Below are 72,089 nucleotides of genomic sequence, written 5' to 3'. Positions count from 1 at the left end.
TTTCTCCCGCCCAGGATCGAAGGTGAGGCAATGGCTTAGTGGTATTATCGCTGGACTACTAATCCAGAAACTCAGCTGATGTTCTAGGGACCAGGGTTCAATAAAAAATAATCAAGAATCTACTGATGGTCACGAAACCATTGTCGATTGTCGGTAAAATCCATCGGGTTCACTAATGTTCATTAGGGAAGGAAATCTGCCGTCCTTACCTGGTCTGGCCTACATGTGACTCCAGAGCCACAGCAATGTGGTAGACTCGCAACTGCCCTTGGGCAACTAGGGATGGGCAATAAATGCCGCCCAGCCAGCGACACTCCATGTCCCATGAATGAAACAAAAAAGAAACTAAGACGTCAAAGCCGCCTGGCCAATCAGTTTGCCCGCCAACCATAAAAGTAGATGGGTCACGTAAAATTGTGTTCAATTGGCCGCTCAATGGGTTAAATTCCAGTTTGATTGTTGGTGACACATTTCCAACTTTCACGTGCGCCTGCTGACTGAAATATTGCACGATGACATTGAGGCGGGTACCGGCGTCTTCTCACGCAATTTCACACTCTTCTAGGTCTGGCGCACACACCCTCCTGAGCAATGTAAAATTATGGCCCATATTATAGTTCCCCACTCTACCCTGAAGTGTAATGAAGCATACAGGCTGGAATTCTCTGGCCAGCGGGATTCTCTGTTCCTGCCAGCGGCGTACCCCGCACACCGCCCCCCCCCCCCCCCCCCGCCCCCCGCCCCCCGCCCGTGGGTTTCTCGGTGGGATGGGGCGACATCAATGGGAATTCCCATTGACAGCGACAGGACCAGAGAATCCCACCATCAGCGAACTGCATGCCGCATTCCACTGCCGGGAAACATGCGGCTGGGAGGCCCAGGAATCTCACCCATGATCTTTAATATAATGCCTCCGGTTTCTTCCTCACTCCCATTCCACCGATGTGTCACAAGTACACAAGAACGCAAGAAATAGCAGCAGGAGTGGCCACCAGGCCCTTCAAGCCTGCCCCGCCATTCAATACAATACAGGCTGATCTATGCCAACCTCAACTCCTTATCTGTGCCATTTCCCCAAAGCCCTCTAATCCTCAATCTATCAAATATTTATCCACCTCCACTTTAAATCCTTCTAATGATCCAGCCTCCGCTACCCTTTGGGGCAGAGAATTCCAGAGATTCATCACCCTCTGTGAGAAGAAATTTCTACGCCCCTCAGTTTTAAATGACCTGCCCTTTATCCTGTAGCTCTGTCCCCTTGTTCGAGACTCTCCCACCAGTGACAACATCTCACCATCTACCCTGTCAAGCCCCCTCGGGATCTTACATGTTTGATTAAGGTCACCCCTCAGCGTTTCTCTTGTAGCACAATGGGAGGGTTGAGTCACGTTAGGACTTGCACACTTTAAACTGTCTGGGGAAAAAATCATTCGAGTTGAGGCTACATGAACAGCCTTCATTTTAACGTAATGAGGATTTAGAGAGAATGACAAATTTATAGGATGACATATTTGTGGCACAGTGGTTAGCACTGCCACCTCACAGTGCCAGGGACCCGGGTTCAATTCCAACCTTGGGTGACTGTACGGAGTCTGCACATTCTCCCCGTGTCTGCATGGGTTTCCTCCCAGTGCTCCGGTTTCCTCCCACAGTCCAAAGATGTGCAAGTTAGGTGGATTGGCCATGGTAAATTGCCCCTTAGTGGCCCAAGATGTGCAGGTCGGGTGGATTGGCCATAGTAACATGCCCCTTAGTGTCTAAACATGTGTAGGTTAGGTGGATTAGCCATGGTAAGTTGCCCCTTAGTATCCCAAAATGTGTAGATTAGGGGGATTAGCCATGGTACATGTGTGGAGTTCCAGGGATAGGGCAGGGGAAAGGGCCTGGGTAAGATACCCTGTCACAGAGAGTCGGTGAAGACTCGATGGGCTGAATGGCCTCTTCTGCACTGTAGGGATTCTATGAGGATGTGGGATTTGGGAAGAATACAGAAATAGAAAGAGGAGCAAGTGGGACTTGAACCAAAAACAGGATGGAGACTAGAGGTGAGAAACAGATTTATATTCAACATCAAATTTCTTTGACAACATATCTTCCAGGTTTGCCAACAGGAACTGTTACTTTCAAGTAATAAAAAGTTGAAGGAGACAAACCTTTGAAATGATGCTTCTATTTCTATGTGGAAAGTGATTGAATTTGATTGCTTTTGCTCAGGGACAGACTGGTGAAAAGGCCGAGACACAATAATGCCTCACACAAAACCCAAGCCACTGACGTGATCAAGTTACCTTTTAAACAACAGAAAACACAGGGTAGGGTGATAGTCACTAAAGATAACAAAGAGTTGCAACAGAAACCCAACAGAAAACTGTGTAAGAAATAAACAGATAAGGGTTATGGTGCTGTTGATGGCAAGTTGGGAAAAATAAGAAAATTAAGGCCTTGCAAATCCAATGGGTTTTCAAATGGCCAGCACCAAATGAGAAGAAAAAGGATATTTTAAAGAGCTTATGAGATCCTATGTCACTCTCTGAGGGAGAGCAATGTGAGAACCCGGACCTTAACATCTCATTGCAGGACAGAATTTCACAAACATCCTGGAAATTCACAACTGGTCAGTCAGTATCTACAAAAGAAAACAACTATCGTTAAAAGGTTCCACCTGAAATGTTAATTCATCAACCAAGATAAAGCGGCACAGTGGTTAGCACTGCTGCCTCACAGCACCAGGGACCAGGGTTCAATTCTGGCCTCGGGTGACTGTCTGTGGGGAGTTTGCACATTCTCTCTGTGTGCTGGTTAGGTGGATTGGCCATGCTAAATTGCCCCTGAGTGTCAGGGGGATTAGCAGGGTGAATACGAAGGGCCTGGGTGGGATTGTTGTCGGTGCAGGCTCGATGGGCCAAATGGCCTCCTTCTGCACTATAGGTATTCTATGATTCTATGAATGCACCTGATGGCACCTTGGATACATTGTGCTATATTAAACATGTTAAATACCATAGAAATTTATGACACAGAAAGACCCTTCAGCCCATCATGTCTGCACCGGCCCTCACGTATCTATCTAGTCTAATCTTTCCTAATGCTATTTTCCAGCTCTTGGTCCATAGCTTTGTATGTAGTTGTGTTTCATCTAAATGCTCCTTAAATGTTGTGAGGGTTCCTCCCTCTACCACCCTTTCAGGCAGTGAGTTCCATGTTCTTACCACCCTCTGGGTGAAGTGGTTTTTCCTCAAATCCCCTCTAAATCTCCTGCCCCTTACCTTAAGTCTGTACCCCCTGGTTATTGACCCTTCTGTGGGGGGGGGACAAGTTCCTTCCTATCTACGCTATGTCCCTCATAACTTTGTAGACCTCAATCAGGTCCCCCCTCAGATGCTCACTGCTTCTGCTCAGCAGAGAAGAGAAAGCCGAAAGGTTAGTTTCCCTTGAAGTTCTTGGTTGCCTCTTAATTACAATCGATCGAACAAAATTAGCAGTGCCTGATGGGTAGGCCTCCGGTTCTACTTTTACGAGACCATGGCTAGATTTTGCGGTAGACACTGTAGACCCCGATGCTGAGTCTAAATGGGGCCCTGAGGCCAGCGCAGGAACACATGGGGAGCCATCACAACACAACTCAAGGCGGCGCGGTGGCAGAGTGGTTAGCACTGCTGCCTCACGGTGCCAGGGGCCTGGCTGCGTTCAATTCCAACCTTGGGTGACTGTCTGTGTGGAGTTTGCACATTCTCGTCTGCGTGGGTTTCCTCCGGGTGCTCTGGTTTCCTCCAAAGATGTGTGGATTAGGAGTATTGGTCATGCTGAATTGCCCCTCAGTGTCCAAAGATGTACAGGTTAGGTTGATTGGCCATGCTAAATTGCCCCTGAGTGCCAAGGGGATTAGCAGGGTAAATACGTGGGGTTACAAGGATAGGGCCTGGGTGGGATTGTTGTCGGTGCAGGCTCGATGAGCCGAATGGCCCTATCTCCGATGGGATTCGATGACTTCCCCTGCACCACCTCTCCCCATCTCCGAGTCTGCCACTAAAGGACAGGGAAGATTGAGCTTCACGTCTTCAATTATTCAAGTCCAAATGTTGAAAGAAGAAAAACAAAAAGCAAATTTTTAAAAAAGTTAAGTTCATTGCATGAGTTGATAATTTGTCAAATTGTATGCTGCTAAATGGAAGGTATCTATCTTTGGTTAGTTAATAGCTAAGTATTGAGCTTCTTTGATGACTCATTAGGTAAAAGTAGATAAACGTGTTACAGACCAGGAAATATCCAAATTGGATCTGTCACCTGTCTATTTCTGCACAACTCCACTTAGCCGCCGTACTCACCGAGCTCAATATCCTAGGAATTCAGGATTCATCTCCAGAACACTGCAATGGGCAAAGATGTGCGGGTTAGGTTGATTGGCCAGGTTAAAAATTGCCCCTTAGAGTCCTGGGATGTGTAGGTTAGAGGGATTAGCGGGTAAATATGTGGGGGTAGGGCCTGGGTGGGATTGTGGTCGGTGCAGACTCGATGGGCCGAATGGCCTCCTTCTGCACTGTAGGGTTTCTATGATTCTATGAACTTCAGAGAAAAATCAGAGGGGCGCTAAAACAAAATGCTGTGCTGTTTTAATTTCCTTTCAGTAATTTCATTTATTAGTTGTAAGAATATTGAAGATGAGAAAGGTGGCTGCTCAAGTGCCACTCGAGAATCACCCAGTTGGGCAACAGAGGGTTCAATTTGAGGTTCCCAATACGCGGGGATGTGGGGTAGAATCATAGAATCCATACAGTGCAGAAAAAAGCCATTCGGCCCATCAAGTCCACACCAACAACAATCCCCCCCAGGCCCTATTCCCATAACCCCACGGATTTACCCTCCTGACACTAGGGGCAATCTCAGCATGGCCAATCAATCTCACCCACACATCTCTGGACTGTGGGAGAAAACTGGAGCACCCGGAGGAAACCCACGCAGACACAGGGAGAAAGTGCAAACTCCACACAGACAGTCACCCAAGCCGGGAATCGAACCCAGATCCTTGGCGCTGTGAGGCAGCAATGCTAACCACTGCGCCACCTTTGCCACAGGTGATCCGTTAGCATGTAGGAAACTTAGAAGGAAGTGCAACATGTCCGTCAAAGACTTGTTGACTCAACTGCTGCATCAGTTCAAGATTTCATGGCCAATGAATGTCAGCGAGAGTGGTGGTGAGATTTTCAACTCCAACCTCCAACCAACAGAGGAGAATTCTGGGAGAAGTCACCGTGACTGAACAGTGATTTGCCTGGGAAGGCATGTGGCTGTCGCGTGCAGGAAAGGACTAAGGTGGTCCACAGACTTCCAGGCCCCTTGTCATTCTGTCATCTTGAGGTGTCCATGTTTACATAGGTTTTCCTATGGAGGAGCTCCTTGTTAGTCTGCTCCTTAACCAGGCCAAGATGGCCTTTACTAGTTCCCAGCAGCCTGCGGTTGAGAGCATTGTTCAGCTTAATTGCCTGTCTCTCTTCTGCGGCTATATTCGTGCCCAGCTGTCCCTGGCGTGGGAGCATGAGGTTTCCACTGCTCTTCCATGACTGATGAGCATTGGTGGGACTGGAGGGCATAATCAGCCCCAGAAATTACATTGTAATTTAATTTAAGTTTCCGTTGAAGTTTGTCTTTTTCTCTTAGTCCCCAATGAGGGTAAAGGGGAGGACTCTGGGTAGGGAAAGTCCTCCACTGGGGACCCCACACCATCACTGGACAAAATGCTCCAGTTGAGAACCCGCTGCCTGGACCTGTTAATGGCCACCTTTGCCAGGCTTGAAGCAGGCTTATGGCAGAGATCCTCCTCGCTCCTCACCACCTTCTCCCCAATCCTCATCCCCACCAGGTGACCAAAGATTCGGGGCTAAAGTGCAACCATAGGTGGCACGGTGGCGCAGTGGTTAACACTGCTGCCCCAAGCGCCAGAGAGTCGTGTTCAATTCCAGCCTCGGGTCACTGGCTGTGTGGAGTTTGCATAACCTCCCCGTGTCTGTGTGGGTTTCCTCCAGGTGCCCCCGTTTTCTCCCACACTCCAAAGATGTGCTGGTTAGGTTGATTGACCATGATAAATTGCCCCTTAGTGTCAGGGGTCTAGGAGGGGTTACGGGGATAGGGCCAGGGTGGGATTGTTGTCGGTGAAGACTTGATGGGCCGAATGGCCTCCTTCAGTACTGTAGGATTCAAAATTTGAGGAGCAGCCTCCTCGAATAGACAAATTCTATTCCAGTTTCCTCCAAAGATGTGCGGGTTAGGAGAATTGGTCATGCTGAATTGCCCCTTAGTGTCCAAAGATGTACAGATGATCTACACACATGTGGGACACAGAGTCCTCAAAGCTGCAGGAAACACAGGCGGCCTGGGGGTCCGTGACCCATCGAAATCTATGATTGCACGGGACTGCTGCACACAATACCCTTCCTGGGTCCCCAGTGGAAAATGAGGGGGTGTCCACACACATTACCCTCCACTGGGGAAGCCTACCATTACCAGACAGGACAGAGCACCACAGTGTGTCAGGACAGTTGATGAGGGAGAGGGAGTGAGGTTTGTGCAGCAGACTTTAGAACTGATAGGTTCTGATCAAATAAAATAACAAATTAATGGGGGTAACAGCCCGAGCTGGGGCACAGTAACAGAAATTGAAGTAAACCTATCTAATCAAAGCAAGGCATCATTCCCGGGACTGATTGTGGGACTCCATCCCCAGTGGTGTCCACTGGTCATGAAAGGCCTCAAAACTGTGGACACCCTGTGCTCCCTCCCAAGGGACACCCCGCAGCGAACTTAGCCATAGAAGAAGGGTGGACAGTGGGGTCAGATGACCCCCTTGACTGCCCACTGCCTGGATCTGTTAATGGACACCTTCATCAGATCCCAGAGCAGCACACAAGGAGGTCACCCTCCCACCCCACCCTGTCTCATCCCCTTCCCCGCCGTATCAGGTGGTGTCCAATTTATACGTGTTCAAAGACAGTCAAAACCTGCACATTTTTTTACTTAACCTGAGCATTATATTCAGCATAACATCAACAGATTCCCCTTTTTCCTTCACGACGCGCAAACAATCCTTCAAGTCGAATCGAAAGGGAATTTCAATCTGTGACCAGAAGGATGAGCACCTGTTGATGTAACTTTGAGATGATGGGCGGGATTTTCCAGCCATGCTCTCCCCAAGGCTGGAAAATCCCGCTCGAGGTCAATCCCGCCCCCTCCCCCCCCCACCCACTACTATTCCCATAGCGGGTGGAACGGGAAAATTCCACTCGACTTATCTCTCCTATTCTCTAATGCCATTAAAGCTTCCTGAACATTCTGATGAGAGGTGCTAGGTTTTCTTAAAGTGATGCTATAATGTCCTGATTGGAAAATCAGTAATTTGCAATTTACCCATCTCCAATCTGCCATTTCAAGCGTGTCTCCCAATATTACCAACCCCCTTACCCACCCCTCCACCCCCGGGACCCCCTTGCACCCCCTCTCCATCCCCAGGACCCACTTGCACATGGTCCCCTCATCCCTGCCCCCAATTGGTGAGTGACATGACCCTCTCTCTCCCCTGCTCCCGATCATCAGAGACCCATTTCCTGGGAGGTGGTGGTAGCATGTGTTACTGCCAGGCACAGGCCAGGAGAATCAAAAAGCAATGCCGCAAGAAACTGAATAACCTACTCTGGACAGCAAGGGTGAGTGTTTAAACTCATCTCGCATCTTTCCCCTGAATGACCCCCAGATCCCCCCACCCCCAACACCCAGCATGCTTTCAGCCCCTGACCCCCAAGTACTTCCCTCCTCCCACCAAGAGTATCACAGCACTTGCCCTCTGAGGCCACCCCTGATACTCTCCAGAACTTGTGCCATCGGATTTTACATGGCTCCTTCTGCCCCCACAGGAGAAGAATGCCCATAATCGTCGGGAGAGGGTGAAGACAGTGGGTGCCTGAGATCCGGGTCCTCACCTCTTTTGAGGACCGGGCACTGGGGTTTATGGGAAAGGAGGGGATGTGGACCGTTAGCGACGGTGTGGTTGGGCTGGAGCCTTAAAGTGAGCACCTGCCAATCTTACACTTGTTGGAGAAACCTCAAGTAAGTCGCATGCAGCCTAGATTCCTCTCCCTGCCTTGCCCTTAACCTTGTGTCCTGTGTTGTAGGAAGGGACCCCGACGCGCCTATTCTGATAAGGGAATGTCCGAGGCCTCTGACACACAGGCCTGCCGGAGGTGAGGACTCAGCTGTCCCCAGGCTACATGCTGGGGCTCTGAGATCACTTCCCCTTCAGCTGCTGGAGATACAGCAACAGAGGCAGGGAATGCAGGAGGGGTTGACAGCCACACTGGACCGACTGTGAGGCTGTTGGGAGGAGTCCCAAAGCTTTCAGGCGGACCTGTTATTGCCCGTCTTCCATGGTTCCCAGGCCAACACTTTAAGGTTGGCGTCCACGGTGGAAAGCCTGGGGTAGGGAATCCTCACCGTGAGTGGTAGGTTCTAAGCAATGGCCGAGTGACAGCCGGCACAACGGAATCCCAAAGGGCCGCGGCTGAGGCCCTCAACAGGCTTTTTGAGATACCACAGTCCATGGTATGAGGCTCGAGAGCTTAGAAGAGATCCAGCGCAGAGTGGGCTATAGCTGCAGCCTTTGAGAACGTGGCCCAGTCTCAGAGGGTCATGGCTGAGGGGCGGCAGAGCATGGCGCAGTCTCAGAGGTCACTTGCTGCTGCCATTGACAGGTGGCCCCAACTCAGTTGGCCATCGCAAAGGGCTCACCCACCATGGTAAGAATGCAGGTGGTCCTCCAGGACTGGCAGGCCCAGGTGATGCCGGAGCTTCTGGAGCTCACTGCAGAAGCACCGTCGTCCCATCGAGTGACCCAGGGGCCCACAGGAACCCCAAGGGATGGAAGGGCTCAAGCCCGTGCGGGGGCCTTCCACACAGGAGACTGCGGCTGTGGCTGCACCTACTGACTCCCCCTCTTCCTGACACCGGGGCATCTCAGGGGCAGCGGGATGAATGTCCATGACACCAGGACGCCGGCCAAGGCCCTCAAGGTCCAGGCCGTCCATAGGACAATCACCAAGGGCATCATAGACTCAACCATAAGGCAAAGGAGAATCCAAAGAGCTTCTACAAATACATAAAGGGCAAAAGAGTAACAAGGGAGAGAGTAGGGCCTCTTAAGGATCAACAAAGTAATCTATGTGCGGATCCACAAGAGATGGGTGAGATCCTAAATGAATATTTCTCATTTACTGTGGTTGGCCACGCAAAGTTAAGAAGTTGTAGAGGCATTAAGTTGTCATAGGTGAAGGAGAACACTAGTTAGAATATTTCAGCACTTTAAACTCTCACTTTCACATGTTATTACATTAGCACTTATTTTGAAGGCACTTTTGTTGGCACCAATAAATGTTATTTCACCCCACACCTGTATCTAATTTGTCTCTGATTAGCATCCAACAGGGGTGAACGTACCCCGCTGGAGAGGGGGGAAGCCTCAGCGTACTGCCATGGTGAAAAACAAGGTGGTCAAATCATTCACTGACGACAGCAGGTGGCATGCATTGGCAGCGATTTACAACACCTGCCATGACATCCCCAGAACCCAGGAGAGATTCCACCGTACCGTGCCCCCCCCCCCCCCCCCCCCCCCACCCACCCCGAGGCCCTGCATGAGTGTTTAGCTCTCCCCTTACCCACCACCCAGACGGGAGCCAGGTGCCAGCGTAATGGTCACACACCAACTGCACATTTATTGAATGGAAGACCTTTCTGTTCATGAAACTTCCAGGATTCTTCACCGGGGCCTTTAGGGTGACTTGGGTGCAGCCTATAGCTCCCTGCACATTTGGCATCCCTGCGATGGCTGCGAATCCCGCAGCCCGGGCTTCCTGCTGGGCCTGGTCCAGGGCAAATTTAATATATCTGCCAGCCTGGGCATACAGGGCAGCCGTGACCTCCTTCACACACTTGTGGATGGATGATTGTGAGATGCCACAATGCCCCGAGGCGCCAGATCCTGCAACAAGTGGCACAGGTGTCATACCGTATCCTTTCAGAGCCGGAGCCATCGGGGTGGCACGCAATGTCCGACAGTTGCTCAAAGGACACTCACATGCAGAACTGCCAGGGTCTCCACTCCCTCCTTCTCCTGCCCCTCAGGGCAAATGGTGGCCACATCCTGCCCCCGGCGGCCGCCTCCCTTCTCTCCTGCAAGTGGTGTGGCCTGGGCCTCCTGTGCCAGCAATTAATCCTCCAGCTCCTCCTCCTCAGCTCCAGCAGCAACCAAAAGAACAGCAAGATCAATGGGTTGCATCGCAAAAGCCAATTCGTCACTCTGGAGAGGAGGAGTGGGGTGGTAGTTGGGGAGGGGGAGACAGATGGAAATGTTCGAGAACTTTACTTGCCCCCAGACCAGCAACACACACTCCCCATATCTCCCCCAGCAACCCACTCCCAATTCCCCCACACAGCCGAGAATGGTAATACAACCTGCCCCAACACCCGTGTTCCCACACAAGTGCACACACACGCACGCACACACACACGCGCACACACACGCGCACAACGCAGTTGTGGCCCCAGACTGCACAGTTTGACAAGTCCTAAGGCTGCAGCACTGCCACTCCAGAGAGTTTCCAGCCCATCCCCTACCAGCAACATTGGGTCCTAGTGCTGGCAGCAGCAGCAAGCAGAGCCAGCGCCTAGACCCGAGGTCAGCGCTCAGACTCGGGCTCCTGCTGAGAGGCCAAAGTGAACAACAACAGCCCCCCCCACCCACCCCCCACAGACTTGGAGGGCCCCCAACCCAAAACGCAACATAGCCACCATGAAACAACCCCCTGAGCAGCACGGAGCAGTTTGAAAGCAGAGACTTACCTCCTGGCTCACCCTCACTGCTCCAGCGCCTGAAACCAGCTTTTATACATGAGGTGTTTTCCTCACCGGTTCCAGCTGCAGCGAATGAGGTGGTTAAGGCGGGTGAGCTGGGACAATTGGGAGTGAAGCTCACTAATTACGTTGTGATGAATGCAAAAAAAAATGCAAAGTGACATTTTGCCAGCTTTGGGCAGGGTTCTGATCGTGCCATTTTTGTGTGGTAGAATGGGCGTGAAAACGGGTGCCATTCCCGCTAGTCGCCTCACATCTTTTTTTTGCCACAAAATGGCCGCAATGAGGTTGTAAAATTCCGCCCCACATCAAAATGATCTGAATATGTTGATTGTTGAACACTCTTATCTTCTGTTATGAAGGGGAGGGTGATCTCCTCTCTGAGAACTAACACTCAACCACTCAAAGAGAAGTACCCCCCTTCATAACCTGTTCAAGTGAGTGCGAGAAGGGGGATTATCTGCACTTCAACAGCTTTTAGTGATCAAATGAAAATAACTACCACAGACTTTATCTGAAAAATCAACAACTAACATTTTATTTTACCTAACTAACAGTAAATAGGTTAACTAAACTATTAACAAACTGAATAAAATTCGATTCGAATGGAATGCTGTTTAGATAATTACAATTCCCACTTATGACTGGTGGCACAGTGGTTAGCACTGCTGCCTCACAGCTCCAGGGACCTGCGTTCAATTCCTGATTTGGGTCACTGTCTGTGTGGAGTTTGCACGTTCTCCCCATGTCTGCGTGGGTTTCCTCCGGGTGCTCTGGTTTCCTGCCACAGTCCAAAGATGTGCGGGTTAGGTTGACTGGCCATGCTAAATTGCCCTTAGTGTCCCAAGTGCGCAGGTTAGCTGGATTAGTGGGGTAAATATGTGGGGTTATGGAGATGGGGCCTGGGTGGGATTGTTGCCAGTGCAGACTCGATGGGCCAAATGGCCTCCTTCTGCACTGTAGGGATTCAATGATTTAGTAACAAAAAAAATAGAATTTTTAGTCACTCTCAAAATGCAATCAGGTTTGTCGTCTTCCGAAATCTTCTGCCTTCTTTGCCAACTTCTTCTGTGTTCTATTCTTCTGTCGGTACCTTTACGATTGAGATTAGGCTTTCTTTTAAGACATAATGTGGCTGTTACACTGGCAGACAGTTGCTGTCTGCGTCTCTCTCTCTCTTTGAGATCTGCAGCAGTTGCTGACCGGCAGTCTGCTGGCAGTTTGGAGTTGGGAGCTGTGGCCTTTATACCCTGATTACATACCAAAACCCCCACAATAGGATTGGTTTACCGGTTATCAAACCATCAAAATTCAAATCCAATAGGCTGCTGCTATTCAAATGTCTATTTTAAATTGATTGGTTAAACTTCAAAAACAACCTGTCGTCTTGGCGGCAATCACTGCCTAACCTCACGGTACAATGTTTCACTCTATGCTCTCTATGTATTGCGCACCTGCATCTCTTTTTTAAACTCTAAGTATGGCAAAAAAACTACATTTCTCCTAAATAGACAATGCAATGTTACAACTCGTAGCAATTTTACAATTTTTATAATATTCCAAATACTAACTTCACAACACTTCTTTGACATCAGTGAATCTGCCATGTGTGACATGGAGGTTGCGAGGAATGTCCGTTCCCAGGACTTTGTAAAGCATTATGCATACAATCCAAAACCTTTTTTGTCCCTGAGAATCTGAGTTAAGGCCAGCGTCTATCCATGTGTGACACTTCAGCACAAACAAACAATTTGAACACAGGCCCCGAACAAGGAATTTGCAAATAGAATTTCTGCAATCTTTTATACAGTCTGCTAAATTCCGTGCAGTACTCTATGGAATAACCTTCCAACTTTCAAAATTTATCAAAGTCTGACTACAACATGAAATAAATCCTCTCATAAATTTCATCCATAAAGCTTAACAAAATATCCAAACCTTCCCCAGTGTCCAACTGTGGGCCTCAGAGTTTTACACCTTATGTTGCTTTTGTTAGGGAATGACAGAGTCAAGGTCATCCTTTGCTTTATATCTCCAGTGAAAACAACACCAGTGTTTACCTCACTTTTCCGTTGCTCATAAACTTCCCACTCACTCAAAAGTAACTCACATTACAACTGTCCACCCGAAAAGAAAATCTTGGTTTCCAATCTTCACCTTTCGGCAACCATTCTTTGCGACTCCAGTGGATGCAGGCCAGATGGTGAAGTATGAAATCAAACACATATCCATTGAACCATAGAAGCCCTACAATGCAGGAGGAGGCCATTTGGTCCATCGGGTCTGCACTGACTCTCTGAAAGAGCATCTTACCCAGGTCCACCTACCGCCCTATACCCGTAAACCTACCCATTTACTATGGCTAATCCGCCTAACCTAAATCCAAAAGTTCCTGCCAACTCCTTCAAAAGCGTTCAACGCAGGACCCCGACTAACTCTGCAGAAGCCAAAGAAATTAAAAATACCTCATCTGAATCCATGTGGGTTTCCTCTGGCTGCTCCAGTTTCTTCGTACACTCTAAAGATGTGTGAGTTAGGTGGATTGGCCATGATAAATTGCCCCTTACTGACAGGGGGGGTTAGCAGGGTAAATACGTGGAATTACGGGGATAGGGTCTGGGTGGAATTGTTGTCGGTGTAGGCTCGATGGGCCAAATGGACTCCTTCTGTGCTGTTATGATTCTAAAGCTGATCTCTTCAAATAAAATGAAGGGAATTCTTGTTCAGCTGGGAGTGTTTACAAGAAGGTGATGTCAGGATTGGTGAGGTCCAGGTTGGTAGATCAGACACTTAATTAGTGCTAGTTTGCCAACACAGTTTTCACACTCTACATGCCTCCGGCATAATCTCAGCCATGCCCACATGAGCAGTGGCATCCATACAATCAGGGAGGTGTTCTGACTGACTCCTTCTGAGTTTCAGGTTTCTATCGTGTTAACAACACAACAGAATTTCACTAACTGAGTTTAATCACTTTAAACCTTTGGATACATTTAAACATTCAGGTACCAACCCGGCCAATTACTGCCCCATCAAAATATTCCCAATCGTCTGCAATATGACAAAAGATGTTGGTAACACTTCTCTCAAGTGGCACTTACCCATCGATGCTCAGTTTGGGTTCCGCCAGGGTCACCCAGCTCCTGCCCTCATTATAGCCTCGGTCCAAACATGGACAAAAGAGCTTAACTCAAAAGGTGAGATGAGGGTGACTGCCCTTGACCTCAAGGCCACTAAGTGAGGCATCAAGGAGTTCTACCAAAACTGGGGTCAATGGGAATTAGAGGGAAAGCTCTCCACTGGTAGGAGTCATACCTGGCACAAAGAAATAGGTTGCAGTTGTTGAAGATCTATTAACTCTTTCCAAGACATTGTTTGCAGGAGTTCCTCAGGGTAGTGTCCTCGGCCTATCCATCATCAGCTCTTTCAACAATGACCTTTCCTGTATGGTAGGGTCAGAAATGGGGATGTTCGCTGATGATTGCATAATGTTCAACACCACTCATGACTGTTTAGATACTGAAGCAGCCCATGTCCATATGCAGCAAGATCTGGACAACATTCAGGCTTGGGCTGATAAGTGGCAAGTAACGTTTGTGCTGTACTCAATGAGAGAGAATCTAACCATCTCCCATTGACACTCAATTACATTAACAACGTTCAATCCCCCCACTATCAACAGCCTGGGGGATTACCACTAAAATTATAAACTTTTAAAAAGCACAATTCCCTTGTTTCCCAGATCGAAAGACTGTGCAATGTCTCAGGCTGCCTTTTATCTTGTGGCTGTACAGCGTTGTCAAGAGATTTCAGACTTTATTAAAAACAAAAGGTATTTATTGATAAAAAGAAACTTGATACAAGGAGGGTTGCAACTCCAGGCTGACCTGAAGCAGAGCTCCAGCCCTTACACACTGACAACATGGCTTCTAGATGATTCTGCCTGAAACAGGACTCCACCCTATGGTGTGATCACTCAAGATACAAAAGTCTAAGATCACGTCCCAACCGACTCAAGGACAGCTTCTTCCCTGCTGCCATCATTCTTTTGGATGGACCTAACTTATATTGAGCTGATCTACACCTAAGCTATGATTGTAACACCATATTTTGCACCTTGTCCTTTCCTTCTCCCCTATGTACTCTATGAAGGGTATGTTTTGTCTGTATAGCGCACAAGAGACAATACCGTATCCCAAAACATGTGATAATAATAAATCAAATCACTCAATTTCCATTGGACCCTCAAGTTACAGAATCATAGAATCCCTACAGTGCAGAAGTAGGCCACTCAGCCCATCAAGCCTGTACTGACAACAATCCCACCCAGACCCTATCCCTATAACCCCACTTATTTATCTTGCTCATCACCCTGACACTAAGGGGTAATTAGCATGTCAAATCAGCCTAACCCGCACATCTTTGGACTGTGGGAGGAAACCAGAGCACCTGGAGGAAACCCACCTAGACATGAGAAGAACATGCAAACTCCACACAGACAGTGGCCCAAGGTGGGAATTGAACTCGGGTCCCTTTTTTCTTATTCATTTGTGGAACATGAGTGTCGCTGGCTGGGCCAGCATTTATTGCCCATCCCTAGTTGCTCCTGTTCAGAGGGCAGTTTAGGGTCAACCACATTGCTGTGGTTTTGGAGTCACATGTAGGCCAGACCAGGTAAGGACAGTAGATTTCCTTCCTTAAAGGACATTAGTGAACCCTGGCTTGTGAGGCAGCAATGCTAACCACTGAGCCACCCAAGTCACTCACTTCTTTACTGCCTTAAGGAGACTGACACCATGTACACAACACTGCCCTGTTACAAACTACAATATAAAACTCAAACCAACTGCAGCATAGTTCAATTCTACTGTTTCCCCATAACATTCAACAGGGACAAGTCAGAGATACATAGCCACAGCAAATCAGTGTTGTCTGATGGGATGATTGGGTTAGAGGGGGTAACTTTATTGTAACCTTTTTTCCTTTACACAGAGTGAAGAAGGGAACATGAACTAAAGTTTAATGACAGAAAAAATTAGGATCTAATGGGATTGCAAAACCTGCATAAAGAAAATGATCATTTATTTTTGCAATTTTAACATGAATTAGTTTAAATCTAAATTAAAAACTAAAATGATATAGCTTAGGTCACAATGTCATTTATCATCTTTCTCATGTCTTATAAGTCGAAGTTTGAGGAATGATAATAACAGTGAGGTAACTCTCATTATCATGCTGCATCTATTATTCATACACAGCTGTACAAGATTTTATTCCATGTCCAGCGATCCAACCTCACTTAATTTTAATTAAATCTAAGTTTCAAAAAAACTTTCAGTTGAACCAAATTCTTTGGGGCATTTCAATCCATCATCCGTTAGCATCCAGGAATTTCTTTCACGGACAAGGAGATCCAATCTTTTGTGCTTTTAGATTGCCACTTTTGAACCTTAATGGATTACAAAAGAGCAAATGATGAAAGGCAATCATAGATATGAATTCAATAAGCCTTTTGCCAGAATAAATGTGGCCCTTGTTTTGTCTGGTGGGAAGAGGACAGTACATTGTTCTTGTTAATTTAGAGTAACACTGTTGACATAGAAATGCTCTTTGACTCTTGTTCTGTTCATTTCCGTGATAAATTCAGTTTTGCTGCTTTTTTAATGATGAAATACACTAAATTTGGAAACCTATTGGAGGAGCATCATGCTCTTTGGGAGTAGATACATCAATAATTGCTGTTGAAGTCCGCCTGCAATTATCTCAGTCCGGCCCACAAGAGTCTCATTCGAGTGCTCGTATAATATGTTACCTTGCTGTGTTTGAAGGTTACTTCATGACTCATGTGCGAAAGGTGTTATAATCTCACAGCATGTGATTGATTTAAAAGAGAAACAGAGGCCAACAGTCTATGGACCCGCTCCATCAACAATAATCTCTCCCTCAATATCAGCAAAATGAAGGAGATAGTCATCGACTTCAGGAAGCAGAGTGGAGGACATGCCCCTGTCTACATCAAAGGAAATGGTCGAGAGCTTCAGGTTTTTAGGCGTCCAGTTCACCAATAACCTGTCCTGGTCCCTCCACACCGGTGCTGTAGTTAAGAAAGCCCACAAACGCCTCTACTTTCTCAGGAGGCTAATGAAATTTGGCATGTCCGTTGCGACTCTCATCAACGTTTATAGATGCATCATAGAAAGCATTCTTTCTGGTTGTACCACAGCTTGGTATGGCGCCTGCTCTGTCCAAGACTGCAAGGGGTCGTGAATGAAGTCCAATCCATCACACAAACCAATGTCCCATCCATTGACTCCGTCTATACTTCCCGTTGCCTCGGAAAAGCAGCCAGCATAATCAAGGAGCCCACGCACTGCGGACACACTCTCTTCCACCTTCTTCCATCAGGAAAAAGACACAAAAGTCTGAGGTCACGTACCAACCGACTCGAGAACAGCTTCTTCCCTGCTGCTGTCAGACTTTCGAATGGATCTACCTTGTATTAAGTTAATCTTTCTCTATACTGTAGCTATGAGTAACACTATATTCTGCACCCTCTCCTTTCCTTCTCTATGTACAGTATGCTTTGTCTGTATAACGTGCAAGAAACAATACATTTCACTATAATACACATGACAATAATAAATCAAATGCTAAATGGGTATTTGGAGCATGTTCCACATTCCCACCAGTGTTTCCCCCCTACTACCCCCCACATGCCACTCTCCTTCACTCGTTATTATGGTCTTATGGTTATTAAGGCTGCCACAGCCATGCTAATCAATCTGATTCATCCAGCCAGGCATAGGAAGTATTTCCAGAGTTGTCTGAGCCAGGATCCTGGCCTGGAGATCTCACTGGGCCCCAAGTAAGCCATTGAACCGACCTGTACAGCATCTCAGAGTGGGTTTGAGGGAACAACATTGCATGACTATGCTCTATCCTTGATCCCTGTCATTCTGTGTCAATACTTGGACCAGATGGAGGTACGGTTTACCCCAAGGGGTTACTGAGCAGACCCAGCATTTCCTGAATGTTTTCATTCTCAGATAATTTTAACGTGAGATCCTTCACCCGCAACTGCCATTGTCAGATCAACAAGAACAGATCAAAACAAAGAAGGCTGAAGCAAGTTCCATGGCAGAGGTCAAGATCCTTCTGTTATGTGGCAATAGTCAAGATCCTACAGAGACAGCTTAGAGAAGGCAAATCACCCTTTATAACTGGAATGCTGTGCCCAGCCCAGGTTTAGTATTGCTAAGGGAGTTAGCCAAGTCTGAGGAAGCATGGCTTAAATATTTTGGGGAGGCGATTTTACCAGAATTTTGCAAAGTGTCAGGATAGATTCATAGCGGCTTACAGCATGGAAACAGGCCCTTCGGCCCAACTTGTCCATGCTGCCCTTTTTTTAAACCACTAAGCTAGTCCCAATTGCCCGTGTTTGGCCCATATCCCTCTATACCCATCTTACCCATGTAACTGTCTAAAGGCTTTTTAAAAGACAAAATTACCTACTATTACCCCTACTATTATCTCTGGTAGCTTGTTCCAGACGCTCTTTTGATTTGATTTGATTTGATTTATTATTGTCACATGTATTAACATACAGTGAAAAGTATTGTTTCTTGCGCGCTATACAGACAAAACATACCTTTCATAGAGAAGGAAACGAGAGAGTGCAGAATGTAATGTTACAGTCATAGCTAGGGTGTAGAGAAAGATCAACTTAATGCAAGGTAAGTCCATTCAAAAGTCTGACAGCAGCAGGGAAGAAACAGTTCTTGAGTCGGTTGGTACGTGAACTCAAACTTTTGTATCTTTTTCCCACAGGAAAAAGGTGGAAGAGAGAATATCCAGGGAGAGTGGGGTCCTTAATTATGCTGGCTGCTTTGCCGAGGCAGCGGGAAATGTAGACAGAGTCAATGGATGGGAGGCTGGTTTGCGTGATGGATTGGGCTACATTCACGACCTTTTGCAGTTCCTTGCGGTCTTGGGCAGAGCAGGAGCCATACCAAGCTGTGATACAATCAGAAAGAATGCTTTCTATGGTGCATCTGTAAAAGTTGGTGAGAGTCGTAGCTGACATGCCAAATTAAATTGCCCCTCTGGACCCTTTTGTATCTCTCCCCTCTCACCTTAAAACTACGCTCTCTGGTTTTAGACTCTCCTACCTTTGGGAAAAGATGTTGACTATCTAGCTAATCTATGCCCCTCATTATTTTATAGACCTCTATAATATCACCCATCAGCCTTCTGTGCTCCAGAGAAAAAAGTCCCAGTCTATCCAGCCTCTCCTTACTCAAACCATCAAGTCACGGTAGCCTCCTAGTAAATCTTTTCCACACTCTTTCTAGTTTAATAAAATCCTTTCTATAATAGGGTGACCAGAACTGTACACAGTATTCCAAGTGTGGCCTTACCAATGTCTTATACAACTTCAACAAGACGTCCCAACTCCTGTATTCAATGTTCTGACCAATGAAACCAAGCATGCCAAATATCTTCTTCACCACTCTGTCCACCTATGACTCCACTTTCAAGGACCTATGGACCTGTACCCCTAGATCTCTTTGTTCTATAACTCTCCCCAATGCCCTACCATTAACTAAGTCCTGTCCTGGTTCGAGCGACCAAAATGCATGACCTCGCATTTATCAAAATTAAACTCCATCTGCCATTCGTCAGCCCACTGACCCAATTGATCAAGATCTCATTGCAATCCTAGATAACCTTCTTCACTGTCCACTATCAAGTCTTTTCAAGTTTCAAGTTTATTTATTAGTGTCACAAGTAGGCTTACATTAACATTGCAATGAAGTTACTGTGAAATTTCCCTAATTGCCATAATCCGGCGCCTGTTCAGGTACACTGAGGGAGAATTTAACATGGCCAATGCACCACTATGCCACCAATCTTGGTGTCATCTGCAAACTTACCAATCATGCCTTCTAAATTCTCATCCAAATCATTAATATAAATGACAAATAACAGTGGACCCAGCACTGATCCCTGAAGCACACTATTGGTCACAGGTCTCCAGTTTGAAAAACAACCCTCTACAACCACCCTCTGGCTTTTGTCATCAAGCCAATTTTGTACCCATTTGGTTACCTCACCCTGGATCCTGTGAGATTTAACTTTATGCAACAACCTACATGCGGTACCTTGTCAAAGGCCTTGCTAAAGTCCATGTAGACAACATCAACTGCACTGCCCTCATCTACCTTCTTGGTTACCCCTTCAAAAAACTCAATCAAATTTGTGAGACATGATTTTCCACTCCCAAAGCCATGCTGACTCTCCCTAATCAGTCCTTGTGTCTCTAAATGGCTGTAGATCCTGCCTCTCAAAATACCTTCCAACAACTTACCCACCGCAGATGTGAGACTCACCGGCCCGTAGTTCCCAGGCTTTTTCCTGCAGCTCTTTTTAAACAAAGACACATTTGCCATCCTCCAATCTTCAGGCACCTCACTTATGACTATCGATGATTCAAATATCTCTGCTAGGGGGCCCGCAATTTCCTCCCTAGCCTCCCATAATGTCCTGGGATACACTTCATCAGGTCCCGGGGATTTACCTATGCTTTAAGACTTCCAGCACCTCCTTCTCTGTTTTATGTATACTCCTCAAGACATCACTATTTATTTCCCCAAGTTCCCTAACATCCATGCTTTCCTCAACAGTGAGTACTGATGAGAAATATTCATTTAGGATCTCACCCATCTCTTGTGGATCCGCACATACGTGACCTTGTTGATCCTTAAGAGGCCCTACTCTCTCCCTAGTTGCTATTTTGCCCTTTATATATTTGTAGAAGCTCTTTGGACTCTCCTTTGCCTTATCTGCCAAAACAATATTTTTGCCCTCCTGACTTCTCTCTTAACTCTATCCTTCACCTACTCTATACTCTTCAAGGGATCCACTTGATCCCAGCTGCCTATGCATGTCATGTGCCTCCTTCTTCTTCTTGACCAGGGCCTCAATATCCTGAGTCATCCAGGGTTCCCTACTTCTACCAGCCTTGCCTTCACTCTAAGAGGAATGTGCTTACCCTGAACCCTGGTTAACACACTTTTGAAAGCCTCCCACTTACCTGACGTCCTTTTGCCTTCCCACAGACTCCCCCAATTAACTTTTGAAAGTTCCTGCCTGATACCATCAAAATTGGCCTTGCCCCAATTTAGAATTTTCACTTTTGGGCCAGACTTATCATTCTCCATAGCTATTGTAAAACTAATGGAATTATGTTCACTGGTCCCAAAGTGATCCCTCACTAACACTTCTGTCACCTGCCCTTCCTTATTTCCCAAGAGGAAGTCAGGTTTTGCCCCCTCTCTCGTCGGGCCATCCACATACTGAATGAAAAATTCCTCCTGAATGCACTCAACAAATTTCTCTCCGTCCAACCCTCTAATACTATGGCTGTCCCAGTCAATGTTGGGAAAGTTAAAATCTCCTACTATTACCACCTTATTTTTCTTGGAGCTATCTGTAATCTCCTTACATATTTACTCTTCAATTTCCCACTGACTATTTGGGGGCCTATCGTATCAAAGTGATTTCCCCCTTCATATTTCTCAGTTCTACCCATATAGACTCAGTGGTTGAACCCTTGGATATATCCCCTCTCAGTGCTGCCGTGATGTTTTCCCTAATCAAAAGTGCAACTCCCCCTCCTCTCTTACCTCCTGTTGCACCTTTCCTATAGCATCTGTACCCTGGAACATTGAGCTGCCAGTCCTGTCCTCCCTTGGCCATGTTTCAGTCATTGCTATAATATCCCAAAACTATGTACCCATCCATGCCCTGAGTTCACCTGCCTTGCCTGTCAGGCCTCTTCCATTGAAATGAATGCAGTTTAATCTGGACTTCCCTTGCTCTCTGTCTTGCCTTTGCCTGGTCTGTCTGGTACTAGGATTACTGGCACTGCCTTTACTACTTAATGTGCTCTCTTTAACTTCTGTGCTGTCCTCAAACTTCTCTTCTGTCTCCCTATTGCTTTGGGTCCCACCTTGCTGCCAAACGAGCTTAAACCCTCCGATTGGCTTTAGCAAATCTCCCTGGCAGTATGTTAGTCCCCCTCCAGTTCAGGTGTAACCCATCCCTCTTGAACAGGTCACCCCTTCCCCAGAAAAGATCCCAATGATCCAAAAATCTAAATCCCTGCCCCCTGCACCAGCTCTCAAGCCACGCATTCATCTGCCTAATCTTCCTATTCCTACTCCCACTGACAGGATCTGACTGAAATACAGTTTATTTCTCTCCAGATCTTATGACACTAATAAAAACAACAGGTGGGCGTGTCTCATGCCATCAAGTAGAGGGGCGGAGCCTAAACTCACCAAAGCCCGGCTGTGCTGAGATCGGGGAGCCATGTTTAAAGGATGCCTTGATCAGAGGAAAAGGTAGCCTCCCCTCCCACCGCAAAGGTCTCAGGGGTTTCCCTCTCCTGTGATCAGAGCCAGCATTCCCACCCCCCCACCCACCTCCCCTAATAGCAAAAATAAGAAGACTAAAGTAAAGTATTGCAGATTCTGGAAATCAAAAATAAGTCCAGGAAATACTGAAAAAAATTCAGCTTCTGTGGAGAGAGAAAAACCGTTAACCGCTCAGAGCACCCCCACCATGGGTTTCCCAGCAGCGAGGGGTGCGGTCATTAGGAAACCCCATTGACAATGGCGGGACGACAAGATCCCACTGCGAGTGGCGCACTGCCACGAATCACACTGAGGGGTAGGAAAATCCTACCCAACGTTTCTGATCCGACATGGCTCCTTTTCCAAAGAATGCCTATTGGAATTAAAACATTAGGCCATAAGACCGTAAGACATAGGAGCAGAATTAGGCCGCTCGGCCCATCGAGTCTGCTCCGCCATTCAATCATGGCTGATATTTTTCTCATCTCCATTCTCCTCCCTTTTCCCCATAAGCCCTGATCCCCTTGTTAATACAAGACTACAAGAGTTTCTGTTTGACCCTGGGTAAGTTTGTGTGTAAAGTTAAGCACTGGTTCAGAGGGAAGGAAGGGGAGTTCATGTGCAAGGGTGGTCTTTGAAGCAAAGAATGTGACATGCATCTTAATGTCTAAAAATATGATGCTGTTTTCCAAATGGAAATCAATCACTACATACACATGCTGGACCCATACTGAATTAACTCTGAATCTATACAACAAAGAAAATTGATTTCCCTAACAGTTAGAATCACATTGAGTCAAAGGGTATCTCTCTGATATTTTGATGGGTCTGTGATGCTCTGCCCTCAAACATTTTAAGCACGAACTGATCGCTGCAAATGTCAATGATAATTGTCAACAGGCTTTGGCGATGATGATTTTATCTTGAAAAGATGCGCAACAAATTGCATATTTTTAAAAATTTATTCATGGGACATAGTGTCTCTGGCTGGCCAGCATTTCTTGTCCATCCTTAGTTAGAAACATAGAAACTAGAAGCAGCAGTAGGCCATTCAGTCCTTTGAGCCTCCTCTGCCATTCATTTTGATCATCGAATACAGTATCCTGATCCCCCCTTCCCCCCATATCCCTTTAGCCCCTCGAGCTAAATATCTTGCCCTTGAAAAGGTGGTGGTGAGCTGCCTTCTTGAAATGTTACAATCCATGTGCTGAGGGTTGACCCACAATGCCATTAGGGAGGGAATTCATGGATTTTCCAGGATATATATCTTAATATGGCGTGTCACACTGGTTAGCATTGCTGCCTCACAGTGCCAGGGACCTGGGTTTAATTCTAGCCTTGGGCGATTCTCCCCCTGGGTTTCCTCCGGGTGCTCTAGTTTCCTCCCACAGTCCAAAGATGTGTGGGTGAGGTGGATTGGTCATGCTAAATTGCCCCTTATTGTTCAAAAGTTTGTGGGTTAGGTGGATTTACCATGGTAAATGTGTGGGCTTATGGGGAGGGTAAGATACTCTGTCAGAGTGGGGGTACAGGGTAGTTTTGGTGTGATGTGTGTTAAACTCGACGTGTATAGATTGGACCCAGTAGGATCAGATCTGAACTGTGTGGAATTATGAATCCGGTCCTCACTCTTTTCAAGTATTGTTAGAAATTTTTGACATTTATTTGCACAATATAATGTACTTCTGCATTTAAATGGAATATTGCTGTAATGATGCACTGTCAGAGACCTCATTAGAGAACAAAAAGGGATTTACTTCATGATCTTCAAGAGCAGCAGCACATTTGCAGCTCTCTCTAAAATATCTCTACCCCCAAAATATCTCTACTCCTCGCTCTGGAATGATCCCCCATTGAGTCCCGTTTGGTCACCCAGGCCAGGTGACCCTTAACGGGACAATCACCACAACTGGTTTGAGATACAAGAGGAAAACTAAAGCACACATTCCCTCAGCTCCACCAGTGGTGAGCACAGCTCCCTGATGTAATTACCCCATTGTGCTGGGAAAAGTAGCTAATTCATGAAAAGATCCTTTCGCTAAAATGCCAAAAATACCCAACAAACACAAAAAAAATCTGAAAGTGAATTCAGATCCATTTGTCAGAGACATTTTGACTGCAATCTCAATATCCAATTCTGTCCACAATGGACAAAGCTATTGATTTATAGAACCACCAGTCAACAAATCCTGAATTTAATGAATTAGGTAGGAAAGCTCTGTGCTCGACTGATGAACTGATGAGATTCCACCTACAAAATTTGGAAGGGATGCATGGAATCATTGCACAAATAATGCTATGTTGCTGTTTCATTCCACTCCCATCGTACATCAAATTTATAATGAAATGCTGAGGATGGCCAGAATTTTACCGTTCCGCCCACTACGGGAATTCGGAGCGGACGAGGGGAAGGTCCGTTGACTTTGGGCAGGATTTTACAGTTTTGGGATGAGCGAGGACTTAAAATCCCGCCCAATGCCATTCACATGAGTTTACTGTTTATTACATTTTTTGAACAATGAATTATTTTTGGAGTTTGTTGACTATTCTGTAAGCAAATGTTGTCGCATCAATCCATGACAACTTCTAAGACAAAGATAAGGAAGACTGATCGGCATCCCATCTCTTGGAAGTATCTCTAAGTACTTTCCATACAATATGCGATATATATTTGCTTGGTATTGATGTAATGGTTTCTTGTAAACATGGTAGCTATTTTATGCAGTAAGAGTTTTAACAACACCAGGTTAAAGTCCAACAGGTTTATTTGGTAGCAAATGCCATTAGCTTTCGGAGCGCTGCTCCTTCATCAGATGGAGTGGATATCTGCTCTCAAACAGGGCATGCAGAGACACAAAATCAAGTTACAGAATACTGATTAGAATGCGAATCTCTACAGCCAATCAGGTCTTAAAGATACAGACAATGTGAGTGGAGGGAGCATTAAGCACAGGTTAAAGAGATGTGTATTGTCTCCAGACAGGACAGCCAGTGAGATTCTGCAAGTCCAGGAGGCAAGCTGTGGGGGTTACTGATAGTGTGACATAAATCCAAGATCCCGGTTTAGGCCGTCCTCATGTGTGCGGAACTTGGCTATCAGTTTCTGCTCAGCGACTCTGCGCTGTCGTGTGTCATGAAGGCCGCCTTGGAGAACGCTTCCCCGAAGATCAGAGACTGAATGCCCATGACCGCTGAAGTGCTCCCCCACAGGAAGAGAACAGTCTTGCCTGGTGATTGTCGAGCGGTGTTCATTCATCCGTTGTCATAGCGTCTGTATGGTTTCCCCAATGTACCATGCCTCGGGACATCCTTTCCTGCAGCGTATCAGGTAGACAACGTTGGCCGAGTAGCAAGAATAGGTACCGTGTACCTGGTAGACGGTGTTCTCACGTGAGATGATGGCATCCATGTCGATGATCTGGCACGTCTTGCAGAGGCTGCTGTGGCAGGGTTGTGTGGTGTCGTGGTCACTGTTCTCCTGAAGGCTGGGTAGTTTGCTGCGGACAATGGTCTGTTTGAGGTTGTGCGATTGTTTGAAGGCAAGAAGTGGGGGTGTGGGGATGGCCTTGGCGAGATGTTCATCTATTTTATGTAGAACAAGATCTTGCTATACCACACCGAGACAATTTAATCAGATTTTTCTTTGGTGGTTTTTGAAGACAATTTGTTTAAATCTTATCAAGTGATCATTAACAACCACCCAAAATGGAGAGGCGATGGCCTATTATTGTTAGACTATTAATCCTAGACTATTAATCCAGAAACTCAGCTAATGTTCTGGGGTCTTGGGCTCGAATCCCACCATGGCAGATGGTAGAATTTAAATTCAATAAAAGAATATCTGGAATCAAGAATCTACTGATGACCATGAAGCCATTGTCGATTGTCGGAAAAACCCATCTGGTTCACTAGTGTCCTTTAGGGAGGGAAATCTGCCGTCCTTACTGCACGTGATTCCAGAGACACAGCAATGTGGTTGACTCTCAACTGCCCTCTGAACAAGGGCAACTAGGGATGGGCAATAAATGCGGGCCAGCCAGCAACAGCCATGTCCCACTAATGAATAAAAAAGTTAGAAGCATCTTTCACCATCAATGTTAATTTGAATTGTACAGATTTTTAAAAGTGTATCTTAAGGAATAGTAGGTACATTCTGGGGTGTGGACAGAAATCCATGAGTTACCTATTTGCCATTTTCCCCAATGTGCTCTCTATGACTTTAATTTTCTGCTGGAAATGCTAAATCAACCTTCTAATGGCTCATTTACAGCCTCTTTTAGAAACTGGATACTAATTTGTATGAAATCTAATTAAGAGGCAAGTATGTAAAATAAATGTACAGTTAGGGAATGGGTTTAGAGAAAACAGAGACAAACCACATCAGAATTCCATTCAATACATTAGAATTCATGGATTCAGTTGTGTATGACTTAAGTTTATTTATTAGTATCACAAGTAGGCTTGCATTAACACTGCAATGAAGTTACTGTGAAAATCCCCTGGTCGCCACACTCCAGCGCCTGCTCGGGTACAGCGAGGGAGAATTTAGCATGGCCAATGCACCTAACCAGCACTTCTTTCGGACTGTGGGAGGAAGCCGGAGCACCGGAGGAAGCCCACGCAGACACGGGGAGAACGTGCAGACTCCGCACAGTGACCCAAGTCGGGAATGGAACCCGGGTCCCTGGTGCTGTGAGACAGCAGTGCTAACCACTGTGCCACCGTGCTGACTTCATTGCCTACCCAAACAGATAGCATTATTTATTCATTTTAATTAATTTTAAAATATCATGAACGGCCCATACATCACGACTGAACTAAAATATATATAGTATTCAGCAAAATGAGGAAATTACTTTCACACGTAGCAAATGAGTTATGGCGGTGTCATTGGAATAATACTTCAGAATTGTAAATTAATTTTTAGAACTGTGCTTTAAAATGCCATAATAATTAAAAAGAAACTTGAAAGTGAGAAAAAAGGATTAAACATGTTTAAGCACCTGTCAACCTCCTGTTACGAAAGTATGCTTTTTTTGGAACTTAATGACAAAAGTTTCAGAATTATTCTCTGTTAATTAAAAAAAGCCAGTTCCTTTATTTTAATTTAGAATCCAGCAGTGGAAATGTACAAAAATACATTTATAAAATGTGCTTTATGTTACGTAATGCATATATTTCGACAACTGCAAAGGAAATTTCAGTATTGAAGGTGCATCTTACATACTCAACAGTGGTTTCACAGAAGACTCCTAAGTATCAACATTAGCTCTGGAAAAGCTGCTGAATGGATATAAAGGGCCCGATTTTACCAGCAAGTTGCAGCCGTTTTCAGGCGCGAAAACTTGGTAAAGTCGGGCAAGAGGTGAGTAGCGCGATCCACGCCGGTTCCCCCTTTATCAAGGCCCAAAAATGGCCGCGATCGGGACCGCCCCCGAAACGGGTGCAACGGCAATTTAAATGCATTTGAATTGAATTAATGGGCTGGACGCCCAACTCTACCAACATTTCGCCCTTTACCACCACGTTCGCCAATCGGGACTCGACGCGAAACAGACATGCTCAATAAAAGTCTGATTCGGGCACTCCATCATGAGGGTTTGTGAGGAGGTAAGTGCATGGCGTCCGACTCTCTGCTACTCACGAGCATCCTGTTGTTGCGGCCATTTTCTGTCTCGGGTCGGGCTCTGCGAGTGTAGGGGTCTGTTGCTCTGCAGCGTCTCCGATGTCTGACTTGCAGCACGGACCCGGGTCTCGGCACTGACCTCGGGTCTTGTGGTTCTGCTGGGTCCTCGTGCACTCAGTTCACTTCCAGCTGAAGGATGTGCACAAAGCCCTTGCAAGTAGCACTGCTGCAGCCCCTCAAGTTTGCAAAGAGCTGTGATTGTGGGCAGCATGTAGCTGGGGAATTGGGGGGGCTGTGATTATGGGGAGCGTGTGGCTGGGGGAATTGGGGGGGCTGTGATTGTGGGGAGCATGTGGCTGGGGGAATTGGTGGGGCTGTGATTGTGGGGAGCATGTGGTTGGGGGAATTGGGGGGAGCTGTGATTGTGGGGAGCACGTGGCTGGGGGAATTGGGGGGGCTGTGATTGTGGGGAGCATGTGGTTGGGGGAATTGGGGGGAGCTGTGATTGTGGGGAGCACGTGGCTGGGGGAATTGGGGGGTATGGATAGTGCCTGCTGATGTGTTAGGGGCAAGCAGTGTTCCTTAACCTCTACATGTGTTCCGCTCCATTGCCCCTCCCCATCCTCCCCTTCAGTTTTACGAGATGGCTTTTGCGATGCAACCAATCGATCTTGCTGTTCTTTTAGTTGCTGCTGGAGCTGAGGAGGAAGAATTGCGGGCACAGGAGGCCCAGGCCTTACCAATTGCAGGAGTAGAGGGAGACGACCACCAGAGGCAGGAGGTGGCTGCCATTCACCCAGGGAGGGGGCGGAGGGGGTGGGGATGGGGGCACAGGAGAAAGAGGGAGCAGAGACCCCGGGAGTTCCGTGCACGAGTGTTGTTTGAGCAGATGTCGGACACCGTATGCCACCGACGTCTCCGCCTCCGAAAGGAGACAGTGCAACACCTGTGCCACCTGTTGCAGAACCTGGCACCTCGGGGTGGTGGGGGGCACCCACTCTCGGTGGCTGTCAAATTGACAGCCACTCTGAACTTTAATGCGACTGGCTCCTTCCAGACCCCTAGTGGAGATGTCTGTGCCATCTCCCAGCCGTGCACACCTACGTCAAGCAGGTCACAGAAGCCCTGTATGCCCGTGCTGGGCAGTACATCAAATATTTAACCTGGACCAGGCCCATCAGGAAGCCCGGGCTGCAGGGTTCGCAGCCATTGTGGGGATGCCTAACGTACAGGGGGCCATTGACTGCACACACGTCACCCTCAAGGCTCCCCTACAGAATCCACGAAGATTCATCAACAGAAAGGGTTTCCACTCCCTGCATGTTCAACTCGTGTGTGACTATAACATGAACATTATGCATTTCTGTGCAAGATACCCAGGTAGTGTGCACAGCAGCTTCATTGTCAGGAGCTCGGACATCCTGGAGGCCTTTGAGGAGGAGCCCAGGCTGTGGGGGTGGCTCGTGGATGACATGGGGTACCCGTATCGGACATGGCTGATGACGCCTGTGCGGAGGCCTGTGTCTGAGGCAGAGACCCGCTATAATGAGGCCCACGTAGCCACCCACGCGATAGTGGAGGGGTGCATTGGGCTCCTCAAGATGCGATTCTGGTGCCTGGACCGATCTGGTGGGTCCCTACAATACAACCCAGTGATCTCTTCCTGCATAGTGGTCATGTGCTATGCAGAGAGGTAACCTCTTGGAGGAGGAGGGGGACGTGGAGGCTGACCAGCCAGGCGTTGTTGGGGAGGATGACCAGCAGGAGGAGGAGGAAGAGCATGCCAAGGAACACCAATCAGGTGCTGGAGCTCTGGCAGCTCAAATGAGGGATGCAAGGGCGGCAAGGGAGGGCCTGATCACCAGGCAGTTCACTCGCTAGGGGTTTGTGTCTGTGGGTTCCATCCTCCCTTCCAAATTCCTTCTATCTTCTGCAACATTGTCACACCAGAGTGGTGGGTCTGGGTACTCTGTGTTAGCGAGTTTCTGTGGCAGGCAGGAGGGTGATGACGACTCGCGAAGCACCATTATGATGATGCCTTGGTGCAAACTAGTCTGAATCCTACCTGAGCTCCGCGTGCACGCTGGCACCTGGGCGCACGTCTGTGTAGTGGGTAAGGGATCTGAAACCCCCATACAGGGCCCTGGGGCGGGAGCGAATCGCTTGTGGGGTCTGGGGAACCAATGCCTTCCTTTTCTCAGTGACACAGCATTGAGGGGACTCCCAAACGGACATCAGCATGAAGCATCGCTCCGGCGATCATCAATGGAAGACGATTCCTATTCAAGACAAATCTGAGACAAATTAGTCACAGGTGGGTGGTGAGAAAACATTTTATTGCAGTAAAAGGCGTTTCAATAAGGTATTCTAACATGAAAACTTGTGAACAGATTGTGAACATTTAAGGTGCTAAAATATCTTTCATGCAGCCCTTCACCCGTGCCATCTCAGTGCAACTTCAACTTCCTAACCTTGCGTGGCCTACCACTATGTCTCAGTCACTCCCCAGAATGTACATCAGAAGTGGAGGGGGTCAGCTGCCTATCATACCCCATGGCCTGTGATGCGCATGGCGGGCGTCCTCTGGAGGCCCTGGACCTTGAGGACTCTGGCCAGCTTCCAGGTGTCTGGGATGTTTCCATGACACTCCCTTCATCCTGCTGCCCATGGGATGCCCCGGTGTCAGGAAGAGGGGAGTCAGAAGGTATAGCCAAAGCCACAGTCTCCTGGCTGGAAGGCCCGGCATAGGCTCGAGCCCTTCCTCCTCCCTTGGGGTTCCTGTGGACCCCTGGGTCACTCCATGGGATGGTGGTGCTTCTGCAGTGAGCTCCAGAAGCTCTGGCATCACCTGGCACTGCCAGCCCTGGAGGACCACCTGCGTCCTACCTATGGTGGTCGAGCCCTCTGCGATGGCCACTTGAGTCGGGGGCCACCTCTCAATGGCCGCAGCAAGTGCCCTCTGAGGCTGGGCCATGCTCTGCCATCCCTCAGCTGTGGCCCTCTGAGACTGGGCCATGTTCTCAAGGGCTGCTGCCATAGCCCGCTGTGTCCCAGCGCTGTCCCGCTGGGTCTCCTGCAAGCTCTCGAGCCTCTCAGCCATGGGCTGCAGAATCTCGAGAAGCCTGTTCAGTCATTCAGCTGTGGCCTAGTGTGACTCGGCCATCGCTTGGAGCCTGCCACTCATGGTGAGGATCCCCTGCCCCAGGATTTCCACTGTAGACACCACCTTTGCTGAGTTGGCCTGGGAACCACGCAAGACAGGCAATAGCTGGTCTGCCTGAAAGCTTTGGGACTCCTCCCAACAACCTCACAGTTGGTCCAGTTTGGCCGTCAGCCCCTCCTGCATTCCCTCGCTTTGTTGCATCTCCAGCAGCTGAGGGAGAAGTGATCTCAGAGGCCCAGCATGTAGCCTGGGGCCAGCTGAGTCCTCGCCTCCGGAGGTCTTGGACGTTCCTTCCTCCACCCGATGCACATCAGCAGCTGTATCGTGCTCACCAGAGAGTGGCACAGATGCCTCACCACTAACTGGACCCACTGACGTGTCGGTATCTGGGATGGTGAGTTGTGAGGTGGAAGCTGATGCCAAAACGGTGCCACCCTCGGAGGTCCCTTCAATTATATCCTCCGAGGACTCGTCCGAGCTGCCTTGACCAGGATGGGCGGGAGCTGCAGTAGCGGCCTGGAGTCCAGAAGGCCCCGGGGCGTCCGGTTCTGTCCCTGCAACACAGGGTTAAGTGCAAGGGAGGGAGAGGAATCCGGGATGCCAAACATGTGATTCATGTTTCTCCATTGAACATAGAACAAAGCACCAACAAAATTATATCACAGAACAGGCCCTTCAGCCCTACAAGCCTGTAGCGACCAGGCTGCCCACCTGATCTGTTACTCCCTACCCTTCTGGAGACCACATGCCCGTATTCCCGTCCCATTCACATAGCTGTAGAGATGCCCCTTAAAAGTCCCTATTGTTTCTGCATCCACGACCTCCCTCTGGCAGTGAGTTCCAGGCATTCACCACCCTTTCTGTGTAAATAAACATGCCTCGTACATCTCCTTTACAACTTGCCCCTTGCACCCGAAACTCATGCCCCCGAGAAGTTGCCTCAAAGTGAGTGGAGGAATAACAGGTGCTCACGTCTTGACAGCAGCCTGACCGTGCTGTCACTGACAGCCTGCATCTCTCCTTCTCTGGAGAGCTCCAGCACCCAATCCTCGAAGGGGGTGAGGACTCGGAGGTCTGGCTCACCATCATGTCTTCACCCTTTCATGGGTGTTCTAGAGTCATAGAGGTTTACAGCATGGAATCAGGCTCTTCGGCCCAACTTGTCCATGCCACCCGCCCTTTTTTTAAAACTTCTAAGCTAATCCCAATTGCCCGCATTTGGCCCATATCCCTCTATACCCATCGTACCCATGTAACTATCTAAATGCTTTTTAAAAGACAAAATTGTACCCGCCTCTACTACTACCTCTGGCAGCTTGTTCCAGACACTCACCACCCTCTGTGTGAAAAGATTGCCCATCTCCCATCTCACCTTCAACCTATGCCCTCTAGATTTAGACTCCCCTACCTTTGGGAAAAGATACTGACTATCTACCTTATCTATGGCCCTCATTATTTGATAGACCTCTATAAGATCATCCCTCAGCCTCCTATGCTCCAGAGAAAAAAGTCCCAGTCTATCCAGCCTCTCCTTATAACTCAATCCATCAAGTCCCAGTAGCATCCTAGTAAATCTTTTCTGCACTCTTTCTAGTTTAATAATATCCTTTCTATAAGAGGGTGACCAGAATTGCACACAGTATTCCAAGTGTGGCCTTACCAATGTCTTGTACAACTTCAACAAGACATCCCAACTCCTGTATTCAATGTTCAGACCAATGAAACCAAGCATGCCAATGCCTTCTTCACCATTCTGTCCACCTGTGACTCCACTTTCAAGGAGCTATGAACATGTACCCCTAGATCTCTTTGTTCTGTAACTCTCCCCAATGCCCTACCATTAACTGAGTAAGTCCTGCCCTGGTTCAATCTACCAAAATGCATTACCTCGCATTTGTCTAAATTAAACTCCATCTGCCATTCATCAGTCCACTGGCCCAATTGATCAAGATCCTGTTGCAAGTGTTGTGCTCGGTCTTCTCCTGTGGAGACAGAAGTAGCCATGAATGAAATGATGGCATGACTCCTGCAGAGTATCAGGTGGTGGCCCTTAGAGGGCAAGTGCAGTGATACTCTCGGGGGGAAGGAAGGAGGTGCTTGGGTGTCATGGGCTGGAAGCACGCAGGGTGCTGGGGGTGGGGGGATTTGGGGGATATTTGGGGGAAGTTGCAAGAGGGGTCCAGCACCAACCCTTGCTGCACGGATGAGGTCACTGCTTCGTGGTTCTGGGGGCCAGTACCCTGGCACTGATCGAGGCGGCAACTTCCTCCCAGGCCGCATTTCCATCAGCCCCCCTGGGTCTGTGTCCTCCTGGGGCGGGAAAGAGGGTATCCCGCCTCACCTCTGCTGCATCCAGTAGCCTCCTCAGGTCACCCTCAGAAAATCGGGGAGGGGCTGGTCACGAGCACATTGTCCTGTACTGCCTGCCCATCCTTGAGGTTTTATGGAGCTGCCCCTCGTTAGGGCAGATCAGCTGCAGGCAGTTTGGCAGAGCATTCCAGCAAGTTCCATGCAGTTTGCTTGTTAGCATTGAGGGGAAGGCGAGTAAGCACTTGCAGGTGTACTGATAGGGAGGGGGTGGATGGTGGATCAGTGCCTCAATCACTGGGGACAGGGGAGAGGGAGGGGGGTGTCACACAGCCATTGGAGTCCAGAGGAGATGGGGGCCTTCTGCGGGAGGGTCTGGGGTGGAGAGGGGAGGGTGGATCTCTCTGCCTGAGATCAGTGAGGAGGAAGAGGTGGTCAGCTGACACTCTGCCTGAGATTGTTGGGGGAGGAAGGGTGAGGGGAGGGGCCCGGGATCATTTTGTGTGGGGGGGGATAAGGGGGTCAGTAATGTTGGGGGGGTGAGGCAATGTCTGTGGGGGCCAGAAAGAGGCATTATTTGGCCCGGGAGGGATGCAGCAGGGGAACAATATTCTATCATTTTTTTCCTGCGCATGCGCAGTTGGAGGCGCCGATCGGAGCTGCAGGTTTTTGGCCGCGATAAGCCCCGCCCACAGGCTTGTGCAGCACGATTCAGATTGGCTGATATTTTTGCAGGCAGAGGGCCTGAGAACGGGTCTAAAAGTCGAATCTGAAACATTCCCAGATTTAAGTCCGCCCAGCACTTCGAATCAAAATGGCAAAATAGGGCCCAAGGTGGAATAAGAAAACAGCTTCTAGGGAAGCCGGTGCCCCTTCACCAAAACGGATTTATTTCCTCTGGATTGCGATACTCAGGAAGGTACTGCCCAGCACAGAGTATTCATCCCGAATGCCAGTGACCCGGCATGGACAGGACATTCCGGCCTCGCTCGCCCCACAACTGGAAAATCCCGCCCGAGGTCAACGGACCTTTCCATGGTCCATTTTCCCATGCCTGCTTCAATTCCCATGGTGGGCGAGATGGCAGATTTCCAGCCCCCATGTCTCCGTAGAGCTCCCTGGTTGGCCACCTTTAATTGGTCCCAATTTAGGGAGCTCCTAAACATGGACCTCAGTGAAGTCATTACAATTGCTATGGACAGTTTTAGTTCCATTTCAGAAGGCAATGGAGAGAGTGCAATTTCTTTTTGAGCCATGAGCAAGGTTGGAGATTTTAAACAAACAATGACTGGAATTCACCGCCCTGCCGCCAGTGACAGTGGAGAGTTTGGGCACTCAGCCAAATCTCCGTCCACTGCAGCGGCACTGGAAAATCCCAGCTGGGGGCGAGGTCGGAGAATCCGAGGGGATTTGCTGGCCTCCCCACCTTGTGTTCATCAGCAGTAGGGGGCGACAGTGTCACTGGTGGCAGAATCTTCTGGCCCCGTTGCTGTCAATAGGGCTTCCTGTTGATTCCACCCCATGCCTCCAGGAAACCCATGGCAGGGGTACATCAACAGCGGGACCAGCCGATCCCACCAGCATGAACAGCCAAAGAATCCAGGCCAAGTTCTCCTGAGAATATTGTTGATCTGAAAAAGACTCCAAGGAAAGTAAAAGCTACACGATCATGTGAGAATGTTAAAAGGAAGCTGGCTGATTCCTTGCAAGAAGTAATGGAGTTTAAAGAGTTATTTTATTCATTCTTGGTGTATGGACATTGTGCATTTAATGCTCATCCTGAACTGCCCTGGAGAAGAGAATGGAGGGAGAAACAGAGTTAACGTTTTGAGTCCATATGACTTGCATATGAGACCTGGCCAGAATTTTCCCACATGGATATCAATCTTTTCTTCCAGATGTTGTCTCCTTCTGTGAGGTTCATTCCCTGGGTTTTTCAACTAAACACAAGCTTTGTGTTAGCATTCTCATACCCCAAAAAATCCTTGGCAAACAGCCAATGAATTGACCAGAAACCCGATCGCCTCATTCAATTACTCCAATCAGATAGAGCCAGCACAGAGGCTCGGGACCCTGCAGACCCCATCATGTTTAGGCTTTACTGCATACAGCCGCTATTCCAATACCCACATCAGGAAGCACAGGGCAGGATTTTCTGACCACCCTAAGGTCGGAAAATCCTGCCCAAGGTCAACGGACCTTTGCATGATCTGTGTCCTGCTTGCTCCAATTCCAGTGGTGGGTAGGACAGGAAAATTCCTCCCACTGAATCCAAAATGTCTGTAACCAACCTGTCTGGGAACAAGCTGTGACATCTAACACCGTGTGTCCTTTGATAGGTTTCAGGCCCGCTTGGCCACAGCAAATCTAAGCATACTAAAAAGCAACTTTTTTGGCCAAAGAAATCAGCTTTGCTTGTTTGGAGATCTTTCAGCATATTAAAAGTTAAATCTCTGCAGACCATTCAGCCACAACTCAGTCTTGTGGACTCGAAACATTAACACTGTTTCTCTCTCCACATATGGCGGCGGACGTGCTGAGTTTTTCCAGTGTTTTCTGTTTTTATTTCAGATTTCCAGCAGTATTTTGCTTTTGTATAGGATGGTGGAGGGTTGCCTTAGAATCAGAATCCTACAGTGCAGAAGGAGGCCATTCGGCCCATCGAGTCTGCACTGACCACAGTCCCACCCAGGCCCTATCCCCATAACCCCATGCACTTACCCTAAGCCAGTTCCCCTAACACTAAGGGGCAATTTAACATGACCAATCCACCTTACCTGCACATCTTTGGACTGTGGGAGGAAACCAGAGCACCCGGAGGAAACCCACGCAGACACGGGGAGAACGTGCAAACTCCACACAGACAGTGACCCAAGCTGGGAATCGAACCCAGGTCCCTGGCGCTGTGAGGCAGCAGTGCTAACCACTGTGCCACCATGCCACGTTCTTGAACTGCTGTAGTGCATGTTGTAAGAAAGGATGTTCCAGGATTTTTACCAGCGACAATGGTGATATGCTGATCTGTGTCCCAGGCAGAATGGTGTACAATTTCAAAGGCATTGATGCCTATTTTTCAGCCAAAAAATGAACAAGTGGCAATCAAAAATTACTCCCCCCACCCCACGTGTCACATTTCAAAGTATCAAAAATGTAGGAAATGTGAAATCATTTCACATTTCAAGAAATGTTTGATTTGATTTATTATTGTCACATGTATTAGTATACAGTGAAAAGTGTTGTTTCTTGCATGCTGTACAAAACATACTGTTCATAGAGAAGGAAAGGAGAGAGTGCAGAATGCAGTGTTACAGTCATAGCTAGGGTGTAGAGAAAGATCAACTTAATATAAGGTAGGTCCGCTCAAAAGTCTGGTGGCAGCAGGGAAGAAGCTGTTCTTGAGTCGGTTGGGACGTGACCTCAGACTTTTGTATCTTTTTCTGAATGGAAGAAGGTGGAAGAGAGAATGTCTAGGGTCCTTGATTATGCTGGCTGCTTTTCCAAGGCAGTGGGAAGTGTAGACAGAGTCAATGGATGGGAGGCTGGTTCGCGTGATGGATTGGGCTACACTCATGACCTTTTGTAGTTCCTTAGGTCTTTGGCAGAGCAGGAGCCATACCAAGCTGTGATACAACCAGAAAGAATGCTTTCTATGGTGCATCTGTTGAAATAGCTTCCAGTCAATAGAGCTTCCCTAATAATCAACAACAAAACTCTCGTGAAGAATAATTTTGTGAAATGGTTTGCCACAAAATAAGAGAAGACTATGTGCCTCATTAGCCTGTTAGGAAGGTGACTTAGCACTATTATTGAAGTGTAAATGGTATGAATTGTATTAAAAAGAAACATATTGGAATTTTTGTGGCATTGTTTCAAGATGGGCCATAACAACACAATGAGGGGTTAAGCTGTTGGGTGGGGCCAGGGGTGGAAAATTCAGCAAGACATTCTAAAGTCTGTTGACCTCTGCCAGACAGGAAAATCCTGCTGGCGGGAGGGGCAGTAAAATTCTGCCTGTTATTCCGAAACATTAACATACTGAACAGGCAACTAATAAGGTCGCGTAGGCCAAAACCATTAGGTGGGATTTTCCGGCCAGGCACATCCCCAGACTGGAAATTCCCACCCAATGTCAATGGACCTTTAAATGCTCCGCCAAATTTTCTGTCCCGCAAGGTGGTAGTGGTTAGCACTGCTGCCTCACAGCGCCAGGGACCTGGGTTCAATTCGCAGCTTAGGTCACAGTCTGTGCGGAGTCACCTGAACAGGGGATTTTCACAGTAACTTCATTGCAGTGTTAATGTAAGCCCAATTGTGACGTTAAAACTTAAAGGTGGGTTGGGAAAATTCCGCCGATAGAATCAATCATTCAAGACTCAGAAGAACACTCTTCTGAGAAAATGGGCTAAGACTGCCTTTTTTATTCATTCGTTGCACATGGATGTAGCTGGCTGGCTGGCATTTATTGCCCATCCCTTGTTGCCCTTGGAGGGCAGTTGAGCTGTGGCTCTGGAGTCTCATGTAGACCAGACCAGGTAAGGATGACAGATTTCCTTCCCTAAAGGACAGTAGCGAACTGGCATTCCACCACCTACTGTGATGGGATTCAAACCCGGGTTCCCAGTACATTAGCTGGGTTTTTATTAACAGTCTAGCGATAATACCACTAGGCCAATGCCTCCCTTGCTTGAGCTTCTCCTTTGAATGGAAGATGTGGATTATTTTTGTACAAAAGCTTGCTTTTATAGATGATCTTTGATTCTTTAATCATCTCAGTCTACAGCTGATAAATTACTTTGACGTGTAGTTTAACAAAAGTGAGTGTGGCAGCCAAATGGTGCACAGCAGGATCCCAAAGGTCATTGAGATGATTATTAGCCAGGACTCAGAACACAGCTCTTCTTCCAAATGGTCTCAGGATGCTTTACATCTATCTGATTAGACAGGCTTCTAATCTGAAAGATGCCATCTTCAATAATGCAACATTGCCTTGATACTGTGGTGCAGTCTAGCTAATGAAATGGGACAAGACGCTGTAGTCTCCTGCCCATGGCAAGGGCTACCACTGACTCAGGCTGACATCTATGAAGTAATAATTGAGTGGATGAATCAAACAAGCTTGTCTGAAATGTAAATCTTTACACGGTTATCGTTATACTGTTGTATTTTTATTCAGAGGGATGTTGAGTCACGATGTTACTGTCCTCTGTGGCATTTTCAAAATTGCAAGCTTCAGGTAGCAGCCTTTTCATCCAGACATAAACAGAACGGCACAAATTGCACAGAAGGCATTGGCTTGTCTAATTGCTCAAAGTCTCTGCACTGTTTTCCTTGTAACGGTTGAAGTGCAGGTGCCGAAACTGCATTAGTGCCAAAGCCAGCCGGGGGCTGGAATTCTCTGACCATTCATGTTGGCAGGATTCTCCAGTCCTGCCGGCAACACATCCCCACCTGCAGGTTTCCTGGGAGGCCAGAGAATCAGGCCTGTGGTTCCAGCACTCAGTATTTCATTTGTCACATATGTGATTTGGAGAGATATGGATCCAAGTTGTTGGGGCGCGGGGGTGGAATTTTCCAACTCAAGCTAGCCATCTTGGTAGGAAATATTTAGGCCACGTTTTCAAATTGACAAGGGATAAGACCGTCGACCCCGCAGGTGGAGGAGGTGGTTAAGAAGGCGTATGGTGTGCTGGCCTTTATCAATCGAGGGATTGAGTTTAGGAGTCCGGGGATAATGATGCAGCTATATAAGACCCTCGTCAGACCCCACTTAGAGTACTGTGCTCAGTTCTGGTCGCCTCATTACAGGAAGGACGTGGAAAAGATTGAAAGGATGCAGAGGCGATTTACAAGGATGTTGCCTGGATTGGGTGGCATGCCTTATGAGGGTAGGCTGTGGGTGCTCGGTCTTTTCTCCTTGGAGAGACGTAGGATGAGAGTAGACCTAATAGAGGTATATAAGATGGTGAGAGGCATAGATCGGATGGACTCTCAGAGGCTTTTTCCCAGGGTGGAAATGGCTGCTACGAGAGGACACAGGTTTAAGGTACTGGGGTGTAGGTACAGGGGGAAGTTTTTCACACAGAGGGTGGTGGGTGAGTGGAATCGGCTGCCGTCACTGGTGGTGGAGGCAAACTCAATAGGGTCTTTTAAGAGACTCCTGGATGAGTACATGTGACTTAATAGGATGGAGGGTTATAGGTAGGCCTAAAAGGTAGGGATATGTTCGGCACAACTTGTGGGGCCGAAGGGCCTGTTTTGTGCTGTAGTTTTCTATGTTTCTATTCTAGATCATTCAATAATTAACGAGCGAGCAAAGGGAATGTTGGTCTTTTTCACAAGAGGGTTGGAGGATAAAAAAAGAAACAAGTTATGATTCTGTTGTACAGAGCCTTATGGTCAGATCCCATCAGGATTATAGTGTCCAATTCTGGGCGGAGTACTTTGGGGAGGATATACTGAACTTGAAAGGGATGTCGCACAGGTTTAGTCAAGTGGCACTGGGGCTGAAGAGTTAGATTATGATAGTTTGCCTGAACTTGGGTTTAATCCTCTTGAGTTTAGAAGGTTGAGAGTTGATGTAATTGAAATGTTCAAAGGAATTCAATACAGAAGTTGTAGAATACAGATTGATTCTCTTTGATAGTGGAATCGAGAACAAGGGAACAAGGGCACGGTAGCACAGTGGTTAGCACTGCTGCTTCACAGCTCCAGGGACCTGGGTTCTATTCCCGGCTTAGGTCACTGTCTGTGTGGAGTTTACACATACTCCTCGTGTCTGCGTGAGTTTCCTCCGGTTGCTCCGGTTTCCTCCCACAGTCCAAAAATGTGCAGGTTAGGTTGATTGGCCATGCTAAAAATTGCCCTTAGTGTCCTGAGATGCGTAGGTTAGAGGGATTAGTGGGTAAATATGTAGGGATATGGGGGTAGGGCCTGGGTGGGTTTGTGGTCGGTGCAGACTCGATGGGCTGAATGGCCTCTTTCTGTACTGTAGGGTTTCTATGATTTCTATGAATTCTAAACTTAGGCCAGAATCACAGCAGCAGGAATTTTCCATCCCACTGCGGTGAATGGAGATTTGGCTGGCTGCCAAACTACCAACCTCACTGCAGCAGGAGTGTGGCCTGAACGGCCGGTCCACACTGGTAAGATTCTGCCGTTAATCACACCACTCAGTGAAACCAAGAAGCATTTTATGATGGAAATCTGGTGTCCTCCCGCCCACACAGATATGGATGCAATATAAATTCAAGATTGAGATTTATCTTATGGCCAGAATATCACGGGAATCAGAGCAGGCGAGGGGCAGACCATAGGAAGGTCTGTTGACCTCAGATGGGATTTTATGGTTTTGGGACAAGCAAGGCTGTAAAATCCTGCCCCAAGTCTCTGGACCCTAATTTGTTTTGCAACATTAGAGGAGCTTGGCACCTGAAGCGCTTAAAGCCAAAACCAGCTTTGATTCCAGCAGCACAGCATTGGATCAGATAGGCCCCATCTGAGTAAATTAGGTGAGCAATGGGCCTAGTGAGGCACACTGATGAAGTTCCCCCATCACCACCACCACCCCTCCCCCACCCTCTTTGTGACCTTACACAGGTTGGTCTCCATTGAGGGCCAGAGATAAGCCAAAGGTTTGGAGAGATGTGGATCCAAGTTGTGGAAATAGAAAGGAGGTAACTGATCAGTTCTCAGCTATTGGATGGCAAGGCTGAATGACCCACTCAACATCAAGAGGAAAAATGTCAAATAAATAGAAAATGATAAGCAGAAGATTGTCTCGCCAATGATTAGACAGAAATTGTCAACTCAGTCATAGATAATAGATAAATGCAGTGAAAACACATGTACCGAATATAGAAATGATTGTTGGTGCTGAATGAGGAGGAGATGGAAATATGAGGATTCCCTCTGCTGGTGATAAAAAGGAAAGAGCTGAACAGCAATGAATCTCTCCATATTCCTGTGAAAGTAATGGGCTATTATTGTATCCAAGTCTTCAGCTCTCTGCTGACACCTTCTGTGACCTCCAGCACACCAGTGGGAATAACGTTCTATTAAACCATTTGAGCTCAAACACTGAATTCTCAAACTACTGTTCAGTTAGATTAACGTTCCCCATCCTGGTTTCTAAGGCTAGTGATACTATGCAATGAGGTTGGAGTTTGAAGTGGAGGACAAAAAAAAGTCAGATTTCCTCCAATGTGTGGCCATTTCACACACTGAAACACTTCTGAACCTTGGCAAAAATTCTGCCCAAGACGCCAAATAGAGGAGATGGTCACCATATCCCCTGAACCGCATCATAAACAGGAAAATTGCAGGTCACTGCAAAGCAAGAGCACAGGATTTAGGTGGAACGCAGAATGGGCAGTGAAGGAGATGGCAGCTGTGAAGAGGAGGACCAAGGCATCAGGTAAAACCAATCCAACTATGGGCCTCAAAATTTTGGACTCTTCCTTCAAAGGTCAAATAAATGTTTTTCTGCTAAACTGTCCCAATGTTCACGACCGAAGTCAGTTTTATGATCGCCTTAATGACATGTTACTAATCGCTTGGTTAACTCAATAGACTGCTTCTAAGGTGAGATTCTACTCTACTGTATGTAGAGTATGTGGCTTTTGAATACAGTGATTGAAGCATCTCAGGGCCATGTGGGAAACTTTGGACAGTGCGGAATGCATCTGCTTTGCTTCTATTGCTTCCAATGGGAGGAAACTCCAGCTGCTTCTACAATGAGCATGCAATCCCTATTGAGATTCCCAACAGGGCAGAGAGGGTGAAACTTAGCCCATATTATCCTAAAAAGTGATTCATGACATTACTGAATGCTTAGTATGATATAGAATCCGTACAGTGCAGGAGGAGGCCATTCAGCCCATTGAGTCTGCACTGACTTGAGCATCCCACTCAGGATGCTCAAGTCATCCTGACTTACGTAATCGCTCTAACCTACACATCTTGGGACATTAAAGGACAATTTAGCATGACCAATCCACCTAACCTGCATACCTTTGGGCTGTGGAAGGAAACTGGAGCACCCGGAGGAAACCTACGCAGACATGGGGAGAATGTGTAAACTCCACACAGGCAGTGACACCAAGCCGGGAATCGAACCTGGGTCCCTGGAGCTGTGAAACAGCTTCATGTCCTGAGATATGTAAGTTAGAGGGATTAGTGGGTAAATATGTAGGGATATGGGGATAGGGCCTGGGTGGGATTGTGGTCGATGCAGACTCGGTGGGCCAAATGGCCTCTTTCTGCACTGTAGCGTATCTATGATCTAAGTCACTATTCTGGCGTACATATACAAATCTTTATTTAACCAATTCATCCAAATAATTTCAACAGTTAATGTTATCAACCTCTTCAAAACAGTGTTTAACCGAAACATGGGAGAGAGTTAAGGATTAACAGGCTGGCACAATTGGTCCATTTCCTTATCAGTGATGTTAAGGTGGCAAATTCCCCAGTAACTGTCACCTGTATTAGATAGATTGCCAGTCAAGAAAACCATGGCAACCCCATTAACAGCAGATAGTCAGCACCAGCCTCTTTTCTACAGGGTTAATAGCTTGAATCTTTTTACACAATGACAAATAATTGAAACAAGCTGATATTACCACAATGCCATTGGCATATTTGCTGTTGACAATCATTACTATTATGCATTCATAGAATCAACAGTGTAGAAGGAGGCCATTTAGCCCATCGAGCCTGCATTGACAACTGTCCCACCCAGGTCCTATCCCTGTAACACCACACATTTACCTTCCTAATCCCCCTGACACGAAAGGGACAATTTAGCATGGCCAATCCACCTAACCCGCACATCTTTAGAGGGTGGGAGGAAATTGGAGCACCCGGAGGAAACCCACGCAGACACGGGGAGAATGTGCAAACGCCACATGGGCAGTTACCTTTTCTATTCCTGAATACAGCAGCAAACAACATCCCTACCATTGAAAAAAGTCCATTGGAAGTTAAGGTACCTTCCAGGGCATATAAATCACAACAAAATGCTAAATGGGACAGATTTCAAACAGATCTAGCAACTCAAGAGGCACTGTGGGCCATCAACAGGAGCAGAACTGTACTCCAGCACAATCTGCAACCTCATGGTCCGGCATATCCCCCACTCAACCATTACCATCAAGCCAGGGGATCAACCCTGGTTCAATGGAGAGTCCAGATGGGCATGTCAGTAGGCATATCTAAAAATGAGGTGTCAACCTGGTGAAGCTACCAAACAGGACTACTTGCATTCCAAACAGCAAGTGATAGACAGAGCTAAGAAATCCCACAACCAAAGGATCAGATCCAAGCTCCACAATCCTGCCACATCCAGTCACGAATGGTGGTGGACAATTAAACAACTCACTGGGGGAGGCTCCACAAATATCCCCATCCTCAATGATGGGGGAGCCCAGCACATCAGAGCAAAAGATAAGGCTGAAGTATTCACAGCAATCTTCAGCCAGAAGTGCCGAGTGGATGATCCATTTCGGCCTCCTCCAGTGGTCCCCAGCATCTCAGATGCCAGTCTCCAGCCAATTCGATTCACTCCACGTGATATCAAGAAATGGTTGGAGGCACTGGATGCTGCAAAGGCAATAGGCTCTGATAACATTCCGACAATAGTACTGAGATCTTGTGCTCCAGAACTTGCCACTCCCCGAGCCAAGCTCTTCCAGTACAGTTACAACACTGACATCTACCCAACAATGTGGAAAATTGCCCAGGTACGTCCTGTACGCGAAAGCAGGATAAATCCAACCTGGCCAATCAGTCTACTCTCGATCATCAGTAAAGTGATGAAAGCGGTGCTATCAAGCAGCACCTGCCCAGCAATAACCTGCTCAGTGACGCCCAGTTTGGGTTTCGCCAGGGTCACTCAGCTCCTGAGCTCATTACAGCCTTGGTCCAAACATGGACAAGAGCCAAATTCCAGAGGTGAGGAGAGAGTGACAGTCCTTGACATCAAGGAGCCTTGGCAAAAACTGGAATCAATGGGTATCAGGGGGAAACTCTCCACTGGCTGGAGTCATACCTGGTACATAAGGTGATTGTGGAGGGTCAGTCATCTCAGCTCCAGGATATCTCTGCAGGAGTCCCTCAGGGTAGTGTCCTAGGCCCAACTATCTTCAACTGCTTCATCAATGACCTTTCCTCTGTCATAAGGACAGAAATGGGGATGTTCACCGATGATTGCATAATGTTCAGCACCAATCACAACTCCTCAGATACAGTCCATGTTCAAATGCAACAAGATCTGGACAATATCCAGGCTTGGGCTGACAAGTGGCAAGTAACATTCTCACCACATAAATGCCAGGCAATCACCATTACCAATAAGAGACACTCTAATCACCACCCCTTGACATTCAATAGTGTTACTATTGAATCTCTGAATCTCCCATTGTCAACATCCTTGGGGTTACCATTGACTCAACTGGACTCACCACATAAGCAGTGGCTACAAGGGCTGGTCAGAGGCTAGGAATACTGCAGCAAGTAACTCACCTCCTGACCCCCCAAAGCCTGTCCACCATCTATAAGGCACAAGTCAGGAGTATGATGGAATACTTCCCACTTACCTGGATGGTACAGCTCCAACACAGGGTACTAAAAGAGATGGCGGGAGAAATAGCAAATGCACTAGTGGTAATTTACCAAAATTCGCTGGACGCTGGGGTCGTTCCCGCAGATTGGAAAACAGCAAATGTGACGCCACTGTTTAAAAAAGGAGGTAGACAAAAGGCAGGTAACTATAGGCCGGTTAGCTTAACTTCTGTAGTAGGGAAAATGCTTGAATCTATCATCAAGGAAGAAATAGCGAGACATCTGGATATAAATTGTCCCATTGGTAAGATGCAGCATGGGTTCATGAAGGGAAGGTCATGTTTGACTAATTTGGTGGAATTCTTTGAGAACATTACATGTGCAGTGGACAATGGGGAACCTGTGGATGTGGTGTATCTGGATTTCCAGAAGGCATTTGACAAGGTGCCACACCAAAGATTGCTGCATAAGATAAAGGTGCACGGTGTTACGGGTAATGTATTAGCATGGATAGAGGATTAGTTAACTAACAGAAAGCAAAGAGTGGGGGTAAATGGGTGTTTTTCTGGTTGGTGATCAGTGACTAGTGGTGTGCCTCAGGGATCATTGTTGGGACAACAATTGTTTATGATTTACATAGATGATTTGGAGTTGGGGACCAAGTGTAGTGTGTCAAAATTTGCAGATGACACTAAGATGAGTAGCACAGTAAAGTGTGCAGAGGACGCTGAAAGTCTGCAAAGGGATATAGATAGTCTAAGTGAGTGGGCGAGGGTCTGGCAGATGGAGTACAATGTTGGTAAATGTGAGGTCATCCATTTTGGTAGGAATAACAAAATGGACAATTATTTAAATGGTAAAAAATTGCAGCACGCTGCTATGCAGAGGGATCTGGGTGTCCTTGTGTAAGAATCTCAAGGAGTTGGTTTGCAGGTGCAGCAGGCAATTAAGGCAGCAAATGGAATTTTGTTCTTTTTGCCAGAGGGATGGAGTTTAAAAACAGCGAGGTTATGTTGCAGCTGTATAAGGTGCTGGTGAGGCCACACCTAGAGTGCTGTGTACAGTTTTGGTCTCCTTACTTGAGAAAGGATATACTGGCACTGGAGGGGGTGCAGAGGAGATTCACTAGGTTGATTCCGGAGTTAAGAGGGTTGGTTTATGAGGAGAGACTGAGTAGACTGGGGCCAGATAAGAACTAGAAGCAGGAGTAGGCCATCTGGCCCCTCGAGCCTGCTCCGCTATTCAATAAGATCATGGCTGATCTTTTTGTGGACTCAGCTCCCCTTACCCACTCGCTCACCATAACCCTCAATTCTTTTACTGTTCAAAAATTTATCTATCCTTGCCTTAAAAGCATTCAATGAGGTAGCCTCAACTGCTTCACTGGGCAGGGAATTCCACAGATTCACAACCCTTTGCGTGAAGAAGTTCCTCCTCAACTCAGTTCCAAATCTGCTTCCCCTTATTTTCAGGTTATGCCCCCTAGTTCGAGTTTCACCTGCCAGTGGAAACAACTTCCCTGCTTCTATCTTATCTATTCCCTTTATAATCTTATATGTTTCCAGAAGATCTCTCCTCATTCTTCGGAATTCCAATGAATATAGCCCCAGTCTACTCAGTCTCTCCTCATAAGCCAACCCGCTCAACTCCGGAATCAACCTCGTGAATCTTCCATGCACTCCCTCCAGTGCCAGTATATCCTTTCTCAAGTAAGGAGACCAAAAGTGTACACAGTACTCCAAGTGTGGCCTCACCAGCACCTTATACAGTTGCAACATTACCTCACCGTTTTAAAACTCCATCCCTCTAGCAATGAAGGACAAAATTCCATTTGCCGCCTTAATTACCTACTGCACCTGCAAACCAACTCCTTGTGATTCATGTACAAAGACACCCAGGTCCCTCTGCACAGCAGCATGCTGCAATTTTTTACTATTTAAATAATAGTCCATTTTGCTGTTATTCCTACCAAAATGGATGACCTCACATTTACCAACATTGTACTCCACCTGCCAGACCCTCGCCCACTCACTTAGACTATCTATATCCCTTTGCAGACTTTCAGCATCCTCTGCACACTTTGCTCTGCCACCCATCTTAGTGTCATCTGCAAATTTTGACACACTACACTTGGTCCCCAACTCCAAATCATCTATGTAAATCGTAAACAATTGCGGTCCCAACACTGATCCCTGAGGCACACCACTAGTCACTGATCACCACCCAGAAAAACACCCATATACCCCCACTCTTTGCTTTCTGTTAGTTAACTAATCCTCTATCCATGCTAATACATTACCCGTAACACCATGCACCTTTATCTTATGTAGCAGTCTTTGGTGCAACACCTTGTCAAATACCTTCTGGAAATCCAGATGCACCACATCTACAGATGGCCTACTCCTGCTCCTAGTTCTTACGAGTTCCACCTGGGCAGGCTACTGCCTGTTGCCATGGGAACTCATATTCAACGAGCCTCACAGGGAGACCAATTAGAGATTTCCCATGGAACTCGTAGGGGCCATCGCAGCCATCCACTAAACAACCCATTATCCCGCTCTATTTGTGATATCAATGGTAGGGTCAAGTAATTGAAGATAAGCTGGTTAACAGAGGTGTTAAAAACAGAGGAATGTCATGCCAGCACATCCACTAATATGAGGAACAATTGTTTCTAGGCTATTGCCTCTTGTACAGAGTCTGTTGTGAAAGGCTCTATACCCAGAATTGATTGTGTCTCAAGCACAGTGAAAGAAACTATTTATATCTAAAATAGCCAATTAGCATGTCTCTCAAAGCATTTTGTATTCAATCTGTTACTTTGAAAGACAGTAACTTGCAGAGGCAAATGCAACAGCCGCTCTCCACACAGAAAGATTCCAATTACCAGCAGGAATGAGTGACCAGCTACTCTGTTTTTTTTCATATTGTTTAAGTGAGGAATAAACTAAATTATACTCAAGGAAAGGGCTGGAGTTGGAAAATTAAAGCTTCTCAAATTTGATGTGAAATGTTCACCTCACTAGTAAAGTAATAAAATTCTCAAGCCATCAATTCCAACTTACTGGACAAACCAGGCTCGTGAAGGTTCAGCTGGGATTGTTAAGAGGGACAATTGACACAAAATCCAGCTTTCTCAATGGATATTTGGATTTCATTGAATCTCGACAGTGCAGATGGAAGCCATTCGGCCCATCGAGTCTGCACCAACAACAATCCCACCCAGGCCCTATTCCCATGATCCCACGTATTTAATCTGCTAATCACCCTGACACGAAGGGGCATTTAGCATGGCCAATCAACCTAACCTGTGGGAGGAAACCAAAGGACTTGGAGGAAAGCCACACGGACACGGGGAGAATGTGCAAACTCCACACAGACACGGGGGTTGAGATTCTGCAGCCCCCCAGCCGCTTGTTTCCTGCCAGCAGGAAGTGGTACGTTGTTTGCTGGCGGCAGGATTCTTTGGTCCCGCTGCTATCAATGGGAATTCCCATTGACGTCACCGCACGCCGGCGGGGAACCCACAGACGGTGGGCTGACGGTGGCACCGGAGAATCCCGCTGGCGTGAACAGCCGGAGAATCCTGGCCGGGGAGAAAGTGCAAACTCCACACAGACAGTCACCCAAGGCCGGAATTGAACCCGGGACCCTGGCAGTGCGAGGCAGCAGTGCTAACCACTGTGCTGCCCACAAAATCTGACCCAGTAACCTCGTCCAAAGATATGCAGATTGCTTCTTATAGAGAAGAAAGTAGAAGAGAAAGATCATTTTCCTCAGGCTATTGGCTTTCCCGTGCGTATCTTTCAAAACAGTCCCCTGCTGTGCAAACTACTCAAACAGAAAGTTATTGAGTGAGGAGAAGCCAGTGCGTAAATCGAAGCTGCAGAAGTGAAGTCTCCAACTGAGAACACTTTCACTAGAGAGCAAAATATCAATAAAACCAGCTGAGAGCATTATTGTTTTTCCCCAGGTCATTGCCGTCTACGACAGTATCACACACTGTGCAGTATTAACAGGAAATGTCAGACACTGATTTAATGTGGTATTTTACTGTCACACCCCAACACACGCGTGTGATGTAGTTAGCCAAAAGTAAACTGTTATCACAAGAACTAACAGTCAAACTCTGCTGTGATTCTGTCCAAATTCCGGCGAGGCGTTTAATGTATTGACGAGGATTAAGCTCAGATATTGGAATGACTATTTGAGGGCAGAGTTTTGCGAGTCAGTGAGGCAATCCTAGCCCTCGAGGAACACATGGCCAATTCTGATATTTGCTGAGGGACAGTCAACAAATGTTGAGAAGCTGAATTTCATTAGCTAAAGGACTATTAAACACATGGGGTTGGATCTTATGGGTCTGATGGGGCACCATTCCCTGCCGCCCCCCCCCCCCCCTCCCTCTTTCCCACCCCCCTCGCCGATTAAAAAGTTGGACGTCAGTCTGCCCACCCAAACCCAGCCGCCTCGCAGCGATCATACACTGGGAGCAGCCATTTTGTTTCAGGAGGGGCTTCTGCTCCCATTATAGAGGACAGAGAGCTGCCGGGCCATCCGATTGGCTGACAGTTCTATAGTCCCAGCAATTATAGAACCATAGAATCCCTACAGTGTAGAAGGAAGCCATTCAGCCCATTGAGCCTGCACCGACCACACTCCCATCCAGACACTATCCCCGTAACTCTGCATATTTATCCTGCAAGACCCCCTGACACTGAGGGGCAATATAGCATAGCTTTAATTTACCTTTGGGGAAGAAGATATCCCTGAGATGAAGTGGTGGAGTCCGTCTGACAGTTATGTCTGGGGGTTTGGACAGGCCAAGCAGGCAAACACTAGCAAGATGGGCATGCGGGTTTGAGAAACTGGCCCGGGGGCTTAAAGGGGAGGAACAGTCTAGGGGAGAGTGCCTCCAATGGACACAGGGGATCTCACAAAGGAGGCCTCACCCTTCCTGCCCAACAGCAGCCCACCCAGTGAATGTTGCCAGGCTAACTGCCTCGCCTCCACCTTCTTCTGCCTCATGTGAAATCGCAGTCGAGATGGAAAGAGGCCCTCGAGGGCCTCATTGGCCTCAGGATGGGCGAGCTGCCTGATGTCTGCCCAGCCCACTGTAACATAGGACAAAGGCCGGGGATTGGCAGGATGATGGTGGGAATGCCACCTGCTTTATTTTACAAACTCCCCCCCACCCACCCACCTTACATGCAAATATTCAAATTACGAACAGGAGGGGCCACACAGCCCCTCGAGACTGGACCACCATTCAATAAGATCATGGCTAACCCAACTGTAACCACAACCCACATTCCTGCCTCCCCCCTGAATAATCTTTCGCCCCCTGGTTAATGAAGAATCTATCTCGCTCTGCCTCAAAAATATTCAAAGACTTTGCTTCCATTGCTTATTGAGGAAGAGAGCTCCAGAGACACATTACCCTCTGAGAGAAATAAATTTGTCGCATTTCCGTCTTCAGCGACCGACCCCTTATTTTTAAACCCCTTCTTTCTAGAATCTCCGACAAGATGAAACATCCTCTCCACATCCTGTCAATGTCCCTCAGGATTTTAAAGGTTTCAATCGAGGTGCTTCTTACTCTTCTAAGCTCTAGTGGAACCAACCTAACTTCTCCAGTCTTTCCTCAGAAGACAAGCAGTTGCCTGGTATGGAGGGGAGATCCTATGAGGAGAGGCTGAGGGATTTGGGATTGTTTTCGCTGGAAAGGCGGCGGCTAAGAGGGGATCTTATTGAAACATATAAGATGATTAGAGGTTTAGATAGGGTGGATAGTGATAGCCTTTTTCCTCTGATGGAGAAATCCAGCACGAGGGGGCATGGCTTTAAATTGAGGGGGGGTAGTTATAGAACCGATGTCAGGGGTAGGTCCTTTACCCAGAGGGTGGTGAGGGATTGGAATGCCCTGCCAGCATCAGTAGTAAATGCGCCTAGTTTGGGGGCGTTTAAGAGATCCGTAGATAGGTTCATGGACGAAAAGAAATTGGTTTAGGTTGGAGGGTCACAGTTTTTTTTTAACTGGTCGGTGCAACATCGTGGGCCGAAGGGCCTGTTCTGCGCTGTAATGTTCTATGTTCTATGTTCTAAGCGCCCATTCCTGGTATTAATCTGGCAAACCTTCTCTGAACCGCTGCTCAGGCATTTACATCTTTCCTTAAATGAGGATACCAATACTGTTCACAATGCTCCAGAAGGTGGGATGGGATTTTCCAGCCACGTTCGCCCCAAAACCGGGAAATCTCACCCAAGGTCAACGGACCTTTGCATGTTCCTCCCCCTGCCCGCTACGATTCCCATGGTGGGCGGGGCAGGAAAATTCCCCCTCCTCGTGGTTTCACCAATGCGCTGCACAACTGAAGGATAACCATCTCTACTTTTATGACCAATGTCCCTCACAGCAAACAGTAACATTCTATTAGTTTTCCTAATTATGTGCTGTACCTGTATATTAGCCTTTTGTGATTCATGCACCAGGACATCCAGATCCCTCTGCATCTTAGAACTCTGCAATCTCTCACCATTTAGATGATAAGTTTTTCTATTGTTCCTGCCAAAATGGACAATTTCCCATTTACCCACATTATCTTCCATTTTGCAGATTTTTATCAACTCACTTCATTATCTATGTCCCTTGTAGCCTGCTTACATCCTCTTCACAATTTATTTTCCTACCAATCTTTGTGTTGTCAAAAATTTACAACCATTCATTCATCCGAGTCATTGATATCGATTTTTAAAAGTTGACATCCAGTACTGATCCCTGTGGCACACCACGTATCACATCCTGTCAACCAATAAAAGCCACATTTATGCCAACTCTCCAGCTCCTGTTAACATTCAATCCATGCCAATGTGTTACCCACTAAACCATGAGCTTTATTTTCTGCAATAATCTTTGATGTGGCACTTTATCAAATACCTTCTGGAAATCTAAGTACAGTACATCTACCAGTTCCCCTTTACCCACAGCACTGCTTTGCACAAGAACGCAAGAAATTACAAAGGATTGTGAATGAAGCCCAGTCCATCACGCAAATCAGCCTCCCATCCAGTGACACTGTCTACAATTCCCGCTGCCTCGAAAAAGCAGCCACCATAATCAGGACCCCACGTACCCCGGACATACTCTCTTCCACCTTCTTCCATCAGGAAAAAGATACAAAGGTCTGAGGTCACATACCAACCAACTCAAGAACAGCTTCTTCCCTGTTGCCATCAGACTTTTGAATGGACCTACCTTGCACTAAGTTGATCTTTCTCTACACCCTAGCTATGACTGTAACACTACATTCTGCATTCTCTCCTTTCCTTCTCTATGAACAGTGTGCCTTGTCTGTATAGCGTGAGAAAACAATACTTTTCACTGTATACCAATACATGCGACAGTAATAAATCAAATCAAAATCAATCAAATCAAAGTAAATGCGACTCCTTCAAAGAACTCCAATAAATTGGTTCAACATGATTTCCCTTTCACAAAACCATGTTGACTCTGCCTGATTACCTTAAATTTTCCCAACTGTCCTGAAATGATGGGGGGAATTTTACCATCCCGCCCGTCACGTGAATTGTAGCGGGTGGGACACAGACCCAATGGGCAAAGGCCCATTGACCTCGGGTGGGAATTTCCAGACTTGGGGCCAGCACAGCCTGAAAATCCCACCCAACATCTTTAACAATGGCTTCTAACAGTTTCACCTTTTACCTAACTTAAAAGATAGATGTTGGGCTAGCTGGCTTATATTTTCCTGTCTCCATCTCTTTTTGAATTATGGAGTTACATTTTGCGATCTTCCAACCTAATGGAACCTTCCATGAATCTAGGGAATTTTGGAAAATTAAAACCAAGGCCAGCAACTGAGTGGGGAGTGGTGGGAGCCCATGAAAAACCTTTGTTTTCCCATCACAATAATTCTGTCTCTTCCATTTTGTTGACACTGCAATCGTTATGATTCTTCCAAACTTCGCTTCCCTTTCAAACGCATTCTTCCACACTCTGTTTTCCTTCATTAATCTTCACAACGTTGGAAGACAAGTACGGTGCTATCCTTTAACTTATTGATTTTTGTCATACCCACTGCTGCCTTGGAGGATGTGCACAGAAGAAAATTGGACAAGGATAATCGTGCAGCCATAACAGCTCGCCGGAATTTTCTCCTGCTGATTTATGGCTATGCGATGACCCCCCCACACTCATTTTTCTCTTTCCACCTTCTTCCCGGGCAAAGCTTAATGTCCTGGCAGTAAAGATGACAATATACCCAATTATTCCCAAGGCCTCAACACTACAAAACTCTTTATTTCCTTCACTCTTGTATTCCACTTACAGTCGACAGACTTCCAAACAAGAGACTTGATATCACCTAATCTGTATATCTTTATTTATCCTATATTCTTGCCAGGACTATATCCTTTAGCTATAGCTTTTCTTTCCTCAAAACACAACTGATCATGGTGTTCTATTTTTAGCATCTTGAAGATGTTCCTGTCAATATTATTTTAGCATTATTTTAGCCCAGTTTAAATGAATTGATGACTGTAAAACAGTATGAATAAGAAATTGATGGACATTAAGACTTGCATTACTAAGGGTATATGAAGGAAATTGAAGGTCAATGTGACTAATAGAACATAGAACATAGAACATTACAGCGCAGTACAGGCCCTTCGGCCCTCGATGTTGCGCCGACCAGTGAAACCAATCTAAAGCCCCTCTAACACTATTCCAATATCATCCATATGTTTATCCAATGGCCATTTAAATGCCCCTAATGTTGGAGAATCCACTACTGCTGCAGGCAGGGCATTCCACGCCCTTACCACTCTCTGAGTGAAGAACCTACCTCTGACATCTGTCCTATATCTATCACCCCTCAATTTAAAGCTATGTCCCCTCGTGCTAGCTATCACCATCCGAGGAAAAAGGCTCTCACTATCCACCCTATCTAATCCTCTGATCATCTTGTATGCCTCTATTAAGTCACCTCTTAACCTCCTTCTCTCTAACGAAAACAACCCCAAGTCCCTCAGCCTTTCCTCATAAGACCTTCCCACCATACCAGGCAACATCCTAGTAAATCTCCTCTGCACCCTTTCCAATGCTTCCACACCCTTCCCATAATGCGGCGACTAGAACTGTATGCAATACTTCAAGTGCGGCCGCTCCAGAGTTTTGTACAGCTGCAACATGACCTCCTGGCTCCGAAACTCAATCCCTCTACCAATAAAAGCTAACACTCCATACGCCTTCTTAACAACCCTATCAACCTGGGTGCCAACTTTCAGGGATCTATGCGCATGGACACCGAGATCTCTCTGTTCATCCACACTACCAAGCATCTTACCATTAGCCCAGTACTCTGTAATCCTGTTACTCCTTCCAAAGTGAATCACCTCACACTTTTCAATGGAAGTTCCTCCGTGGTACGGTGGTTAGCACTGCTGCCTCACAGCATCAGGGACCTGGGTTCAATTCCTGGATCACTGTCTGTGCGGAGACTAAACATTTTCCCCGTGTGTGCGTGGGTTTCCTCCGGGTGCTCCGGTTTCCTCCCAAAGTCTCAACTGCCCTTGGGCAACTTGGAATGGGCCAGAAATGCCTGCCAGCCAGCAACGTCCACGTCCCATGAATGAATTTTTTTTTAAATCCCTAAGTTCTGGGGCATCTCTGGGGCAGACAGAGGTGGTTGGGTGCATTGGCCATGCTAAATTCTCCCTCAGTGAACCCGAACAGGAGCCAGAGCGTGGTGACTAGGGGATTTACACTGTAACTTCATCGCAGTGTTAATGTACTTGTTACACTAATAAAATAAACTAAAAAGGGTGGTATCAGCGGGTGTTCTGTGTAGTCTGAGAGGCATCAATCATAACCAACTGGAGCAGGCTTCAATCCTTTATAAATGAGCCATACTCCTTCCAATCATGTTACTAATTGCCACTTGCAGTCACTACATTGCAACCAGATCGTCTTGGATCTTCTGCTAATCCAGAGAGAGGGTTTTTTTTCCCCTGTGTTCTTATGTTACACAGTGTTGTGAGGAAATGTAATGCTTCAGGCTTTGCCGATAAGACACATTTAGTAGCAGAATACAATGGGAGTACTTATCAGCAAAAGAACATTCGCAAGTAAATTACACCTGCCAGAAGGATACTAAAACCCTGACGTGAACACCCTTTGCAGTTTACAGCAGGGCTGCCTGGAAAAAGCACCACTTGCTAAGAAACGGTAAAGCTGGGATCAAGGGCTGAATATCATTGATAGAAATTGCTTCAAAGCGAAGCGACATCTTTGCCCCTATGGGTTGAGCACTCTCTTTGTTTTCGAGGTCAGGGAATTGAGCTCCAATGAGGGTAAAGTGCAGAAGCCCAGGCGGCACGGTGGCCCAGTGGTTAGCACTGCTGCCTCAGAGCGCCAGGGACCCGGGTTCGATTCCCGGCTTGGTCACTCTCTATGTGGAATCTGCACGTTCTCCCCGTGTCTGCGTGGGTTTCCTCCAGGTGCTCCGGTTTCCTCCCACATTCTGAAAGACGGCTGGTTAGGTGCGCTGACCCGAACAGACGCTGGAATGTGGCGACTAGGGGAATTTCACAGTAACTTCATTGCAGTGTTAATGTGAGCCTTACTTGTGACTAATAAATTAACTTTACCATAAAATGTTTCACCCTCAGGCTGGCCTGACACCCCAGCAGAGCTCCGAAAGCCCACCTTCAATATTCATCAGAACTCAGAACCATAAATATAGGGGTGGTGATGGCCTAGTGGTATCATTGCTGGACTGTTAATCCACGAAGCTCAATATTCTGGGGACCTGGGTTCGAATCCCACCACAGCAGATGAAGGAATTTTAATTCAGTAAAAAAAAATCTGGAATTAAGAATCTACTGATGATCATGAAACCATTGTTGGAAAAACTCATCTGGTTCACTGTTTGATTTGATTTATTATTGTCACAAGTATTGGGATACATTGTTTCTTGTGCACTGTACAGGCAAAACATACTGTTCACAAAGCACAGAGTGCAGAATATAATGTCGCAGTTATAGGTAGGGTGAAGAGAATGATCAGCTTAATATATGATATTTGATAGGACCAATGTCCTGTGGGGAAGGAAATCTTGATGTGGAGATGCCGGCGTTGGACTGGGGTAAACATAGTAAGAAGTTTAACAACACCAGGTTAAAGTCCAACAGGTTTATTTGGTAGCAAAAACCACAAGCTTTCGGAGCCTTAAGCTCCTTCTTCAGGTGAGTGGGAATTCTGTTCACAAACAGGGCATATAAAGACACAAACTCAATTTACAGAATAATGGTTGGAATGCGAATACTTACAGCTAATCAAGTCTTAAAGGTACAAACAATGGGAAGGAAATCAGCCATCTTTACCTGGTCTGGCCTACATGTGACTCCAGAGCCACAGCAATGTGGTTGACTTTCAACTGCCCTCAGGCAACTAGGGATGGGCAATAAATTGGGGTCAGTCAGTGATGCCCATGTCCCATGAATGATTAGATGGTGGATAGCTTGAGTGATATGGGCTGGTTGGGCCAAATGACCCGTTACGGCGCCATATGCCTAATGCATGTAATCCTTCTCTTATGGGTGAATTTCTGGGGAATTATACCTCAGCAAGAAATCAATGGTTTTAGGAGGGGGAGGGAAAATAATTGGAAAGACAAACCAAAAAGCTAATTATTGGTTTCTACATGCATGACGAACTGAAGAGACAACCGCATCATAGATTGGTCCAACATTCAAAAATGCAACTTAAACCAATACAAAAAATAAATCTTGTTTCCCTACATGGCATGGGCAACATACCAAATAGGCACAAACAAGCAGAAGCAGATTATTTTTCTTTATTCATCCTCGGGGTGTGGATTTTGCTGGCTATGTCTGTATTTATTACCCATCCCTAATTGCCCAGAGGGCTTTTTAGAGTCAAACAGATTGCTGTGGGTCTGGAATCATGTGTAGGTCAGATCAGGTAAGGACAGTTGGGTTTTTATAAGAATCGGGGAATTGCTTCATGGCCATCATAAGACCTTGTTAATTTCAGATTTTTATTGAATTCAAATTTCATCGTTTGCTGTGTTGGGATTCGAACCCAGGTCCTCAGAGCATTACCCTGGGTTTCTAGACATAGGACGGAATTTTCCCGTCCCACCCGCCATGGGAATCGTAGCGGGCGGGACAGGACCGTGCAAAGGTTCGTTGACTTCGGGCGAGATTTTCCTGTCTTGGGGTGAGTGCGGCTGGAAAATCCCGCCCACGGTGACAATACCACTGTGCCACTGCCTATCCCAACTTTAGGCAAGCCAATCCACGCAGCTAATGGCATTAGCAATAGCCAGCGAAAATATTTCTAATGAGAACATTCAGGCTCTTCATTACTGCATAGAACTGCGTCAATGTTCAGTCACACAATCACACCCCTCACAAAAGCACACAGAACTGCACATCCTCTGGCTTCTCACCATCACAGATCCAGTTATGCCACTTTCCTTAGCTCTAACTGAGTAAAAAGAGCGCATTGACTGTTACTCTGATCTGCTGCTTAGAATTGCTGCCTCACAGCGCCAAGACCCTGGTTCGATTCCTGGCTTGGGTCACCGTCTGTGCAGAGTCTGCATGTTCTCCCCCTGTCTGCTTGGGTTTCCTCCGGGTGTTCCGGTGTCCTCTCACAGTCCAAAAGACGAGCTGGTTCGGTGCGTTGGCCATGCTAAATTCGCCCTCAGTGTACCCGAACAGATGCCGGTGTGTGGCAAGTCAGGGATTTTCACAGTAACTTCATTGTAGTGTTAATGTAAGACTTGTAACTAATAACTAAACTTTAGAACTTTGCATCAGCTGTGGAGAAAAGAAGCAGTTAAACAGTAAGGCGACTGGTGCCCATCGTTAATGCGCACATGAGCTAATGCTCCAGTCAGTGCATCTCTCACTCCACACTTCAACAGGAGGCCAGCCAAAAACAGCAACTCACTCATTCCATCCATAAAATGAATTGCACAGTGGGACATACACACCAGCCTCACAGCTCAACGAGAAGGTAAAATCTCACCGACTGCGGGATTTAATAACCAGTCATCAGATAGTGTGGAAGATTATTGCAAATGACATGGACAGCATGATATTCACAAATGTGTAACCAAACAGACATTACCCATGAGAGGTAATCGAACAAAGGGTCGGTGAATGTTAGGCCTACTTTTACCATCAAAGCCCAAATCAAGATTAGTGATTGAATCAGATCGATGCAACAGATCAGACTGTGCTGGAATATGAAAATAACACCCTGGTTTATCAGTTAAATATTTTCACAAACTAGTATTTAAGTTGCACCTTGCTGGTAAAAAGGTTTCACATCGACTCACGTACAATGCCCACTGTGCAACTGAGCCCAAGAAACAAATTACCGAGGCTGAATCCCTGATCTGTGCTCAGTTTAATGATTTCATGTGGACACCTTCGCATTCGGAGTGTAGAAATCAGGTCAGGTTCACAATCCACTTTAATAACCCTGGTTAGAATGTGTATGTGTGAAGATATAATAATGGCCACTGGTTTGTTACTGCACATTACCTCTGATACCTGCCAAATATGTATCCATGAGCCTCTTAAAATGTATAACATTCTCTAATTGCCTCCCTGAGTAGATTATTCCTTGCTTACAACACACTAAGTAAATCTATATAACTCATAATTTCTTGATTATGTTTTAGTTCATGCCCCCTATTCTTATCTTAATGTTGCACACTACTCTGGGATTCAGCTTATTGCTTTAAATAAGCCAATATTGAAATCATGTTTTCCTAATGTAACTATCTATAGCACTCTAAATCTTTCCTCATAGTTGGTGTTATATATTGTTGCATTATCTGTAAATAGCCAGGAACTACGGCGGAGAGGGGGGAAAGGCAATCTTCCTAGCTTGTCCCGCCGGTTAATTGGCCAGGGCAGAGATCGGGGGTAGGGGTGGGTGCAATGTCTGGGTCAGTGATTGGGTGCAGTGGGTGATGTCCAGGGTGGGGTGGGTGGGGGGGGGGGGGGGCGGCGGGGGGAGCCCTACACATGCTGCAATCAATGGCGGGTTCCAGTATCTGTGGGGTAGAGGGGGTGGAGATGAATGACAGGTGTTCTCCACCTTATCCCTGTACCCTCCATTTCCCGTGGCTAATCCCCCTAACCTACACATCCTGGGACACTAAAGGGCAATTTAGTATGGCCAATCAACCGAACCTGCACATCTTTGGACTGTGGGAGGAAACAGGAGCAACCGGAGGAAACTCACAGAGACACAGGTAGAATGTGCAAACTCCATGCAGACAGTGACCCCAAGGCCGGAATCGAACCTGGCTCCCTGGCGCTGTGAGGCAGCAGTGCTAACTACTATGTCACCATTGCAAACAGTTTTCTTTCAGTGAACATTCGAGCATTCACTAGATGCTTTTCACCCAACTGGTGTCTCTCTCCGAGCCACCCAAAGTCGCACTATTACTTCAACCACAGAGCAAACGTTCTCCCTAACTCAGTAACTCTCTTATCAGAGAGATTGGAACACCTATCTTCACTCTCTGACATACACACCCTGAACTTCTTTCCTCTCATTCCTTGTGTATCACCAAACCTCTGCCATTACTTCTTTCTACTTTGTGTTTTCCCCCCAGAATCAGTAGCCCCCCTTGTAACGCATCTCTTCACCTCAAGGGTTGCAAGGCCTGATTGAAAATGTTCGTATATAAACAAATCCAGAAAACCTGACCCTTTGGCTAAGAGGCCCTCTGGACCTCCCAGCACCAAGCTCACAAATAAAACTGAATTAAACTGAAACAATGTTCCACCTTACTTGACACAGAAGTACAGATATAAATTAAACTTGAAACTATAAATTGCATCTAACACCTTTCAAATGAGCCATTAAACCAATGTACCATCTCAGCTGATCATAAAATTTACCATGACCTATTTTGAAGAAGGGTTGGGAGATCACCCTGGTGGCATAGTCAATATTTATTTGTCAATCAACATTGGCAACAGGTTAACTGGTCATTGCTTTTTAAGCATTTGGCTCCCGGGATTCCTACAATACAGTAGTGGCAATATCTCTGACGAAGGGTCATCCAGACTTGAAATGTTGGCTCTATTCTCTTTCCACAGACGCTCTCAGACCTGCTGAGATTTTCCAGCATTTTCTGTTTTCGTTTCAGGTTCCAGCATCCGCAGTATTTTGCTTTTATCCGTGTGTTTAACCCACTGCCACTTCTCTTCCAGGAATGCCTACCCTGAAGAGATACTGCTCTTCTCTCTGGCAGAATTTCTGTTTGTCTGTTTCGCCCTGTCCACCGTCACTGCTTTCCATTCAGCCTGATGAAGGGTCACCCAGGCTCGAAGAGCAGGATTTTACAATGTCGCTCGGGTGAGATCGTAAAATCCACCCCCACCCTCCCACACGCCCCCCCCCCCACCCTTCCCGAGGCCAAAGGAGATTTCCGTTCTGCGAGCCTCACTCACCTGGTAAAATCCCAGCCAAAACGTTGGCTCTATTCTCTCTCCACAGATGCTGTCAGACCTGCTGAGATTTTCCAGCATTTTCTGTTTTTGTTTCAGATTCCAGCATCCGCAGTATTTTACCTTTACCTTCGTGGCAATATCTAGACTGGCTGCAATGTCATAGAGGTCACAAAAGGTGGTATCTAAATGCAAGTCTTTTTTTTCCTTTCTTACACATACTTCTTCTATTTTCACATCCAACATGTTTAGGATACTGGAGAGGTCCCAATGTCAGCCAAACCTTGAGGTAGCAACTTCCTTTTTCCTCGGATGGTGATGGGTAACACGAGGGGACATAGCTTTAAATTGAGAGGTGATAGATTTAGGACAGATGTTAGAGGTAGGTTCTTTACTCAGAGAGTAATAAGGGCGTGGAATGCCCTGCCTGCAGCAGTAGTGGACTCGTCAACATTAAGAGCATTCAAATGGTTATTGGATAAACATATGGATGATATTGAAATAGTGTAGGTTAGATGGACTTTAGATTGGTTTCACTGGTCAGCGCAACATTGAGGGCCGAAGGGCCTGTACTGCGCTGTAATGTTCTATGTTCTATGTTCAGGAGAAAAATGGTGAAAATAACTTGAAAAACATTGCAATGCCCTTTGCCTGTATATAATACCTGTAAACAGGACAACAATGCCTTGAAACAGGCCATTTTCCTGTTTAACAAACTTATACAGACAAATGTAGTTCATTTAGTAAATGGAGGTTAATTAGTAACAAAACCTTACTCCTGTGCTGTGCTAAAATGTATTACTCCCTAAAGTTAAAATAATTGTGGTATCTATTCGATATAATTAGGCTTTACATGACACTCTATAAGGGAAATATAGTAATTAACTTAATCTGCACATGTAAGTTAGTTCATTATAAATAAATGCCGAGATTATACATCCCAGCTTCTGGAGTATTAAACTGCTCCTTGTTCTATATGTAAAGCTCTAATTAATGCAATTTGGATAGAGGAAGATTAGCATAATTTATTCAAATACCAGATCACAACCTAGTAATCCAGCTTTCCAATGTAATAGAGTTGTACCTTGAAGAGGTGTTGGTTTTAGCACAAAGCATTTGACGAACTACTTTTTGCGGTTGTGAGAATTGCAGTGTGATGGCACAGTTACCATTTGTACCCGACAACATGCCGACAAAAATGACACCCAGTTGCACAAGAAGCTCTAATTCCAGGTGACGATAATGAAGCTGATTAAAGAATTATAAGTGACGCAGACCATGCCGTACATTGATGAAATCCTTGGCATGAGATTTTAAATCTTACACTTAGGGCGGTATTTTCTGGCCACACTCGCCCCAAAGCCGAAACATCCTGCCCAAGGTCAATGGGGCCTTTTGCACGGTCCTTGTCCCACACGTTACAATTCCCGTAGCGTAAATAAGAAGAATCTTTAAGAGCGGAAACTCTAAGGGAAAATTCCGCCCTTGGAGTTTCTTCTGGCAATCTCCAAGGTATTGCTGAAAAAGGAAACATGCTGTCGAAGATTTATTGTACTCATCAGGACAGATTTGCAAGAAGACAAAAAAAATGGTACCCTTGCAAATCTGTCCTGATGAGTACAAGGTGAAAAACTTCCACAACCTGTTTCTTTTTGAACGATACTTAAGTTCTGAACTACAAGGTGACGATTTGAATATCGGCGATTTCGGCCAACCAGTGCATAAGATCGCTGGACTTGAAATGTAAGTGAGTTGTTCCCATATGTAAACGTGTTTTCCACAATCTTTTGCACTGGTTCAAGATTCAATTTGCCCAAAACTAGCCTCATCCACAAACCTCTAAGACAAAATTGCAAGATGCTGCCGATTGTGCTGGTTTGGAAGGCTTCCTCAAATTGCCCTCATTTTCATTGGTACACAGGCGCGTTTTACAATAGTTCTCATATCAAAAGTATTGAATTAATTAAGAGAATGACTGGTGTACAGCAATGGAACTATTAAACACATCAGTATAGACTTCTTTTTTCAAGTAATTTTCAGTGATTTGTAAAGCAGATTATTAATGGGTAGAAGTTGGGACATTCTTAGTAAAAGCACTGAGGGGACAATCTTATCAGCTCATCCTGCCGGTCAATTTCTTGTAATAACATTTCTATGAAATGTTCAGGCAGATATATTATTTCATTAAAGTATAATGACTAATTTTTTTTATCGTGCAGACAGTAATGGATGCCTGGAACATGCTGCCAGAGGAGGTGGTGGAAGCAGGCACATTAACAACATTTAAGAGGCATCTGGATGGGTACATGAAAAGGGAGGGAATAGAGGGGTACGGACCGAGTAAGGGCAGAAGGTTTTTTTTAGTTTAGTTAGATCGGTGCAGGCTTGGAGGACCGAAGGCCTGTGCTGTAAACAAGGAACAAAGAAAATTACAGCACAGGAACAGGCCCTTCAGCCCTCCAAGCCTGCACCGAACGTGCTGCCCCGACTTAACTAAAACCCCCTACTCTTCCGGGGACCATATCCCTCTATTCCCATCCTATTCATGTATTTGTCAAGACGCCCCGTAAATGACACCCAGTTGCACAAGAAGCTTAAAAGTCACTACTGTATCCGCTTCCACTGCCCTCTCCGGCAACGAGTTCCAGGCACCCACTACTCTCTGTGTAAAAAATCTGCCTCGTACATCTCCTTTAAAACTTGCCCCTCGCACCTTAAACATGTGCCCTCTAGTAATTGACTCTTCCACCCTGGGAAAAAGCTTCTGACTGCCCACTCTGTCCATGCCTCTCATAATCTTGTAGACTTCTATCAGGTCGCCCCTCAACCTCCGTCGTTCCAGTGAGAACAAACCAAGTTTCTCCAAACTCTCCTCATAGCTAATGCCCTCCATACCAGGCAACATCTTAGTAAATCTTTTCTGTACCCTCTCCAAAGCCTCCACATCCTTCTGGTAGTGTGGCAACCAGAATTGAACACTATATTCCAAGTGCGGCCTAACTAAGGTACTATAAGGTACTTTTCTTTGTTCTTTACATTTAAAAATGTCATCAAAGCATTACATAGAAGAGAATCATAGAAACCCTACAGTGCAGTAGGAAGCCATTTGGCCCATCGAGTCTGCACCAACCAGAATCCCACCCAGGCCCTAATCCCGTAACCCCACATATTCACCCTTCTAATCCCCTGACACTAGGGTCCATTGAACATGGCCAATCAACCTAACCCGCTCATCTTTGGACTGTGGGAGGAAACAGGAGCACCCGGAGGAAACCCACGCAAACACAGGGAGAATGTGCAAACTCCACACAGACAGTCACCCAAGGCCGGAATTGAACCGGGTCCCTGTGAGGCAGTAGTGCTAACCACTATGCCACCCTATGCAGTGTATACAATATACAGTAAAGGAACAGGTCTTTAATCGCAATTAGCCCATGCCAGTATTTACAGCCCACCAGATACTTGTGGGGGATGTATAAATGTCCCTTCCTTCAACCCCTGGATAGCAGAAGGGAGTTTAGCATCCTGGCAAAGACAGAAGAGGTATGAAAACTGTAAGTTTCACCATTTCACTTTAACTCCTGGGGAGTCTCTCATCTCTTAAATAAAACGGCACATCTTTATTCACCGTGCATCGTCACAGACAATCGGAAAACTAAGGAAATGGAATCCCGTTTCATCCTGTTTATTCACTGTGGGTTAAATCGGACAATCCCAGAAAACAGGCACACAGTTCGAGGTGTTCGAGTAACCCATGCCCCTTCATTCTGTCACATGCAGCATGTTAAATTAGCGCTTCCTGCTCTAGTAACTAATTGCTGCATGCAGTCACCAGCACCTTTGCTGTTAGTCGGCTGCACCCATCGCCAGGTGGCCCAACACTGTGGGTGGCAGAAAGAGAAAATGCTGGAAAATCTCAGCAGGTCTGGCAGCATCTGTAAGGAGAGAAAAGAGCTGACGTTTCGAGTCCAGATGACCCTTTGTCAAAGTGGGTGGCTGGTGCTATTTAAATGCATCCTGTGCCTCTTAGTGCGGGGGTGCATCACAGCTGCAGATGGGAGATTTTTGAAAAGTGGATCGGAGTTGTGATATTCCGAGGAATGATTGTGTGACAGAGTAGGCTTTGTAGATCCTGATGGAAAGAGGAGAGACATCGGAGCTGGACTTTCAACGTGGGAGTGTGAGCCTGACGCCCAAATGAATTTAAGCTCCCGACTGCACGCCCACGCTTTGCCGCACTTACGATGCGATTTTTAAACATAAACCCAGACTAATTGACCAGGAGGCAGCGAGTGCCTCCAGGAGGTGGGAGTTGCCTGCTCGGAACCAGCAGAAAAGGTAAAGGTAGCCATTTTGGGGACTGCCTCCAGCTCGCTGCTTGGAGCAGGCAGATCCTCAGAAGGTGGGCGGCACGGTGGCACAGTGGTTAGCACTGCTGCCTCAAAGCTCCAGGGACCTGGGTTCAATTTCCGGCTTGGGTCACTGTCTGTGCGGAGTTTGCACATTCTCCTTGTGACTGCGCGGATTTCCTCCGGGTGCTCCGGTTTCAAAGATGTGTGGGATAGGTTGATTGGCCAGGAAAAATTGCCCCTTAATGTCCTGGGATGCATAGGTTAGAGGGATTAGCGGGTAAATATGTGGGGAGTCGGGGATAGGGTCTGGGTGGGATTGCTGTTGGGGCAGACACGATGGGTCGAATGGCCTCCTTCTGCACTGTAGGGATTCTATGGAAGGTAGACTGAGGCAGACAGCAGCCTTGTATGATAAGGTCAGGGCCAGCACTCGCACTGATGATGGTTGGTGCCACAGATCTGTTTTAAAAATAATTCCAATGAAATGTATTTGTGCCCCGCGATGAATGTAACAACAATGCAGTGTTGTGCCCAAGACTGTTCAACTCACTGAAGAAAGACTGTAGAAAATTGCATCCCGTTCTGGGCTATCGCTGGAATAAGTTCCTTCAGCAGCGTCAGGTACAATCAACTGTATCAACAGAAGCTGTGTTTTCCAGATGACCTCATTATGAATGCGTAGCTGAGCCCCAAAGTGACTAATCCACTTAGCACAGCGCATTAGTAAAGGTTAAATCTTCTTCATTTGCAAGAGATTTAATTGGGTTTCATCGCTGACCCCAACTGCTATGCAATCGCGTAATAATTCATCCCTGAGGATCCCATAGTGGCAACTTTCTCCTAGTCCATACGGGTCATTTATGAATCAATTCATGCATTCACCTGCTTTCTGTTTACATTGATTAAATCTTGCATGTTCGATTATCACATTTTTTCAAAAACTGGAGTGCATCAAATGCCTGAAGGGCTTTATTATTTGAGCTTCAAGCCTCAGCGACTACCTGTCTCACTATTACCATCTGCACTGAACTGATCCTTCTGTTCTGTTTCACGCAAACTTGAAGCTCATCTGTATCTTAAGGATCCCTTCCTCCAACTGCCCCATTCTTGAGCCTGCTGTGAGTCTTCAATGCTTCGGATTGTTGCTGGGAGTGGTGATGTAGACTCCATGCTTACCCTAAGCTTTGACTCTGTTGCTGTTGCGGCTGGGTGTTAGAATGTAACCAGTGATGACATTGGATCTGTTGTAATGTGACCAATGGTAACGAGCTGTAAGGGTCAGCTGACCCAGTAAACCATGTAACCAATGACAGAATGATGTGATGATCAGCTGACTCAGTATAAATAAGAACCTGTTGGGGATTGATAGATTGCTTGGAATGGCCCAGGGTGAGGCCTCAAGTTTGGAGTCATGAAGTTTCTTTATTAAACCTTTCATTTGATTTGTAAGTTGGAGTAAGTTTTGTTATATTTTTATTGTCTACACTGGAAGAGTTCCTTCCGGATTAACATGGGGAGGCGATGACCTAGTGGTATTATTTTGAAATATAATTGCGAGGCTATTAAGCTGGAAACTCAGCGAATGTGTTGGGGACCCAGGTTCGAATCCCGCCACGGCAGATGATGGAATTTGAATTCAATAAAATATATCTGGAATTAAGAATTTACTGATGACCATGAAACGATTGTCAGAAAAACCCATCTGGTTCACTAATGTTCTTTAGGGAAAGAAATCGGCCGTCCTTACCTGGCCTGGCCCAAATGTGACTCCAGAGCCATAGCAATGTGGTTGACTCTCAACTGCCCTCTGAAATGGCCTAGCAAGCCATTTAGTTCAAAGGTGACTAGGAATGGGCAATAAATGCTAGCCAGTGACGCCAATGTCTCACGAATGAATAAAAAAAAGTATTTTGGCTTGTAGATGGTAATCTGTACTCACTGCTGTCTGGAATCTGGGTCCGTGTGTCCTCTTGCATCTTCTCCAACCACAATGACCCATTTTCACATGAGACTTCAAGCCTTTTTCTTCAAGGATTTGTAGATCCTTCGGGTCTGCAGTTTTTTCTGGGCCTTTACACTCTGCCCACTGCCATCATGTTTTCTCTTCCATTTAGGGTCTGGATGGAGTACCTTTAGGATTAACTATGCCCCAATCTACCATAGATTGTTATTCATAAAAACTATTCTTGTTTGTTTACAGATCTATGTACATCTCAGGAGCTTCACACAAGGTTGCATGGACAATGCACCTAACCAGACTGTGGAAGGAAACCAGAGCACCTGGAGGAAACCCACGCAGACATGGGAGAATGTGCAAACTCCGCACAGACAGTGACCCAAGCCAGGAGTCGAACCCGGTTCTCTGGCATTGTGAGGCAGCAGTGCTAATCACTGTGCCACCGTGCTGTAGAATCATAGAATCCCTACAGTGCAGAAGGAGGCCATTCAACCCATCGAGTCTGCACTGACCACAATCCCACCTAGGCCCTTTTTAATCCCCTGTTAATCCCCTGACATTAGGGTCAATTTATCATGGCCAATCAACCTAACCCACACATCTTTGGACTATGGGAGGAAACCAGAGCATCTGGAGGAAACCCACTCAGACACAGGGAGAATGTGTGCAACCTCCACACAGACAGTGACCCAAGGCCGGAATTGAACCCGGGTCCCTGGCACTATGAGGCAGCAGTACTAGCCACTGTGCTACCATGCCGCCCACACGTGTCGCCAATGGCACCAAGCATGGGAGAATATTCAGTATCAACCCACAAATTTGAAACAAGAATGCTACATTTTGTCCCTTTAAATGTCTCCAGAACTGGTCCAAGTGCTAACTCAGAGATCAGAATGTTGGCAAGTTCTGAACAATTTAAATTTAAAAAGCTTTCACTTACGTTTGCAGGAATACACCATGAGGAACAATGATCAAAGTAGTATCTTTGAGATGTACAAATTATGACTTGGAAGCACAGAGTTGAAAAAAGATATATTTTCAAAACATTCTCCTGGGTGCAACCCTTTGACGAGATCGAAAAGGAATGTGGCCCTTCCTGAGGAGATGCCTCTACAAAGAACACTACATTGTTATACTTTGAGCAGATGAAAAGATTGGCATTGGAACAAAATGGAGCTGGAATAGTTCTTAAGCCTCAAGTGAATTATTACGGGCAGATAAAAAGGATTAGATTAATATTGAGCTTTTCATAACCTCAAGGCATCTCAAAGCACCAATGAAGTACTGTTGAAGTGTCGGCACTTTTCTAAAGTAGGCAAGACCAGACAATGAACCTACACAATAAAGAATTCCAACAGGCATCAAAGAATTAGTCAGGAGAAGATTGCAAGAGTTAAAGAAGTACAAAGGTTATTCAGAAAGTTTAGCTTCTCAAAGCTGAACAAGAATTCACCCTCTGGCTAAATGGTAAGCAACAATGTTTTTCTAGATTCCTTCCCCCACAGGAGGCACTGATTCATAGAATTGCTATCGTGCAGAAGGAGGCCATTCGGCCCATCGAGCCTGCACCAACTCTCCGCCAGAGCATCTTACCTAGGCACACCCCCACCTACCCTATCCCTGTAACCCCTCTCATTTACCCCACTAATCCCCCTAACCACATCTTGGGACACTAAAGAGCAACTTAGCATGGCCAATCCGCCTAACCTGCATATCTTTGGAGCATGGGAGGAAACCGGAGCACCTGGAGGAAACCCACGCAGACACGGGGACAATGTGCAAACTCCACACAGTCACCTGAGGCCAGAATTGAACCTGGGTCCCTGGCGCTGTGAGGCAGCAGTGCTAACCACTGTGCCACAGTGCCGTCCATCTTGGGGTCTGCATCCAAGATCATCAGCCTTCCTCCCTTAGCCCAAGTGCTGATTGTCCTGGAGTGAGCCGGGCCTATGGGTGTTAGCTGGCTGTCTAATCCTGGGGAATCTGATGACAAGGCCACAGATCTGAACGATGTCCAATATTTGCCCAGGTTTACCTGCTAACTTATTGGAAAACAATTCAAAACAGGAGAACGGTCTGATGACTGGGTGACTATCTATGTGGTGTCTGCACGTTGTCCCTATGTCTGCATGGTTTCCTCTCGGTGCTCCAGTTTCTTCCTATACTCCAAAGATGTACAGGTTATGTGGATTGGCCGTGCTATACAACCCCTTAGTGTCCCAAGATCATAGAACCATAGAATCCCTACAGTGCAGAAAGAGGCCATTTGGCCCATCAAGTCTGCATCGATCACAATCCCTCCTAGGCCCTATCCCCATAACCCCATTCATTTACCCTAGCTAGTCCCCCCCCTGACACTAAGGGGAAATTTAGCATGGCCAATCCACCTAACCCGCACATCTTTGGACTGTGGAAGAAAATCGGAGCACCCGGAGGAAACACACGCAGACATGGGGAGAATGTGCAAACTCCACACAGACAGTCACCCAAGCTGGGAATCGAACCCAGGCCCCCATGCTATGGGGCAGCATCACTGTGCCACCGTGCCGCCCTGTAGGTTAGATGGATTAACCATGGCAGATGTGTGGGGATAGAGGAATAGGACAAGGCGGGGAAGGGCCTGAGTGATACATTCTGTGAGAGAGTCAGTGCAAACTCGATGGGCCGGATGATCTCTTTCTGCACTGTAGGAATTCGATGAAATGAACCCCCAGTGGAACAAGGACCATTCCAGAAGTTTCACTCTGAAGCCTTGTGTTTTTAAATGCAGTGATAAACAGTACGACGCAATGTTTTTGAAAGTGGGACTATTTTCTTGAACTTAAATTTTCTCACAATAAGAACTTGCAGAAGTGAAGTAAAGTTTAATGCAATCTGGATTTCTATCGACCCAAATGCTGTTTTTGACATTGAGTCCTGTCTAGCCTGGGTAAATCTGGAAACTGGGAATTGTTTTGCCTTTTGAGAACTGTGGCATCCCTGAAGATTTAATAAAGCTTTGCTCTGCACCGGTGATGCTGATTAATGAGGAGACATGTTCGATGTGTCTTAAGGCTGCATAGTCTTAAAACTAGACTAAGCCATTTAGGATGTGGCCCCAGGACTGAGAGTGAGAGATATGGAGGTAGCATAAACAGGAGAGAGAAAAATGCTCACTTATTCTGTGTATGATTGCTTTCTTTGATCAGCAACCAATCAGATGAGGATACGCCAACACATCGGATTCCTATGGCGACCGTAAATCAATTTATCTCCTGTAAGAAGCTGTAAGTTAGTGGCCAGAATCTTATCACCGTTCATGCCGGCAGGATTTTCCCATCCCGCTGCCCGCCAAATTCTCCGGTGTCACTGCAGTGGGAGTGTGGCGTGAATGGCTGGCAAAATCGCACACAGCAGCTGGGATTTTCTCACCCCCCCCCCCCCCCCCCCCCCCCCCATGGCTGGAAAATCCCACTTGAGGTCAATGGACCTTTGGACAGTCCGTGTCCCGCCCGCTACGATTCCCGTGGTGGGCGGGATGGGAAAATTCCATCCAGTGAGTGAGATTTGTGGCAACTATTCAGATTGGGGGAGCATTGATGGTTTAAATGACATACACTGTGGGATCTTACTGCCGTGCCGAAAGTGCCACGGAAAACACCATAGATATCAAATGGACCGGGGGACCAATGGCAGTCAGCCTCTGCCGCTGGCAAACCCAACACAGGGACTGGAAAATCCCACCCACAGAATGCTGTTTACTCTGGGCAGTGCATACAGAAACTGACCAAATCTTACTAGTGTGCATTGCGAAGGTCAAAAGGCTTTTCAATCTGAGGCCTCATTAAAAGCTGCAGGTTGTTTTCTCTTTGCCGATATAAGGAGTCATTCGTCCGCGATACAAAAATAACGCTTCCAAAGCTGTGGAATGTTTAGCAAGAAGACATAAAATCAGGTTAACCGACATACTTCAGAGCAGTGCTGTTGTGATGATACTTTGTGTTTCAATAAGTACAAAGGGTGTGGAGATGTTGGGTGGGATTTTCCGGCTCGCCCTGAAACTGGGAAATCCCGTCCGAGGTCACTGGACCTTTCCATGGTCCGCCCCCTCGCCCGCTTCAATTCCCATGGCGGGCGGACCAGGAAAATGTCTGCTACCCGCACCATCAAGGTATTCTATGATAAAAGGAAAAATGCTAAACTCAGCTGCCTGAAATGCTCCTCAGAATGTTTTGATAGCTGCAGGAACTGACACAGAACGATACTGATTTGTAATGTCAGAATCATAGAATCCCTACAGTGCAGAAAGAGGCCATTCGGCCCATCGAGCCTGCACCGACCACAATCCCACCCAGGCCGGAATTGAACCCGGGTCCCTGGAGCTGTGAGGCAGCAGCGCTAACCACTGTGTCACCGTGCTGGGGAGCGATCAGCAAATCTTCCTGGGACACGATGTGAATTGCTGGGAATGCCATGTCTTTGGGGATTCCAGAAGGCTCCGACTGGAGTTATGGCAAGAGATGGGTAGGAAGAGTTTGCTGTGTACCTTGGCTAAATTGAATAGCAAGCAAACAGATCATATCAAGTGGCGATGAGGAGACTGAATTACTCAGTTATACGGTGGGATAATTATTTAGTTGAGGTATCTATGTCCAGGAATAGGATAATATCCTGGTTTACTGAGCAGCATTTCGAATGGATATGGCAAGTGGAAGGATTGAGTAATTCAGATTAATGAACTACATTAGTGGAACGTGCTATCGACAAAAGCACTAAATAGGGAGTTTGACATGTTAACTACATGCTTAATGACTATAAATGACACACAATTGAATACTTTATGTAAAAACATCCATATTTGCTGCCAGTGTCACTGTACAAAACATCAGCGAGAAATAAAATGTAAGTTATAATCTTACAAACAGAAAATGTATTATTTTGTGAGCATGATGTTCTTCAAATATACAGCTATAAAAGGAATTCCTTATAATTGGTAAATAAAAATGTAAACAACAGTTCCATAGAATAGGATCCCCACTGTGCAGAAGGAGGCCCTTCAGCCCATCAAGTCTACACCGACTCTCTGACAGAGCATGTCATCTAGGCCCACCCCCATTGCTATCCCCATAATCTATCCCTTGTAATCTATTAATGAAAACTAATCAGTCAGTGCTAGATTACTTTTCACTGATTGGGCCATCAGCAATATATGAACATCATTGTAATGATACATGCTGCAGACTTCATCAGGAACACAAAGAACGGGATTTTCCAGCCGCGCTGCATGGGTTTCCTTCGGCTGCTCTGGTTTCCT

The sequence above is a fragment of the Mustelus asterias genome, chromosome 22 (genome assembly GCF_964213995.1).
Source record: "Mustelus asterias chromosome 22, sMusAst1.hap1.1, whole genome shotgun sequence".
Classification (NCBI taxonomy): domain Eukaryota; kingdom Metazoa; phylum Chordata; class Chondrichthyes; order Carcharhiniformes; family Triakidae; genus Mustelus; species Mustelus asterias.
The sequence above is the reverse complement of the archived record's forward strand: the minus strand, read 5'-3'. Positions refer to the sequence as shown.